This window comes from Coffea eugenioides, chromosome 1 (assembly GCF_003713205.1).
Source record: "Coffea eugenioides isolate CCC68of chromosome 1, Ceug_1.0, whole genome shotgun sequence".
Taxonomy (NCBI): Eukaryota; Viridiplantae; Streptophyta; class Magnoliopsida; order Gentianales; family Rubiaceae; genus Coffea; species Coffea eugenioides.
The window spans coordinates 7990009-8062097 of record NC_040035.1 but is presented as its reverse complement, the minus strand read 5'-3'; the positions used below and the strand labels follow the sequence as shown (position 1 = coordinate 8062097).

Genomic DNA, 72089 nt, shown 5'->3' with positions numbered 1-72089 from the left:
AACAAAATTGGGAAATACAAATTGAGGGGAAATTGCATCCCAAATCCGCCATTGAAATCCTCGGAAGCAGCAGCATTCATCAAGAATGCAGCCGTTGGAGGGAAGGAGTCCAACTCTGGTCATCTCGGAAGCTCTCGCCAGAAAGCTGCAAAACAGAGACCGGAAAGTTGAAGGCCTGAAAAGCTGCAAAATGGAAACCGGAAAATGTTGAAGCTACAGCCATCTTTCGGTGAATAAGGTAAGCTTTCTGATGCTATGGCCAGTGACGGAAGAAGATGCTGAAATGCCCGTAGTTATTGATTTTGTTTCTTTTTCTGGTGAAAAAGGAATGCTAGCAATAATCGTTATTTTTTTCTTTTGTTAAACATTAATGTTCATTAATGGCACAGATGTTCTTAAGGACATGAAGAGAATACAAATGTTGTTATTGTGGAGTTAAAATTACAAAATCCCACTTATTTATAGTGTAAGGATCGAAGGCAACTTAAGAGGGGGTGAATTAGGTTGATTAAGAAACTAATCAGATTATAGGCACTTTTTGCTCAATATGAAATTTACCCTCTTTTCTAAATGATCACATAATGAATCAATCAATGAATGAACAAAATCACTCGAGAGAAGTAGAAGATATAAGCAATTTAAAGATCACAAGATAACAATAAGTAAATAAGAAAGGAAGAATTGCAAACCATTTGACTAACAAGCTCCTCTTGAGCTTGTAGATCAATTCAAACAAACTTCTTCAAATTGATGAAATATAATCAATCTTGTGTACAAAGGAAGGCTCACTTCCTCCTTGCCCCAAACTCTACTCGGTCAAGTTAGGAAATTTTACTATCCCTCAGGACAACCCTCACAGAGCTACACTATTGAAGTATTCACTCACAAATAAAAAGCTTACAATGAACTTCACACCACCAAGACTACAAATCTTCCTTGGAGAGTGTTTTTTCACTAAAACTACTCTATATCTTTTGTATCTTCAGTGTGCAAAAGTTGTTTGAAGTTTCTAACCATGTGCTATTTATATAAATAGTGAGTTTGAGAAATCATGTTAATTCTTTCGGACGTCCGGTGATGGAGTTCTCCATGCGTTCGAAGTGCTGTATTGTTTATCGGACGTCCGATGTTGTCTTCGCGAGCGTCCGACAGCTTTTAACTTCCTTTATCTCTTTCAAATGCTCTTGTTCTTTGAATCAGATTTGTTTCATAGTTGAAAGTATTTCTTGAAGAGATATTTGTATCACCCATTGTTTTGTAAACATCAAAAGCTAGGGACTAAGCTCAACATATAGTTCTTAATCACTATCCTTAATGGCCTGCCCTCTCAAGAATCACGGCAGTTAATTTGACTGCTCAGAATTTCAATTGCTGACAAAAATTTGGTCCGATCAAAAGATAATTGTCCGATGCATAATTTGCCTTGGTGGAGGAAATTTGACAAAGCAACATTGACATTTAATACATTCCCTCTGTTTTGGTATCATTAATTGTGGCGGTATATCCTAGCCTGGAAAGTGGTTTAAGGGGTCAAGACTGCTGAGTTGGGTTATATTTGATGAAAATGTTAGCTGGAGTGACAATTAATGAAGGAGATTTTGAGAACAAACATAATAGGTTAATGACAAATTGAGATACCAGTGTATTAGTAGATGAAAATGGGTTGAGGATTAGGAATTCTATTAAATCCTGAGTTTGGGTTTGGTACATTAAAGAATGTCCTCTGCCTTAAGGCCTGGGTAAAGAAAAGATCTTTCCCTTCGATGATGAGGAGAGTGGTGAAGGCCTGCTTCGTATTCAGCGACATTGTTCGTACGTACATGGGAAACTCCACTTCTCTTTCGTACGCTCCTCTCGCTTCGCTCGAGCTTCAGCAAGGGGAGGTTCTGAAAGAGTCACCTTGGCGCCCTCCTTGCCCTCTTCAAGCTGTCGAATATAGATAGGAGATGAACTTCAAGTTCAAGGCAGGCAGGTAGTAAAGGCAAGCGCATAGGCAGGGGATAGGCATTCAAATCACTATCTTCAAATAGCGTAGATATATTTTAGTTTTAACAAGAGGAACCGCGAATAGCTCTTTGCCTTTCTGCTTCTTTAATCCTAATTTAATAGATTTGTAAGTTGTACATGAACTTGGATTTGAAGGTAAATACAGTGCATCATAGAGATTACAGACATCTTTGGATTTTAAGTTGTTTTGCACTAATCCAGCATTAGGCAACAGAAAGCAGGGCCCAATTTTTTATTAACTCAATTAACTAATACTATAAGATGTGGGAGGAGATGCAGGACGTTTAGGTAGCCAATACAATGGTGAATTGACAAAAATATGGGCCATTTATAAGTCCATTCAACTTTCTATTATGATAAACAAATACAAACTGGTAATGAATGCTTGGTACAAGTTCTTGTTTGTGGATGTTATCCAATTGAACGGGCCATAAGATAGTCACAATGACCAAAGGATCATCCTCGAGGGGGAACAAAAAAAAGGAACAAGAAGACTTTAACTCAGAAATCTCTAAAATGGACCTAATAAAAGGTCAGATTTATTGGACCAAAGTACAAATAAAAATAGAAAATTGGAAGATATTATGAAAGACATGACCAGAGGCTATAATTTTTCAAATAAGTTGGATTTTGGACCTGAATGAGTGTTTATCGAATTCATTCATTCGAGTGGGTTGAATTTTTACTTATAAATTTCATTTTTATGCTAATGAAAAAAGTTCAAGTCCAATTTAAAAGCTGGAGGGGGCAATGTTGTTAAACCCGGACATTTTAGCAGAATTTTCAGTTTTAACCCTTGCAATCAACTCTTACAGCAAAATAGGAGATCACAGTTTGCAGTGTTCTAAATTGATGTGATTTGTTCAGCTGCCGGGAGTTTTAGCCCATTTATAGGGGAGATTCTGTCTAAATCTCTTTAAAAACTATCAAAGTTGTTCAAAAATTTTTGACAAATACATGCTACGACTAATTTTTAAATTTTTTTGTTTCATCATTAACTCCATCATGTTCATACAGATGCGCACAAAGTTGGTGACACGAGCACATTATCAGTTGAAGAGGCTTTGGTTGATATAGTAGGATCAAATCTCTGTTGGAGTGCATCTCTGGAATCTGAGACTAATTATTAGGTAAATTTATAAGTCTACAACTTTAACAAAGTTGCCTCTCTTTATATTTACGATATTTGTCCAACTATATGAACAAGTTCATTTTACTTGAACAAGTAGGTTTTATTTGATCCCTCCGGTTGTCTCGAATATGACAGAATGAGATATACATCTTTTTTTGACCAAATTACCGGGGATTTGGAAATTTTGATTGACCATTTTGTTTTGGCTTTATTATTTTATTTGAATGGTCTTTTATGTAGTTTTATTTTTGAACCATAAAGATGACGAATTTGATGAATTTGGTGGATGTAGAAGTATTTGGCGAATGCATCATAATATTTTAGGCGATTAAATAAAATAGTTTTGAAAATTGATACATGCTTGGATTGGTTGGCAAGGAGTTTTAGCGTAGTTATAGGGGAGATTCTGTCGAAATTTTTTCAAAAATTCTATTAAGTTGTTCAAAAAGTTTGACATTTACATGCTTAGATATAATTTTGGGCTTTTTTGGTTAGTTATTAACTTAAAAGTTTTTTTGAGGAGTGGTGACAATAGTGACTCAAAAGCGGTGTTTTGAAACGTGAAATAAAACAAGGAAAGCTATTGAACTTAATCAACTTATCTTTTTTTTTTTTTGCAGAATAAGAATTCTTGAATAACATTCTATCGAAATTTATAGCCAATTTATAGGGGAGTTAGAGGGAATATTAACTTAAAATATGCTTTCAAATTCTATAAAAAATTAACTAAAAATATTAACTTTTACAAGCAGGCTGCTTCTAACATTGATATAGGGGATTCTCCTCCAAATTATTGTAGTTTCACATTCTATTATATGCATGATATAATTAATATAGTGTTTTCTTTAGCTAGTTAAGAAATAGTAATTATTTACAGTGCATTGATAGCTAAAAAAAATTGGTCAATGGTTAATGAAAAGTTTGAGCTAATATTTAGGAGAGATGATGCGAAAATTATTTTGAAGAGAGTCCTAATCCAATAGTCATTTGTTCCATACTTTTGTATTACAAATTCTAATTTTTTTTCTCCAAAATAGGGATTTATTTCACACATATGTCTGTAGAAAGACTTCTGCGAATGTCTCTTTATTGAGGATGTAAAATACATTACGAGAATGGGTCAATTTGTTACTTGCCTCGAACCTCCAACCGTACGTTCACATTGCGGCATAGAATTGGATATGAGGAGTTGGTTGACATAATTTATCAATATATGGGGGTCGATCGGGGGACGTTCAAGTTGAATTTATTTCTCCGTCAACCGTGTGGCCGTACCTCTTATAATGTTTCCACAGTGGTGGATGATGAAACTCTGGAGATAATGTACGATATATGGAACGAAATTGGTCCATGCATAGCCGAGCTTTATATCGAGAAGGAGGAAATTTCCCAAAATCCTCGAGTCAGTAGCGCATTCATTCCATTAACTAACAATGTTGGTCCGATGATGTCGCTTGTCCATGCATGCATGGATCCAACAAAGTTCCGGTCCTACTCTAGTACAGTAGTATCAGAGATTGCATCGGCCTCCCAATATACACATGGAGATTGGGATAGGGACTCGTCAGAGTCAAGCATCACATCAGGGTTAAGGCATGATGTTGAATATGTTCACGGCCTTGACTCGATTCCAAGTTGTAGAGATCCAGGATCGCCATATCATTTATCTTGTTATGGCTTAGATTCCACCCCTGGTCTAAGTCATCCAACAACAGCTGAAGATAATGTGTATGCCAGTGGACATAACAAGCTCCCTGCTTTAGAGGAGATGATGATTCGGAACATGACGCAGAAGATATAGAAGAATCTGAGTCAATTGATGCGTCCGACAGTAGCTCAGATGACGAGCATGAAGCTTGTGGTTTTCACCCGGATCTCGAGACCCAACATCTCATTAATGGTACGAGCATTGCGAATACTAAGCGAGGAGATAGTAGGTCAAACAATGCAATTGTGGGCCTCTCATATGTTCCAAGAGGTCTTAGATTTTTCTCTGACCTTGGAAACATAGATGATGATGACCAACTCACTAATAAAAGTGAGTTAGAGCGCATTGTTACATTCAATGAGAAGAATAATAATATATGCCTACATATAAGGTTTGATAGCAAACAACAACTCAGTAGAGCTATTAGGATATAGTCTAATAATCATAACAGGGAGTTCAGGGTGGTTGAGAGCAAGAGTAACACGTGGGTTGCCAAATGCAAATTTGCATTTGATAGGAGTACTAGCACTGCAGTCATCCCATCGTATCCGGTATACGACTGGTTTGTTAGAACAGTGAAAAAGAAGACTCATGGGTTGTGGCAAATAACCAAATAGGTCAACGACTACAATTGTCTAAGTGATTTGATGAGTAATAGCAATACAAGTCTCACATCTTCAGTTATTGCTAGACACATACTTTGTAGCATTGAAGATGATCCTAGATTTAAAATTAAGAATATAATGAGTCATGTTAAGGAAGGCATGAAGGTGGATGTTTCTTACAAAAAGGCCTGGTATGTCAGACGCAAAGCTATTGAACTTGTATTTAGATCTTGGGATGCCAATTTTACTGAACTACCAAATATATTGATGCACTTGTTCAGTCAAATCCGGGAACTGTGGTCAAGTGGTAGCACCATTCGGAAAGCACAGATCGAGTAAAAATATTTAAGTTTGTATTCTGGGCTTTTGGACGATGGCGCTCATTTGCATGGTGAATATAAAGGCAAACTACTTGTTACAGTTACGCAAGATGCCAACAACAAGATAATTCCAATTGCGTATGCCATTGGTAATAAAGAGACTATTTCTAGTTGGTCATGGTTTATGGAGCAATTTAGATACCATGTGGCTCATGACCGGTATCCTGTTTGTGTCATTTCGGATCGTCATAATGGTATCATCCATGCCATAACACAGTTTGACTATTGGAAAGAACCTTAGGCGTTTCATAGGTTTTACCTACGACACGTTAGGAGCAAACTAATGACACATTTCAAAGGCTTGCATCTTAAAAGGTTGTGTTGAACAATGGGAAAAGCTAGACAATTGCGCAAGTAGCGAGGGTTCAAACGAGAAATAAGAAACATGTTTCTGATGCATGAACTTATTTGTCTGACATTGGACCCGAAAGTGGTGTCTAACACATGACGGTGGCCATCATTGGGGTATTCTTATAATCAACATATCCGAAAGCTATAATAATGTACTTAGAGGGGCACGCCATTTGCCAATTCGGGCTTGTATCAATATAACATTTCATCGGACAGTTGAGTCGTTTAAAACGAGAAGTGAGAATGCCAGACATTACTGTAACCCTTTTCCTCCAAAGATATGGCGGCGGTTTAAAAATTCTGATCAGAAAGCCGGACTACACAGGATTGTAGAGTTCGATGTCTCAACAAGGATGTACAAAGTTGTGACAGACTGACGTATGGATGGCAAAGGGGATAATACACAAACGGTCAAATTTTTTATAAAATTTGTTCTTGTGCCAAGTGGCAGTAGTACAGGCTTCCTTGTTCACACGTGATGATGACAATGTGCAGGCATCGAGGAGACAATTCGGGACTGCTTGTGGATCCCCAATTTATAAAAAGGTGGTGGCCGGTGCAGTATTCAGGAAGGTTTAACCTTTTACCGCATCCAGATACTTGGCTCCAACCTGATTGGGAGCTGCATATAGATAGAAGTAAATATATTGCATGTCGGGCAGGAAGGGTACGAGCAAGAAGAATTCGGAATGAGATGGATGAGAGAGATCCAGAGGAACCAAGAAAATGTACAAATTATCATCAGTTAGGTCACAATAGAAGAAATTGCTCGAATTATAGACCTTGAATGAAATAATTTAGAGATAGGAACCCATGTAATCCTATTAGAAGGCATTATGAAATTAGTATATTTTGCTATGTACAATTTATTGATAAATTATGAAAATAATATTTTTGTTTTTTTTTTATTTTGAAGGGGTCTTAGTTCTTAAAGTGTCGAGTTAGTATGGGTTCTCAAACTACTATTCTAGGCATTATAGTATACAGTCTTTTATATTAGTTGAATCTTTCAATATTTTGTATTTGATGATTCGGTTTATGATTATAAGGAATGACAAATTTTGCATTATTGTACTTATTCTTGCAGATATTCACATCGATATGATCGACATTCCTGCACCAGCAGATCTGCATCTGGGGCCATTCGTGTACGATATTATCTCGGCAGGAACTACACATAGGGCATATTCCATATTTTTCTGGCATATTTTGGACAATCAGCTCTATGTCAGACGATGTGATAAGGATTTTTGGGAGCATACACCTATTCCCGAAACTGTTTGGCATTATTTTCATTTGATTGGGTTTGAAGGGGTGCTCGAGAGTGGATATATGATGATTGATCATGCTCTGATCACTAGTTTAGTGGAGCGATGGCGGCCCAAGATTCATACCTTTCATCTACCCGTTGGAGAGGTTACAGTTGCCTTACAGGATGTAGAGGTTCTATGGGGATTACCGATCAATAGTCCTCCGATTACTGGAATAGATACATCTCATAGTGTTCAGGAATGGGGACTCATATGTGAGGAGCTTATTAGTTTTTCTCCGTCCCCGTCGGATTTTGATGGACAAAGGTTAAAATTGGGGTGTTTATCCAGAGCATTAGATACAAAGTTGCCAACCGATGCTTTGGATGTCGAATGTAGACAACGAGCACACATATACCTCCTCCTATTATTAAGTGGCCATTTATTGTCCGATAAATTCGACAATAAAGTCCCGTTAATATATCTTCCCTTACTACGAGACTTGAAAACTATTGAGTAGTACAATTGGGGTAGTGCAATATTAGCAACTCTCTATCAATCCCTGTGTATAGCCACATCACCCTCTAGATCGACTATTGCGGGACCATTAGTTTTGCTACAGGTAGATTACACTTAATAAAGTAAGGTTATTTACTTATTATTTTATTACAATTATGAAATGATTCCAATTTTTATTATTGATATGGGCATGGGAACGTATACCTACAATGCGTTCTGATCGAGTGCAGCCGTCAGAGCACTATCCTGGTTCATATGGAGTTCGGGGCGTATATATCAATCGTAGTTGTGACCATAATTTGTAATTTAAATAACAATCATTTGTTTTAAAAAAACTCTTCATTTATTCTATTTAGGTGGAATGTTAGGTGTTATCTACACAGAGTTGTAAGACATGTCGTGTCAATATTTCGAGATCAGTTGACGGGTCTACATCCTCAAGAGGTATTGTAATTGTGCAATGACGTTGAACATCTAATGCTTTACCTTTTTTGAATAAGATAATAAAATATGTAACTGTTAGATGAATAGATGCAGATTGTATTTGATTATTTTAAAATTGGATTTGTTGGCAGGGAGTTTTCTTCCAGTTATAGGGGAGATGCTGTCAAAATTTTCTTAAAAAAATATGTAAAATGACAGAAATTTGCTTAAATTTGTTATGTTTTTCTCATTTGACAATATTCAATGGTGCATATAGTAAATTGTTTGTGGAGACCAATTTAACTTAGTGGTTTGTGCATATTCATTTATGTTTTTTGCAGTTCATATGGTAGCCATATTTGGAGGATGTTCTCACTTTTCTGCCTGCATATTGTACTACAGGTCATGACATTTGGAGGTGACAATATCTTATATGTTGAAAAGTTGTCGAGTCGCATCTTCCGTATCCAGTTATACGACAATTTGGATATTATCAGTCCCTGCCTGATCTTAAGTTGACTGAAAATCAAGTAATCCTACATTCTCTAGATCGTCGTGGTAAGGAGGAATCAAGACTGGATAACTACTCATAGAGCATATATTGATGTGTGGACTGATCGGCGTGTGCATGTACAAGATGGTGCTGTAGTTGAAGATCCTACATATCCATCAGATGAGTATCGTCATTGATATCGAGAGCAGACAATGCTTTATATTTCAAATTCAAATAGGTATCCCGCTTTTCCGGAGGGCTTTTAGGGTGATAGCGCTAGAGCACAATATCTTGTAAGTTTTTGCCTAACCACTACCCGTTTATAAAAATTTATTTAAATAATCACTACTAGAAAAATAGCTTTTAATGACACTTGTATTATGACATATTTTCCTAAATGTCATAATAGGGTGTTAACATGACAGTCAGTAAGGAGTGTCATTAAAAAGGTGTCAAAAGTAGACAAAACTATATCGTATCACCCTTAATTTTGAAAATTGGCGCTATGCTTTAGCGCATAATTATTTTCACCCAAAATTCTAATATTTTCTCCCTTTTCTTACTTACTATATCTCATCACTTCTCTCCTCACCCGCTGCATTTTCTCTCTCTCTCTGTACTGTGACCTTTCCCTCCCTCTTTTGTTTCTCTCAATTTAGGGCAAATTTAGCCAATTTTCTTGCCAATCAGCTAATTTTTCAAGGAGGAAGCAACTAGGATTCATCCCACTGATAGAGGTACGATGATTAAGATGTTTGTTTAGTTTATTGAATATCAATTATTCAATTTTTTTGTTAACATCAAGATTGTTTTCTTTTTTATTTCTTGTATTTAAGAGATAATTTTAACTTTAGGTCTACATATATATCTCCAATTTTGTCTAAAATAAGCAAAAAGGTAGATGGCATCAACAATTTAGGGTTGTCTTCTACTTAGCTATTTGAGTATGCCATCAAAATGTCAGTTGATTGGATGTGTCATTGTTTTGATTCATTCTCATGTTTGGAATTTTTTCTTTTTGTTTTTTAGCAGACAATAAAAGTTTCTTGATGGTTGTATCGAAGTTTCTTAATGATTGGATGCTGTCAAAAGATTCCGAGTAAATGTTATAGCCTTCTTTAGCATCAGTTTGGTAGCATCCGTGACCCACCACATGTTTGATAAATTGACTAAACGAGTTTTTCATTGCTGGCCAAATGGATTTGCTCTCTAGTTTACTCAATTCTTCCAAGCAGCATGCCCTTTAGTTTTTTGCCAAGGCTCTGCCTTCTTTTCTTGAAATTAATTTTATAAACTAATCTTGAGTTGAATAGAGAACTGAAATACTGCAACATGGTTGAATGTGTCTTTATGTTTTCTCTTCGGATCTTTAGTTTGAACATGCATTTTCTGTTTGAGGTATTTAGCTACTTTTGTCTTAGACCATTGCCTAATGAAGCAGTAGCTTGGCAACTCTTGTCATGTGATATTATTGTTTGTTCATTAAGTATTTATGCATGATATATATTGAGTGAAGACAATATGTAAAGTTGTTTCTTGCCTTTTAAAAAGTTTGGACACTCTCACAGTCTCACTTCACTTAGGAAACCACTTTGTCTGTTTTTATTCAGATACTGATCAAAGATTTGGATATTACAGTTACAAGAATGAGGAAAAAAAGATGTTGCTTATAGAAAAGCATAAGGAAGCTTCTACTATTTGGTGTCAAGCTGATGCTTTCGGGGCTCATGTTACATTTATGTTAAATTGGAGAATGACATAAGCAAGGCAAATATTACATTTATGTTAGTGTTGTTCTAATTTCATTGGTGCTATTAGACCTACTTATGGATGTGTTTGTATAACTAAAATATCTCATAAGTTTAATTTGACAAAATTAATAGGTGACAGAGACATTTTAGATGGTTGGGACAAAGTGCATTATACTATGAAATTTGTTCTATTCTTTTTCCCAATTTCTCGTTGCACAAGGTACAAAGACAGTGATGAAATGTACACCTTTTATAAATTCCAGTGGTTAGTTTAATTTCTAATGACTTTAGTTTTCACTGGGTCTTTGTCTAGCAACGTTGTTTATTAGGGTCACCAGAATACTACTGACAGGAAATGGCCAAACTCTTGGTTCTAATATTTGTCTAGCTTTTCCCCTCTTGTTTTGTCCTTGTTTCAATTACTATTAGTCTTTCTTTTTTTTCAATTGCTATTAAATGTTATGTAAGTCCAATGTAAGAAATATATGTTCACTACACACTAGTGCACATTTAACTTCATAAATTGAAATCTTACAACAAGATATAGATGAAAATCATTATTCTGATTAACATGATTGACCAAAACCATGTACTTGTATTCAACATATACTTGTAGCTCTAATTTTGGAATTGTTTATCATCGCTAAATGTCTAAATTTGTATTACTGAATTCTTTAATAAAACTTTACATAAATCCTCATGACTTGTGTTTGCTCTTCTAAGTTATTAGCTTATGCGCATAGTTATCCTTGTGACTTAAGGGTCAATCTAACATTGCTTACTACTAGAAAAGTTACCTTTAATGACATACCTAATCTAACATTTGGTTCTCTTTTAATCATGAGCCTACTTAAATATTTGTCATGAATATGCATTCACAGAAACAATAATTTATCTTGGTGACACGTCTTTGGGATTGCATTGGTGTGAAATCTATGTGAATGTGTTTGTGGAGAGTGATGAAGAGCTGATGAGGCCATACCATAATTTTCGCAAGATTGGAGATGTAATTGGAGTGGTCATTACTTGGCCAATAAACTTGGTAATCTTTACTCTAACTTAGTTTTTATTTGTTTTCTAAGATTAAAACTGTAAAAGAAGAGCTGTGTGATTGGTAACTCCAATTGCTTGGTTTATGACACATGTAGGTGAATCTTGAAGAAAACTAAATGATCCTTGGTTCAAATGGCTATTTTTTTGAAGACATTGTTAATGCTTTTTAGTCGAGTTCCTGTCAAGCTACTTCTTCCTTTATATATATTGACAATGCTACTGCAATACTCCTCACTAGTGGGAAATCTCTGAAGTAGCATGTAATTTGTTGACATAGTTTTAAGGTGAGTTGCTTAGATAATATATTTTTGCACCAGTTTGGATTATTGTATTGCACCAGTTACTACGAAGATGTAAATAACTTTGGTTTTCCTTTATATGATGGTGCTAACTACTTTATCATTCCAAAAATTAGGATTTACAATATGCAGGCAGGATGAAATGTGATTTCTGCTTATGGGTATAAAACACGGATGGTATATAGGAGTAATGCAACATACTGTACAAACACTTAAAAGTGTCATCACTTCGACTTTTATTGTACATAATATTCACAAAATTTCATGTTAAAAAGTGTCATAATAACCTAATCTAGTTATACCAAAAAGTATCATAATATTTCATTCTACTTATGTGAGTGTGTTATAATATCTTATTGTACTTACATGACAGAAGTGTCAAGATAGTTTCAAAATATGACAGTTATGTGCATCACTTAAGTTTATATAACATCAATTGTGCCCTGGCATTTCTTGTCATTTCAAAGTGTCATAATAGCGATAACTAATGACATTTATAAGTGCTAGAAGAACTACAAATTAGGAGGCATAGAAACTGTCATAAAACTTATAGTGACGTTAAAATGGATGACGCTTTTGACAGAGCGTCATTATAGTTAAAACGTCATAACATGGAGCTATAATGACGCTTTCAAATGTCATAAAAGGATATTTTTGTAGTAGTGAATTTTTTAAGGTTTAACGTTATTAATACTTATTCATTCCAATATTTGCACTCTAGATGAATGCTATGTCTCAGGTATATTATATGACTGAGGACTCTCTAGCACATAGTGACGAATAGCACATGAATTATTTTAATGCAATGAAGGACTTTGCATCAATAACATTGCATTATGTAGGGGAGTCATCCCGACTTGCATTCCACAACACGTAGATGCAAGTCGTGTTCAACGAGCTCCTAGGAATATTCACAGAGGTCAGTATAGCGGTGGACGACGTCGTAGACTCTGATCACCAGAACCCACCATCCAAACTGGATTCGATGGAGGGTCACAGGCTACTGAGCACCATGTTGACGCATCTTCTTTAGTCACACCTCAAACCGAAGTCATGCAACTGCACAGTGCATCCATTGGCCATTCTAGGTCCCCAGTGACTTTTTTACAGTTTACGTCCTATACAGACTTACATCATGGCACTTCTGCACAACATGCAGGAGGTATAAATGAAGGTCAGAGTACCCAACATCATGATGCTATACTTGAGTCACAGATTACTCAAGTCGATACAGTAATGCAAGACCAGCCACGTCAAACACAAAGAGTACGCAAACCCAGAGGATGTGGTACTCATGAAAAATTTGGACATCATTGATGATACCCTGATTATGTAGCTATTGAATAAACTAACTAATTATGGCTGATATACTTTATTGTGCCATTTCCTGTTTATATTTTTTACTTTCCCAAATATTAGTAGAAAAACTTGATCACGTATATCTTATCGATCCTTTTTTACAAAACTAGAAACTTTCATAAAATTACAAAGAAATTCTCTTTTCTCACGAACAATTTTGATGCTCTCTTATGAGAAAAAATTTCTTCTATTAAACATATGACAAAAAATTTTGATGCTCTCGTATGAGAAGTATAAAAAGAGAGAATTTTATTCATCAAAAGTTAAGACTTAGCATATTAACACTTTTATTGTATTTTATATTGACTTGTGAAAATAAAGAATTATACATGTATAGTTATTTCTTTACAAAATTATTTAATAATAAAATTAGGTGTTTCCAACCGTATAATTATCAACTCTTTTAATATAGAAGAAATATAACTTTTTGTTATTTATATACAAAGGATTAGTAGTTGATAAAATTTTCTTTAGAACTCATTTGTAATCATTTGCACAATTGATTTTAGTGCGATATTAGCGACTCTCTATTACAGTTAGGGTATAGATGGAGAAGTTCTAAAGTCACATATATTTATCTCAAAAGTAGAAGGAATATGAGTAACTACTTGTAGGGAACTTGTTGCCCTTTGGATAAAATCGAAAAAATTTGAAACCTTTTGGAGCAATTTTATAATTTTGGACAATATTTTGAAAAAATTTTGATAGAATTTCCCCTTAAAATTGGACTAAACTCCCTGCCAGCAGACTCAAGATTAACAACATTTGAATACAATTCATATTCCAACAGAAAACTTGAAAACAGAAAAGGTCAAGTTAAACACCCTACATCCAACAGATTAAAAACAAAATGACAAGCAAATCCTGAAGCAACAAAATAGCCATCCTAAAGGTGCAGCTTCAGTCGTTATCTTCATCTTCATCACCATCATGAGGTAGAGGAATTCCCAAATGATACTTGATCCGCTCCAGGCGAGTGTCCATCCGTCCCAATCGATACTCGATATCGTCCAAGCAAGTGAAGAGTCGCTGCCAATTCGATTATGGCAGTGGAGGAGGAGGTGCCGTAGTAGAAGGTCCGGCTTCCTCTCGGCCATGTCTTGCCTTTTGTCCCCTTTCTCGAATAGGTCGAGGAATGTTCTCCGTGCCAATACTGAGAAGACGAAGGGTAGAAACCTATAATTCGGTTTCAGGTGTAACAAATTCCTGCCGTATACCTTGCAAATTAACCTCAAAATTCTCGAACACCAAGGAAAGCAGACGAGGAAATGCCAATTTGAATGACGTCGTTCTCCGCCTCACCGTAGACCTTATGTGGCTAATAATGATGTTCGGCAAGGGAATTCGAGCTTAGAAGAAGTTCCGCCGATTATGAAACATGTAGTCGAGAAAGTAGATGTCACTTTTGTGGACCTCCGTATGCCCCGTCTTCTTGGGTATGACATTGTGGGCCATCATATAGATAATGAGACGATGGCGAGGTTCGAAAACACTCGCCAACATTGTCTCCTTCCTCGAGGATCGAAAAGGTTGGTAATCAAGACCAAACCTAGTCATGGCATGTGATGGATCCCACCGCCTATTCGGTGAAACGAATCCCTTCTTAAAGTCGATAGCTTGATCCTGGTTGTTACAATCCAAAATGGCAGCTAGGCGCTCCCTCGACAAAACAATACGTCTCCCATGCACCCATTAATCCACCATCTCACCACTGTGGCACGCTTTATAATCAATGTTGCTGTAGAACTCGCGCACCAAGTCAGGGTAGTAGTGAATCGGCAAGGTGAGAATTGATGCCCAACCAAGTTGATTGAAAGCCTCCGAGATGCGATAAACCATTTTAACGGACTCACGTGCATCTAAAAAAAAAACTCCAAATTAGTGTGTGCCTCATGCCACTCTTGATTCCTCAGGGTAGAAAACCTAGCACTGTCAAAGACGGACGCTTCGGCACCACGAGAAGTACCCTCACCTGGTCATCCTTTAACCAGTTGAGGAGAAGGTGACCTCTCCTCCTCACTTACTTCGACCTCCTCACTAACCTCTATATCATCACTACTAGAGGATGAATATATACAACCTGTTTTCCCCTAGCCATAGTACCTAATAAGAAGGATTCAATTATTCACATGTACTAAGACATATTTCATATTTTTGACAATAAATAACATGAATTGATTCAAATTACCACAAATACATCCCTCCATGTCATAAGAAATCAAATAAATATAGTTAAACAATCATTATTATGACATAAGAGAAATGACATAGTCAAAATGTCAAAAATTACTAAAATCATCAATCTATCAAAATAGGCCACAAATATATCCAAATAAGTGAAATTAGCACTAATCAAGATAATAGCAGCCAAATTTTAGCAACAATAATAGACATTTAGCTATAAACATGGTTAAGCAAGATGTATTCTAATAACTCGTAAAATTCATCAAATCACTCTCTATACACAATGCACATGTTAAAACATCATCAACTAACCATTTTATACCATAATCATTGATCACCAATGGCTCAACAACATTCCAAGCCAACTTTCCAATTTTAGCCAAATATAGCAACTTAAAAATTTAAAGAACTATTAATCATCAATTTGCTACATTTGAACTTGTAAACATGCTTAATTACCATCAACAAGCATAATAGAGGCCAAAAACATCTATAAACATTATCAAACTTTCAAAATTAAAACATGTCAAAAAGCTCAAAAAATTGAAAAATATCAACTTCTAAAATACGTAAATTTGATGAAGAAACTTACCTCAATTATGCAGAAGGATGTTTGGAGATGATGACTGTGCAAAAAACCCTATGAAACGCCCTCTAATTGACCTCTAATTGAAGAAATTAAAAACTAGAAACCCTAGCTTTCAATCTCCTTAAAACCGATTTTGAGGTGCCGAAGCGTTTGTAGATCTCTCATTTTGACACTCTTGCATCTCCTCATCACTAGTCAAGCAAATTGCACTCTCATTTTCTTCAAAATCAACAATGGTTTTCGAGGGCAATTCTTCAAATTGAGAAGCCAATCGATTTATTCTGGATGTCAATAGACATATTTGATCTTCCAGATTACTCATTGCATCCTTCATCATCTCATTTCTCATTTGTGTCTCCTGTTGGAATCGGTATGTATTAGTAGCTATTGATTCAACTATTTCTTCAAGAGACATACCTGACATAGATGATGATTCTTGAGACTCATACTGCTGAAAATTCATTGGCCCTGTTGTATAATTATAACTGGAGTTATCCCACCATCCTTGATCATACCCGTTTGGATTAGGGTTATACCACGTTTGAGACCAGGGTGAAAAATCTCCATAATTATTGAGTGGGACACTCAGATTATCTTGATATTCGGGGCACATACCAGTTGAATAATCCTTGGCATAACAAATTTTACAGGTTGCAGCAGCCATTCTTTCTCTAATAGAGTTTAGTGCCTCTGAATATGCAAACTTAGCAAAAAAACTAGCCTCATTGCCTTCCCTGGAAACAAAATCCAGTCTATCACCAAAATAAGGAGTGTTAGAAGCCATAAACTATATTAAAAAAATAAGAGAAAAATAAATAAAAAAAAATAAAAACAAGATGAACTCAAAAAGAAACAAATTAATCTGGCACCAGTCCCCGGCAACGGCGCCAAAAATTGACAGGGTGTCAAACCTGTGCAATAATAAATACCTGCTTAAATAAAATATAATTTCTGTAGATAGTGATAAGCAGGGTCGAATCCACAGGGACTGGGGATAATTCGTTTCTTCTAGAGTTCAAAGTATAGGGGGTTTTGAGATTAAGTGCCAATTAAACAAATTAAATGCAGGAAGTAATTAATTCAAAGAAATAATTAAGAGAAGCTGTAGCCAAGGGTACACTTCAGAAATGATTCATGCACTGATCATTGATGCAGAAATAATTCCAACATTTAGTAATAGATTAGTTATAGTTGTCATGCACGCGATAAACAACCAACCCTTCCTTAATTTCTCGATAGCTAAGGTACGACCGTTAGCTATTTCTCTAACCCAAAAATAACCCTAAGTACGACCGTATGATTTAATTCCTAGATTGCATTAATAATTAGAAAGGCCCAATCCTAACCAACAAACACGCTACGAGGGTTTGTTTAAGCTAGATCATATGCTCCCCTGACATAAACCCAATTACGCCAGTTGCTACTGAGGTAGAGATAACGAACAATTACGGATTCAATTACCCCTATTTAGCAAAAATAGCCTATATGAATAATTAATTATTGCGCACTAATCAATCATACACAAGGCCATAGCAATTAAAATCAAGGGACATATAAATACCAATAAATGAAGAAAATAATTAAAACAGATTCGATCTCACAGTAATTGTCGAACCAAATCGTCAATTGTCCCCTTGACTAGAAAATAAGAATTCAGTTCTTCATTGTTGAGGAAATTCCCAACATGATACTGTCGAAAGTAAAAAACTCAGTTCTGCGGCTATTCAGCCTCTAATTCCATATATCCCCCGTGACTAGTCTTCTAACCTAATAAGAAGAGAAAAGAATCCAAAAGATGGGACCCTCCGAATTCCTTCTTGTTTCCTATTGATAGTAGGACTTCCTAGCCTCTGTACGTTTCTTCCTAAATAATAGACTAATCCTTTCTTTTCTCCGTGGTCCCCGCACAATTGAGAGCAAAAGTCCTCCCAAAGCTTCCTGCACCAACCGAGGCTTTCCTTCTTTGTTTTGTTTCCTATTACTTGTAGGACTCCAATCTCCTAATCAGCAAAGGAAATGCAATCTCTTTGTAGCACCATGTGAGCCCGGTTGTTTGAAATCTCAATTATCTCCAAAAAGTCCCTCATTTTTGTAGTTTTCTGCTCCATTCCCTGAAATTGAGTCCAATACCAAATATAAGTAAATATTAACAATTAAAACAATATTTGGCAAGGATAAAGGGGGAAATCAACAATAAAATAACCAACAATTAACACCCTATCACTTACCTCAATTATGCAGAAGGATGTTTGGAGATGATGACTGTGCAAAAAACCCTATGAAACGCCCTCTAATTGACCTCTAATTGAAGAAATTAAAAACTAGAAACCCTAGCTTTCAATCTCCTTAAAACCGATTTTGAGGTGTTTTTATTGGATTTTAATAGGTTAGAAAGGCTATATAATGCTCAAAAGTTGTTGGCTTGATGATTTTTAACCAAGATATGGAGCAAAAATAGAATTTGGTGAATTGTGTGTGAAAAGTAGAAAGAAAACGCGACTGGAAGAAGGAGGTGAAGAAGAAAACTGAGAGGGAATTCGCGTTTTAAAGCTTCGTACAAGTGAGACAATACGTGACTTCACAAAACGCGCATTCAAGTCACATTTTGCTAAGTCGCGTTTTCTTCATGTTCCTTGGAGAATTCAAAACGCGACTTCAAGAATACGCAACTTATTCCTTGGAGAATTCAATACACGACTTCAAGTCGCGTATTCTGTTGTATTTGCAGAATTGAAAACGCGCCATCATGAATACGCGCCTTCAAGTCGTGTATTCAAGTCGCGTTTTACGCCTTAAGCTTCTAGAATTGAAAACGCACTTTCTGTAATACGTGACTAGAAGTCGCGTATTGCTGCAAACTGCGTTTTCTTATGCGAATTTTTGCAGAAATTTTAACTTTTGAAAATCACATCTGGCACCCCCAATTACTCAAAATACATCCTAGATCATTTATCGAATTCACATTTATCGAATTTGCATTTATCTGGTACCCCAATTTTTTAAAGTAATTTTCTATGAATTCGCATTTATCGAATGCGAAATCCAAAATATTTACTCCTCGCACTCAATGAATGCATAAACAATTATTTAAAAAAAATAAGATTTTACTAAAGATTGCATTTAGTAAATGAGAGATCTGCAAAACAAATATTTTTTAAATTTAATTCGCTAGGACCTTGCGTTTAGTACTGTTAAGAAAACAAATCTTTTTTAAATTTAATTTTGTAGAAGCTCGCTAGAAGAAAACAAATATTATTTAAATTTAATTTTTTTAGGAGCTCGCATTTAGTAAATGACAATATGCAAAGTGGTCAAAAAGAGCAAAATGATCATAGTTACAATAAATATTTAAAAAAATATTTATTTTCTCTGACAGAACAAATATTTTTCATATCATGATAGCTCTAACAAAAAAAAAAAAATTTTAGAGCTCACGTTTAGCAAAATGGCTTGCACCCATTGTAGTAATGGTCAATTTTTAGAATCTCCTAACTGGTTTCAAAAGGACGTTCTCTAGAGGAACTACTAATGTTGGCAAAAAATTCCCACAAAGATCATAAAACACAGCAAATGAGGAGAAAACAAACTGAGAGGTCAATGCCAATAAAATTTTAGCGGTTCTACTTCTTAACACGAGTTCGTTTCAGCAAATACCAAAGCTTTCAGTTTGTTGCGAGGTGCCAGACCTCGCATTTTTTGAATGCTAGGTCTGGTTTTCTTTCTTTTTTTTTTTGGACTTTGTGGGTCTAAAAATTCAGAGTGACTTTGCATTCAGCAAATGCAAGCTCATGGAGCTCGCATTTGCTGATTGCGAAAACCCATTTGATGGAATTGCATACTCAAAGTGCCCCTTTGTAGAAATTTTTTAAAAATCATCATAATTTTGGAAATTTCTCTCAACTATCCATGTTTTTAATTCCTATGATGTATTTGATGGTCTCCTCTTGTGAAAACTATGATTAAGATCTTTACGATATTTTTTGCGTAAAAAAAAAGAAAAAAAATCTATCCATTTTATCAGTTAAACTATAATATAGATGCTTATACATGTCACCACTTAAAAAAAAAATCTTTAGTGCACCAAATTAATCGACTCCTTATGCTTCAAAGCTCTTTTCTAGACACTTTCAATTCAACTGCCCAGATTTTGAGAGCTTTCATCAGCACATATCAATCTGGAACTAAGAATTCAGAAGCTCTTTTCTGGACGCTTTCAACTGCCTAGTTTTCGAGATCTTTCATCAAGTCATATCAATCTGGAGCCTCAGCAGTTGAAGTCTTGACTCTTTTTACCCTTTTCATCAGCACACATCAATCTGGAACTAAGAATTCAGAAGCTCTTTTCTGGACGCTTTCATCTGCCTAGTTTTTGAGATCTTTCATCAAGTCATATCAATCTGGAACCTCAGCAGTTGAAGTCTTGACTCTTTTTACGCGACCAAGGTTACGGATAATTTTTCCTTTCCTTTTCATTAGTTATACTCACAGTTCAAGAAATTGATGTTTGACGAGCTGCAATTTACTTTTTTTCCTGATTGTCCCTCAATTTGTATCTAAAAGATTTTGTAGTTATATTTGGAGTGTTAAAGTCTGAAGTGGTTTATTGGAGTATTTATTGTTGAAACATGATTTTAATGTTCTTTGTTAAAAATTTTATAAGGGTAAAAACAAGGATATTAGTATTTTTCTATTTCCCTTTTGGGCCACCAAAAAATAATTTGAGACATGCAGAAACAGAAATCATGAATTATAAAATGGTATATAGGAAACATAGTTGTTCAAAGCTGAGCTACTGACCATTAGCAACACTTAACAACGAGGATTTGTCCGTTAATGCAGATGAAATTTTGTAAAACTCAATGATTTTAACGTCATGCCCCCAAATTTCAACACAGTGAATGTGATCCTTACTAGGTGCAACTGTGAAAGTTAATCACCGGCCCCATCAAAATGTTTGCTTGATTATCAAATCTAATTTAGCAAATGAAATAAAAGAACATTTGGGATCAGCAGCCTATGTCCGGCCACATTAGCTACTGATTGAAACCACAAATTGCTGTCTGCGGTTGAACCTGCAACTGCAATGACAGACAGTACAGGCTGGAAAGTGATATATGACCTTGGATGTGGTTACAAGGCACAAGGTTTATCACGCCGTGAATCATCTTGCTTAAAAAACATAACTGAGGGTAATTCTAATTGAAATTTTTGAAATGAAAAGGGGCTTACATTCATACATCGGTGTAGTATTCAGGATCAGCTTCTTGCAGAGACATCAATGCTTGAATAATATCTTTTCTCTTGGTTGAACATGCAACATCTTTACCTTCCTTTTTTCGAATTTTATCAATCAGACCCTGGGGAACTTTGTCTCTTTTCCTGTGCAAGTAAATCATACTCTTCTCCGGCCATCCAAAACCGATCCACCTTAAAATTGGAACACACACAAATTTCCAACAACGATCTTGGTGTAAATATATCCCCTGATTGTTCGGATGGCCATCTTTTTCCTGCAACCATTTTCATTACCACATTGAAAAGCAATTCCAAGAACAAAGAGTTCAGGTCTGCAACTTTCCATGTTTTCTCATCAGAGCTACTTGAGAACAGTTTTTTGACAACAAAACGTAGTTCATCTCTCCAGATTGATGAATATTGTTGGAGAGTAAGTGAAGAAAATATATGGATGGCCGTTAGACGGCGGAGATTACGCCAGTGATCTCCATATGGAGAAAACGCAAGGCTAGTGTAGTTATAGCCAAGGTGCTGAGCGGAAATGGAATCAGGCTGGTTTGCAAAAGGCAATATCATTATTCTTGGTGAAGCATTCCTTTGCAAGTGATGGAGATGACACGACAAGGATGCGGCGGGTCCCAAAATAAAGGGAAATCAAGGGGCCGTATTTGATGGAGAGCTTATGGAATGCCAAGTGGGTTGAGGCCCCAAGAGTTAGAGGTTCTAAATTCTAGTCACCTGCTTCTTTCTCGTTTCTTAAATTCTACCCTTCCTTTGATAGGAAAATAATTAGAAAAAAAGGTCAAGGATGCCTTGGTTTAGTGTAGTGGTTAAAATTGAGGGTCCAAAAATTTGAGGTCTTGACTTTTTGTTAGAAATTTTTTTTTTTTTTTTAAAAAAAAGCAGGCAATATAGCTCAGTCAAAGGCTCAAACATGTTCAGTGAAATTCAAAAGTCAAGTCGAATTCAAGTAGTTCAAGTTGATCGATAAATCGAGTTTGATCTCCACATAATACTACTTGAAAGTTTGTTGTGAGACCTCATCAAAGAGACCTAATATACAAGTTAGGAATCTAACGTTAACCTAAAAGTTTAATCTACTAGATTTTGGGCCCTTACTTATATATTAAGGACTTTTTTTCTATCTTTCAACCAATATTAGGCACAATTCTTTACTCATGAACTTATATTTAGAACTCTTTCTCCATCTTTCAAACCAATGTCAAACAAAATTCTTTACTCGTGAACCTAATAATTTTCCCCTTCATGAGTAGCTCCTTACATTGAACCCAAATTTACAAACTCTTCTTTGACTCATTTTAGTACTCAATGTACACTCACCTTAACAATCAAGGTGACCTCTTCTCAACACATGGACCTACTCTTTTTCAACATTCAAACTGGATCTCGAACCCCCCCTAAACTTGGTCCAACACCAACCAAATTCCTTGATACTCACATTGAATCCATGTTTACAAGATCTATTTTGATTCCACTTTAATACACAATATAAGTTCACGTTAACATTCAAGGTCACCTCTTTTCAACTCGTGGACTCATTCTTCTTCAACATCCAAACTAGATCTCGAACCCCAATCAATCCTCAGCTCCTTGGTTTAACACTAGCTAAATCCCTTACGGAACACCTAGTGCACTTAGTCCAACACAACCCAAATCCCTTGGCATTCACATTAAATCCAAGTTTACAAGTTCTTCTTCAAAACTTTAATACTCAGTGCAAACTCATCTGAACATTCAAAATCACATCTTTTCGACTCTTGGACCCATTCTTTTTTAACATCCAAATTGGATCTTGAACCCCCTGCCAACCCTTACCTCCTTAGTCTAATACCAACTGAACTCCCTTCCAAACTCTTGACGCACTTGGTCCAGCATCAATCAAATCCCTTGGCACTTATATTGAATCCAAGTTTAGAAGTTCTACTGAGTTCACTTTAATACTTAATAAAAACTCACCTTAACACTCAAGGTCACCTCTTCTCAACTCATGGACCTACACTTCTTTGACATCCAAATCGAATATCGAACTCTACCAACCCTTAGCATCTTGGCCTAACAACAACTGGATCCCCTACCAAACTCTTAGTGCACCTTGCACCTTAACACTCAAGGTCACCTCTTCTCAACTCATGGACCGACTCTTCTTCAACATCCAAATCGGATCTTAGACCCTACCAACCCTTAACTCCTTGATCTAACACCAACTAGATCCCCTACCAAACTCCTAGTGCATCTGGTCTAACATCAACCAAATTCCTTGGCACTTTGATCCACCACCAAGATGAGAATTTCACTGGTCCAAATTCGAGAAGAGTCGACTTGCCTATAAGTAGTCCAGTTCCGTAACTAGAAACTCTGATACAACTTATTAGGGAGAAACACTGGTGAGAGCTCACCAAAGATACCCAATAATATAAGTCAAAATCCAACGCTAACCCAAAAACTTAAACTATTAGATTCTAAATCCTTACTAACATATTAAGGACTCTTTCTCTTTCGTTGAAATCAATGTGGGATACAATTCTTTACTCATGAACTTAACACATCAAGATCTCCATATAATACTACTCAAAATTTCATCAAGCTTGTTGAATATATATGTGTGAATCTGTGTGTCCGTGTACATGTTTTTAATATAAATGTAAAATTATCTACATAATAGTTTTTTTAGGACAAATTACAATTTTATTTTGCCAAGCTCAATTTGCTTAAACAAGCTAATTGAGCTCCTCATATTTTTCTTTAATCAAGATTGAGCACTAATATATGATATTTGTTGAACTCGAGTTCGAATTCAAGTTTAACTAATTTTTTTTTGAACTCGAACTCAAGAACCTTGTGCATATGGGTTTGACTCAACTTGATAGCATCCTACACATGAGATATGTATTTTCAGTTGCTTGTGTTGTAAAACGCCCCAAAACCAATTTATGACTACCAACAGAAAATCATTTAAGGTTATTGAACTATGGGAGTTCTATAATCACAAATTTGGAAACCAAAGGACTAATAGATGATATTTGCAGTAATTTCAGAAGGCCGAAAAAATAAAAAAGAATGAAAGAAAACCAGATATAGTTTTATTCAAAGCCTATTTATCTATAATGTTTTTATTTAATCCATAAGTGCGTGGACTGAAAACTATTCATGCTTATATTTCTTTGCTCTCATTTTTACTGTTGCACACGCTTGGCATTGGGTGCACCTTTTTCGTTTGAGCGCATCTATTTTTTTTTTTTTTTTTTGAAGCATTGAGCGCATCGATTTTCGATCTTATCGTGATCAATCTTCATAAACAACTAAATAAATGTTTCTTTAGTTACCTTGGGAAGCTAACTCAGAGCTGCGAAATTATTATCAATCATGGATGAGCGTGGCTTGTGCACAATGCTTCCAAAGACTTGGCCTTGCCCAAAGTCAAAACCAGATTTTTCTTCCAAATCCACCAACCGAGGAGCATTGTTCCTAATGACAGGTTAACCAGTCTCATGCTCAAGGCTGTCCCTGGACAAGCCCTCCTACCTTTTCCAAATGGAAGAAATTTGAACCCTTCTTCACATCCCTCTTCATTCCCTCGAATTTCTGGCTTTCTGGCTTAAACTTGTTTGGTTCTTCCCAGACATTAGGGTCTCTATGAATAGCCCAAGTATTTACTAACGAAGTTTGCCTTTTAGGAATTTTAAAGCCTCCTATACTGCAATCCCCAAATGAATAATGAGGCACAAGCGTTGGTGCTGCCGGAAAAAGTCCGACTGTTTCTTTAATTATTCAACATAAACACGCAATTTGGAGAGATCTGAATCCTCCATCAGTTGCCCTGATTGTGTGGCATTGTTGTCTATTTCATTTCTTGCCTTCTCCAATGCATCAAGGTGGTTTAGCATAAGGGACATAAACCACTCCATGGTCAGAGCTGAAGTGTGTATTCCTGCAGTAAACATAATCAGGCAAAACAACAAGGCATTTATTGTCAAAATGAAAGTAAAGCCTACCATAACAATACAATTTTAAATTTAGTATGCGCTAACAGATATTCAAAAGGACTTTTGTAAAAAATTGATCGTGGAGTAATTCTTTTCAACTGGAACAAATGAAAAGGATATTTTAAAGGTCGAATAAAGGACTTTTGTTGAAAAAAATTCTTCTTAGTTTGTTTGACATCTTGTTACATGGCTTGTTCACGTTTACAATGGATTTCTAAATTGCACTCTAGAGTAATTCTTTAAACTAATAATGTTTACAAATCTGAAGACTATTTTGATCTGCAAAGTGGTCAAAAGCAAATTTTGGGCATGTTTGGCAAGCAAGTTTTTTATCAAATTTATCTGTTACAAATTTTTAAATTATTTTAACTATATTAATCTCAAAAAATTTCTTAAAACTTTTAAACTATACATATCAAAATATTGAAAAATTTACACACTTCAAAAATATTCCCTACAACTTTTACAGTAAAATTTTAAACAAATACCCAAAAAACTTATTTACCAAGTGGGCCTTTATTTAGTAATGCACCTTAGGATGGCATTTTAGAAACAAATAATAGGAAGAAGACAAAATGCAAGCGCTTGATCAGTCAAAATATTCTTGATTGCGGCCCCTTTTTGTACGCTCAGATTTCACATTACTCCATAAACCTCACTGAAATCCAAATAGTACGGGACAACATAAATTTGATACTTTAGTGTCATCTCTTACCACTTTCGATCCGCCGTGTGGACAATCACAAGCTAATCACATGAGTTAATTTGCAGTTTAACTAAGGACCTTTTCTTTTACCATCTTGTTCTACGTTCGCTTCTCCGGTACCATCCAATACATCCAAATCTGGACTTATTATATGATTCAATCTAAATTGTCAAATCATTACAAATATAAAAAGATTTTTTTTTTTAGTTTCAAAAATCCGGCCCATGTCTAGATCACTCAACCACTCATGTATTGGGTGTAAACGATCCGAGATTTGAGCTAGACTCGAGCTCAAGTGTGATGATGTATGTGGTGTTTAAGTGCTTTGTGGAAAGAGTTTTGATATTGTCAAACAAGTATAATTCATAAGGTGGTTTGTGTTCTATGGCAAACTACTAAAAATTTTTAATAATTTTCTTGTGTTGTTCAAGCTATTAATGTAAACCAACTTTGTTTCTATTATTTTCAGACTTATTCTAGAATATCTTTGCAGGAAGTTTTAAAGTTCCTCGCCTACAGCCTTAATGGATTGATTTATTTCCTTCCCTTATTGTTTCATCTTATTTTATGAGCATCTTTAATTCTTTAAATTTTTTATCTAATAAAAAATAGGGGCCATTCTCACTCAAACAAAAAATGCTTTCAGTCACCACTAATGATAATAAGTCTATCTTTCCTTATTGTAAATTTATTTCTTAATTCTTTTAGGCATGCTCAAATTCACAGTTTTTTCCCCCTAAATAGTTTATCATCTGAAGGGGTACCTTAGATATAGAATAGACTTAACGACCTCTCAAAATTAATTTAGTAATTTTAGCATATAAAATGAGATAACACCTATTATAAAAATGGAAGAATCCTTGGACAAGTTTTTAATAATAGACTAAGAAAATGCACGTTGCATTTGTCGACATTGAAACAAAATTTCTCCCTTTAGCTTTAAGATAATACTACTTAATTATCTTACTTATAAATTTCTATGATAATATTTGGAGTTGTGATGAAATCATATTTCGTTATTCAGTGAACACATCATTCTCAACAGTGTTATCCCACGTGTTTCTTAAGCACTTTTATGAATCTACCGTAGAATTGCAAAACTCATCATATTATTTCAAGACAATAGTTCGGTCCATTGAATTTTTAATTATTCTAACTTCAAATGTGAAATAGGTTAGTTAAAATTGTATGGTTCTAAGCTTCTTTTTCTAGGAAACTTTTATACCTTTCTTAGCACTGAGCTTGTCCTTTTTTAGAGACAAATATTTCGTGTCATATTTTGCTCATTATTGCTCTTTGTTTGCCTTGGTCATTCTCTTTATTTTACGGCCTTAGCCTTTTAGAGATAGTTTTCTCATGTGTTCGTATTGATTTTGCTAAAACATTATATAAAATCTGAATATGAAGAGATAAAAAGTTTGTGAACGCAGTTTTAAAGGCCAAATAATTGACTTTTTAGATTTAATATTAATTATAGAGCTTAATAGGTGATTCTTATATTTAAAAAAAAATTTAAAAAAAATTGCAATCTTAGTCTTTGCGTTTATTCTTTTATACAATTCTTCTTAAGTAAACAAGTATTGTTATCAAAGTGATGTTTGCCATTTAATTGCACAGTCTCCTTTTTTCTTGAACCTACTCTTAAAGTCCACTTTTGCAGTCCAATATTATTCTTCTTAATGATTATATTGACACTGACATTTTTTAGAAGCAGTTAGACATAAATGAGAAGTTAAAAAAAAAAAATAGACATAATTGAGAAGTTTATGTAGCAGATATTATTATTATTATTTTAGTGTAAACAGGAGGACTCGAACCTGAGACCTCTTGCTTACACTCCCTCCCCCTGTACCACCCAACCCAACCCTCCCCCTATAGCAGATATTATTGCATTATCATTCCAGGGTAACTTATGTCAAGTTGCTTCAAGTTATATTTCTTTATTTTGATATGTGAAAAAAGGTTTGGTCCATCATATTTTATGTGAAACCATGATTTGATTCTCCATGTTACTGGGATGCACTTAGGTTAATTTATTCCTGGGTTGCGAATAGGCGCATTCAAGATCTTCCTTGTTGCTGTTTCATAAGGGCATACTTATGAGTTATTATCAAGTAACATTGAATAAAAACTTTAGCAATGAGGCATATGTGCATTTAGAATCAAGATTACATGGGTGAATAATAAAAGCAAGAATACAGGGATACTTGAGATGAAGATGATAAAAGTTTCCAGGGACTTGCAAAACTGAAAATTTTAAGCAAATTTGACCTTGAAATCAGTGGCACTAATAAATTGAAGTCATTTGATTAACTGATGTAGAGTTGAAAAATTAGAGTGTGACAACGAACCCTGAAAAAAAAATGGCTTGAATATTCTTTCGGGTTAATACCACTTTGTCCCCCCAAACTTTGGACGATTACCCACTTCAGTCCCTAAACTTCAAAATGGGACACTTAAGTCCCTAAACTTATAAATACATTCCATTTAAGGAAAATTGTTAACAAATCCTGAATGCCGTTGGTGGTCGAAGTGTCCCATTTTATAAGGGTTTAGGGATTTAAGTGTCCCATTTTATAAGTTTTGGGACTTAAGTGGGAGGTATTTATAAGTTTAGGAACTTAAGTGTCCCATTTTGAAGTTTAAGGACTAAAGTGGGTAATCGTCCAAAGTTTGGGGAGACAAAGTGGAATTAACCCTATTCTTTAAGAATTATGTGTTCTGGAGACTCCAAAATTAGTTTTGCGATCTTAACAGGTATTGGTCCTTCAACGTTCACGAGACTGTGGATAAATTGAACTTATAATTAGCTACAGACATCTTCTAAAATACCTGTCATCATTCTAAAAGAACAAATTTTTGCAAAAATTTGAAAAGTTCACAAATAAATTGAAAATTCAAAAAAATGCAAAACAAAAAAAAAATCTAATAATCTGGGATTCGAAATGGTGAATGTGCACCTGTAACTCACGAAAAGAGTTGTATCTTCATAAATTTACTTGCAACATCAAAATTATGCATGTCTAATACATCAAACAGATATATGAAAAACATGAAAGCTTTATACACCGCCAACAAAATTTTGACAAAGAAAAAAGTATGCCAAAGGAAGTTAAACATGTAAAAGTTTTGAGTGAATGTGAAATAAAAGACACTGATACCAATAAAAGAGTTCTTAAGCTAACTTAGCAACGGTTTTGGTGGATAAATTGAAGATGGTCATGCACTGAGTTATGACAAAGAAAGGAAATTCACTGTCGAACTTAAACTTGATTTTGAGCTTAGCTAATTTTCTTTGATGTCTAGCTCGAGTTACCCATAATTGGGTTCGAGTTAGCTCGATAACCTCGCTACTCATGAGTAGAGGTGCTAAAATGAGTGATTTGGGTGGGTTTGGACAGTCATAATTAAGTAATGGGTATAATTAAGTCAATTCATTTATGCCCATTAAATAAATGAGTATAGATATACCCAATTATCTATTTATGAGTCACTTACAATTCTACTTTTTTTTTCATGCTATTTGATAAGAAATAACGGTATTTATTGTTATTAAATTGATAAGAAATTCAAATTTATTTGCTTAACACTAATTAAAAGTTGAGTTTAAATGTCTAATTATTTTTAAATGGATACAAATGGATGAATCGAGTCAACTCACTATTCACTAATTAAATGGATTTAAATGGGCACTCATTTAAATTTATTCAAAATTAGTGGGTGAGTTTGAGCGGATCATTGGTGGGCGGATTTGGACGAATCAATATAATTGGGTTGTGATTGACATCTCTACTCATAAGACATTCTTTTTGCTTGTTTTGTTGAAGCCCCAAAACCACTTTATGTAACAACAATGAAACGCAGTTAAGGTTGAAGATTTTCTATAATTACAAATGTGGAAAACCAAAGACCTCGAGTAGATGCACTTACAGTGATTTTAAAAGATCAATATTAAAAAGCAGAAACAAAAAGCCAAACACGGTTTAGTTCAAAGCCTATTTACTCTTTAATAACTGCATAGACTGAAAGATTTTCATGCTTATATTCTCCTTCCTCTTATTTTCACTTTTTTTCACACTTTGCAATAGGTGCACCTTTGTAGTTTGAGCTTTAAGTATTTCAGATATTATTATGATACAATCTTCAAAAGCCACCAGTCATGTTCTTTAGTCAAAGCTGAGAAACCAATTCAATCATGGATGAGCGTGGCCTGAACAATGCTTCCAAAGGCTTGGCCTTGCCCAAAGTCAAACCAGATTTTTCTTCTAAATCCACCAATTGAGGCCCTACTCTTTCCCAATCAAAACATTGTAGCATTGTTCCCAACGTCAGGCTAATAAATCTCATGCCTAAGGCAGCCCCTGGACAAGCCCTCCTACCTTTTCCAAATGGAATAAATTTGAACCCTTCATCGCAAGCCCCTTCATTAATTCCCTCAAACCTTTCTGGCTTAAACTTGGCTGGCTCTTCCCAAACCTTCGGATCTCTGTGAATAGCCCAAGCATTTACTAACAAAGTTGTGCCTTTAGGAATTTTGAAGCCTCCTATGGTGCAATCCTCAGATGAATAATGAGGCACAAGAGTTGGTGCTGCGGGAAAAAGTCTAAGTGTTTCTTTGATTATGCAACGCAAATATGGCAATTTGGAGAGATCTGAATCCTCAATCAATTGCCCTGATTGTGTAACGTTGTAGTCTATTTCACTCCTTGCCTTCTTCAATACCTGGGGGTGGTTTAGCATAAGGGACATAGCCCACTCCATGGTCAGTGCTGAAGTGTGTACTCCAGCAGTGAACATAATCTAGAAAAACAACAAGGCATGTATTGTCAAAATGAATGTAAAGCCCAACATAAGAATACCATTTTAAAGTTAGTGGATACCAAGAGATATTCAACAAGATTTTTGTAATAAATTGATCATGGAAGAATTCTTTTTAATTGGAACGACTGACAAGGATTTTTGAAAGATTGAATAAAGTATTTTAAAAAAATTTCTTCTTAGTTTCCATAGTTTAGTTTGATATGTTATTATATGTGGCTTGTTCTCCTTTGCAATGGGTTTCTAAATTGTTCTCTATGAGTAATTCTTTAAAACAATGACGTTCACAAATCTGATGACTATTTTGATCTTCAAAATTGTCAAAAGCAAATTTTATTTGGTAATGTACCTTCGGATGACATTTTAGAAAGAAATATTTAATCTCATGAATTTGATACTTTTATGTCATCTCTTGCCACTTTGGATCCGCAGTGTGGAGAACCAAGAGCTAATTGCATGAGGTAATTTGCAGTTTAAATCAGAACTTCTTGACGTGATTCGATCTGAGTCGCCAGATCGTTACAAATTCAAAAATATATTTTCTTTGAATTTTCAAAAATTCGACCTACATCTTGGTCACACAACCATTCTAGTATAGCATGGATGCTGTCATAGTGTCATATGCACATAGGATTTGCTTCAACGAAAGCTACAAGGGAAAATTGTGGTTACCATAGGATTGCTTAAACAAAAGTTAATAAGGAAAAAGATACTCATTCAGTCAAATTTTTTGAGTGGAGGAAAAAGATTACCAGCTAGAAGAGGAGTTCACTGACTAATTGGAGAAAAGGTTGATTTGCTTTAAAAAAAATGAAATATGAAAATAGAAACCGGATATAAAGAGCAATAATTACCAAAGCAAAAAATATTATGTTAAGGAGAAAAGAGAAATGGCAAGTTGGCTTACTAGTATGATCCCTTTGACAGTTTCATCAGTTAAGAATTCAGGTTCAGCATCTTGAAGGGACAGCAATGCTTGGATAACAGTTCTTCTCTTCTCAGTCGAGCATGAGCCACCTTCACCTTCCTTTTTCCTAGTTTGATCAATGAGATCCCTGAATAATTTGTCCCTCTTTTGCTGTAAATTGATCAAATTTTTCTCGAACCCTCGAAATCCAATCCATCTCAAGACAGGGACATAATCACAAATACCCATGAAGGAGATCAGCGAAAACAAATCAGCTGTTTTATCAGATGGCCATTTTTTCCCTGCAAGCATTTTCATGATCACATTGAATACCAAATCCAAGAACACAGAGTTCATGTTTACATCTTTCCACACTTTGTCATCAGAGTTCATTGAGAACAATTTCTTGACACTGAAACGGATTTCCTCTGTCCAGATTGAGGAAAACTTGTGGAGACTAGCGGAAGAAAAAATATGGATGGTGGTAACACGGCGGAGATTTCGCCAGTGGTCTCCATAAGGAGAGAATCCGAAAGTACTGTTGTTGTAGCCAAGGATTTTGCCAGAAATGGACCCTGGTCGGTTAGCAAAGATAACATCATTAGTCTTAGTGAAGCATTCCTCTGCAAGAGATGGTGAGGAAACAACAAGTATAGGACGAATCCCAAATCGAAGGGAAATCAGGGGGCCGTATTTGATGGAGAGAAGTTGAAGAGCACGGTGAGGGGCAGCTTTCAGGAGGTGCAGATGGCCTAGAATTGGGAGAGCCGGTGGACTTGGAGGCTTTAGCGTTCTCTTGTTTTCTTGAAGATGTTTTATAGCAACTAAGACTACCAAGAAACTGAGAACTAGGATGCTATAGATGACTTCCATGATCATTAACAGGAAACAAGGGAGGTTTTTTTTGCTTTTGAAGAAGGATGCAGATTTACATCACTATAAGTGTAAATGAATCATTATCCGCTGAAATGAATCCAAAAGGATAAGGTCACTGTACAGGCCAGTTTGTTGCCTTCTTTATTGATTTTTTTTTTCTTTGGCTTGGCTCTATATGACTTTTTTGAGATTGGTGCCCAATAGCTTTGGTGAGAAAAAATGAAGTCTTGACAAAATTGGCCCCTTTTCAATATTCTGTACAGCATCTCAATTTTGTTGATTTTTTGTATCTAAATTAGTAAAACACTGAATTTTTTTGAATAAACTGATACATCAGTGATTCTTTTCTAGACTTAGTGTGGGTAACGTGTTCTTCTGAAATATGAATATTGCTAAATTAATTCTTTTTAAGACTAAAAGAAAAAGGTTCTGTTAATTTAACTTATTTTAAAGTATATTGAATTGATTGATAATTGTTTAAAGAAATTCAGTATAACTTAACCAAACAGGAATATACATGAACTCAAAGTTAGATGAAAATATTTTGAGAAATACGTTGGAACTATGTTGCAGCGAGATAATAGTGTAAACAAACGTCTGGACGGATTAAAACAAAAGGAGTTATCATTGTTTGTGAGACTTAAAACTTTTCATGATTACACAAAAAAAAAAAGGCAAAAACACCAAACTTGTTCTGAAAAAATACAAATACATGTGGATGTCCATTCAATTCCCCTGGAGGATTAATACATGTATTTTCCCCTAGATTAATGTGATACACGTATTTCTTCATGAAACAACTCAATTTTATCATATTGATGTACTATTCCATGTATAAGTATTAAAGTTAGTTAATGTATTATTCATTTTGCTTTCCCTAAAAATAGATGTTATTCCAACCTCATTTGCAATCTTGTGAACTCCAAACAAACTAGTGAATGAAAGTATAAATTTCTCTCTACTTTCACTACCAACAAATATACATATTAGTATTAGTTATACAATAAATCTACGTATGCTGGTGCACGAGATAGTTCCTACTCCTTTTGGGCCACGTTTATATTTATCCTGGCAAACAACATCGATTTAAGTGTATAACAAAAGGAAAATAGGAATGTGAAAAACCATGTAATTTTGAAAGCCACAAAAGACTCTTTAACTGTAATTTTTCTCAATCGTCATCCTATATCGTTAACCCTATAGCTTAGATATTTGACTTGTGATTTTTATACAGTTTCACGAATATTTAAAATCCCGAACAATACATGTAACGACCAAGGGACCTTTATATATGTTTATAACTTTCAATGACTGAGGGAGTTTTGTGTTTGTTTATAATTTTAGAAGTTACGGTGTCTTTCGTGCTGCTGAAAATAACATCACTCAAATTTGGCCTCGCTTGACCCATTCAAGTGAAGGAGTCTAGATCCATTCAGAAAAAACCCATTCAAGTAGTTGTGCCTGCCTCTTCGTTATCAGATATTTAAACTAAGGTTTGAAGTAGTCTAGATCCATTTAAACCTACTACCGTAGTTATTTTTTCATGTTCCCACCAGCCAATTTAAATTTTGGGATAATTGGGAGAAAGGGAATAGAAAGATTTAAAATTTAAAAGAAGGTGTAAGTTTTGGAAAATTTATGAATGACGTTTGAGTTTTATTTCTTTTTTCTTTTTTCTTTTTTTTAATATAGGCGGGAGGTCTCGATTCCAGGACATTTCACTTACATTCCCTTCCTTCTAATATCCAACCCATCCCTACCCCTTGAATGAGGTGCGAGTTAATGGTCATGAACTATTAAAAGAAATATTGTAAGTATAATAAGAAAATTACCCTTATGTGCACATATTGCGACTTGTATGTGTGTAATTTGATTATACCTATACACAGCTGTATCAATTTAGATGTGCATATTTGGATTTATGTACATTTTACCAAACTACATATTTTTATCATTTAGGTGCATATTATTGTTCGATAAGATGCACATTTCAAAAAAGAATTTTTTTGCTCTTGACAAAGTGTACATTGTTACAAGTGTGATTTAATTACTTAGCCAAAAATCTGTTCGTTTGGTGAATAGTAGTAACCCATACCCCATCCACAAACTTAATAAAAGTTTCGCCCTACTTATGAAATTGGGATAATTTCAATGACAATTTTACTGCCCTCCCCCAAGATTCTTAAAATATCACTTACCCTCCCCCGGTCAACCAATTGGAATCCAATGCTTACCACATCAATGGTCAAATGACTTTATTACCCTGCAACTTGGGAAATTTTACATAGTTGTATGGAGAGATAGTTGAGCCACTTGTACTCCCATAATTTGGAATGTAATAAAGCTTGAAAATCTTGAATACCAAATTTTATAACAATAATTGTTAACATTTTAAATTCTTTTTCTAATTTTAGTAGTTCTTGTAATTTCTTCCCCCAAAAAAGATTAAAATTTATATTGAGAGATTATTATTTCATAAGTTTTTTTATAAAAATAACAAGATGAATACAAAAATGCATAAAAAGGATAAATTGTTAAAATATGTTTACAAATAAATTTTATTAAGTTTTAGATAAAGTGTAACTGCACATAATCTATTCTCTCCCTATTTTCAATTTTTTTTTCTTTTTCTTTGTATACATAATTCCAAAAAGATTGTTTAAAATGATTTTCTCCACTTTGATTTACTTATTTTCCATTAAAGTCATTTCCATTCTATTCATGCAAACATTGCCTGAGAGTTGTTTTTTTTTGTTACAAATGATAGAAATTTCTTAGTAATCATGTGTAATAATCGACCTTGTAAGTAAAAGAAATAATTCAAAAAAATATTTGATCATATTTTATATTTTTTATTTAATGTGGCATTTTTCTTGAAAAGGTCATACTTAGTCTTATTTAATTCTTACTCAAAATCTTCCAAATTTCACCACTAAGAATTGAGGAATTCAATGTGTAAATATTGATTCTAAATTAATAAAATTTCCTTCCAATTCTTTGATTTTGCAAGCCATTGTTATTGAATTCTAGTGGGCTCATGCTAGTATTGTAATTTGCCTTACTTACACTGACACATTCTAACTATGGTTTTTATTTTCTATTCTTAACTAATAATCCCTTTTGTTTCTAAGTCAACCAACTAGTAATTAGTTGAGGGGCACTTTTGTATGAAATATTTTTCTCACTCTTGAAATCATTTTTTTATTATTAATTTTTTTGAATTGCGCTAATTTGTTACAAGAAAATTTAGTTTTAAGGGAGGTTAGTGATATATTTAAAACTTTAGGGGAAGACAGTGAAACTATCAGAAACCTTAGGGGAGGTTTCTAAAATTATCCCTATGAAATTTGAATGTTCCTATATTCTCATTTTCCAAAATTTCAACTTACATTTTAGCCAGCCTCCTACCCCACCAAAGTTGGATTTTATCAAAAGGAGGCCAGCACACATCGTCCTCTGCTGCATTATCATGCTTTTTATGTCTTGGTTAGAAAACTCTGAGCTTTGCTTACCCAATAAATGGCTCTAACTGATTCCAGCTAGCCTTACCAACTAATTGAGTTAAATTTCAGCTCAAAACCAAGATCCTATCAAGCAGGAGCCTAGCACGAGCTCATTTTGGATGAATTTTGCACTGAGAAAATACAGAGGTCCCTTACACAGCATTTCTTTCGCATTGTCCCCTGAACTCTGTAATCAAAATCAATCTAATTGCAGACACAGTTTGACAAGAGTAAACGCGGTACTTGTGCACTATTGAGAGTCGTCACAGCAAGAATATATACATACAAAATAGAATTGTCAATAGGGTTGAGCTTGCTATACTAATTATGTACATATGAATGTACTACGCAGCGGAAATCTAAATAGACTTACCTCTAACCATTATTATTAAATACAAATTGGTCTCTCCTCATCTCTTTGACTCTTTCTTGTCTATTCCAATATATATATATATATAGAAGAAAAAGTTAGAGTAAGGAGTTTCTAGTCTATACCTAATCAGAGAGTGTAGTGTTGATGGGATACCATAGACTATTTATAGGTTAGGCCAGGAACCCTTACTAGCAATTATCAAAATCTCTAGGGTTTCCTTCCATCAAAAAAATCTTGTCATAATCCATAATCTTTTCTGACTAATTGATTGATTTGGTTGGTTAATTGATTGAATCATATATCAATTAGCAAAAGATACCAATCAATCATTAACAAATGGAAGATACTAATTAATTATTGAAAATATCAATCAATTAATTGGGATATCAATCAATTTAGAATCAATCATATGGGTCACAATTGCCTCTAAAGGAGGCAAGTTTTACTTTCTTCCACTTGACCCAGATGAAATAGTCAGTTAACATATGAGTGACTAGATACTTAAAATGGCCATAAGTTTTGTTTGTCACTCACCAAATTCAACAATTATGTAATAGTCGCTTAATCAGAAAATAATAATACATGAATCATGGCGATTATGTTCTCATGACAAACACTTCCTTCTATGTATTACAATATATTATACTTTCTAATCAAGTGCTTTAAAAAAATTTTATGAATAACTTCATATAAGTTATTCAGGATTCAACTTTATGGATCACATGATCTTTACTTTATACATAAACAATAATGTGCACAAAATCATGTAAACATAAGTATTTTGAGTGTCTAGACAACAACAATAGTTTTAGAATGATAGCAAAATACTAAATGACCTAGTGAGTTCTATATGAGTTATTTGATCATTAACAACTTACCCGGCAACCTTTAATTGTTGATCAACAATAATAACTCCTTGCTGTGTACTCAATAGCTACATTTTACTTTCTAAATAACTATTGAATACCTTGTGTCGACCTGAATGTCTTGACTCCCACTCTTTTATGTATACATAATGAAAGGGTATAATCAAATCAAATATCTATATTAGCCAAAATACAATATCGACAAACTTTAGGCCAAATAATAGATACCTGCAGTACAACTTCATAGCGTTCTTGGTGAATTTATATTCATTCCAATGCATGATGTGAACATTATGCAATTGTTCACTATTATTATTTAAAAGTAATATTTGTTCTTTATTATTAAGGAACTCTTGCATGAAGGTTCTAAGACAGATTAACTATCTTTTACATTCTATTTTGTGAATATTAATGATAGAAGGGTTTCACAAATATCATGATTGAGAAAAACTCTCATAGTATTACTCCCACTAACCTTAATGTATATTAATTTACTAGAAAAATTCTTCTAAGATCAAATGAAGAACAAATTAATATACTATTGAGGAGCAATAATTTGGTTTAAATTACATTCTCTACCATGGTGACACATGTATATGCCTAATTATCAAGAATTGCGTTAAGGACATTCATTTTCATATTTATCTAATGTACTTCTAATAGTGAGTTACTAGTGCCATAATTACCCCAAATATAATCTCTCAAATTTGGTAGAGATTTTGTGGTAATTTGTGACACTATTCTTGAACATGGAGATTTCTCCATTTGCACCTCATGAAACATTACACAATTCATCCTTAAACTCTTGTAGATATACAACATAGTAATTAAAGAACTTCAATTTTTTATAGAGAACATTTTTCCTCCCGCTGTCTATAAGATAACTCAACCAGTGGGTTCAATGTAGATTTACTTCATGTGTTTATTTGACAAGGAATTTTTCATTCGATTGCTTATCTAAAAAAATTAAATAATAATTTTGAGAAAAGCTATCAATTTTCCATATTCAAAGGAGTCAAATATGAATCCTTACCTTTTCAATACTCCATTGTAGAGTCAAAACACTCCCACTTACTTCATGCTCTTAAGAAATTTAAATCTTCAGTTCTAATAATTTTTGAAGTGTAAAAGAATCTAAATTTCTTGGAGCAAGATAGTCTTGTTTCTTTTGTATAGTTTCTTTATGTGTAGGTTGATCACCCTCACAAAACTAAACATAATATCTTAAACTTGATTTTCATCCATATCATAATCAAAGTGGTGTTTAAATAATTTTGGAAGAAATTGTTTAAGAATATACTTCAATTTCAAGGCATTACGCACAAGATATAAATATTGCCAATATGCTATATCCACAAGTATCTCATTATTTCCTTAAAGTACACCATTGGATGAAACCAATCAAGCTTTGCTTTTACTCATTAGCAATGTTTCCTATTTAATGAGCACAAATAGGATAGCCCTTTTTTTTGGTGTGCCTTCATTTTATTTTCTATCCTTCAAATTTCAAATTTCCTTTCTCGTTTGAATACTTCATGGGTATCAAATATTAATTCTTTATCAAATAAGAAAGGAGCTTTGTATTTGATGAATAGTTATCTAATAATGAGATAAATATCCCTCACCAATAAAAAAGGATAGCAAATAATTCACAAAATTTTAGTGTTATAATGAAACTCTTATGGCATCCATAATGGTTGAGTAGTCTCTTTACTTATGCAGTCTACTTAAAATATCATAGTTAATAAATCTAAAATCTTTAAAAATTTATGATTTATCAACTCTTTATTTTTTATTGAGATATATCTCAATTTCCTATGCCAAAATTTAAGGAGTTTCCCCTAGTGATAAACATATTTGCTGCCAATATGATTATTGTGGTCAAGTGTAGCATTTTGCTCAATTCAAAAGATGGTACTGGAAACTTTAGAATTAATAACTTCACTATTTTCAAAATCTACTACTGGATAATGAGGTTCGTAATCATACCCGATAGTAATTAATTTGAAAATAAAAATTTTAAAGTAATAAGAAAATAATGTTTTAGAAAAATAAATTTTCTTGAAATGAGCAATAATACATCACTTTATGTGAATATTTTTAGTTTCTATAAAGAAACTTTTGTTCACTTTGCATATAATCAGAAACTTATTATACTAGCAATGCAAATTCACAACTTTAGCCAATTCACAAATATATCACAAGTTATAACACTCAACAATTGAGATTTTCTTTTGAGTTACTTTCTCTCAAGGTAAAGCATCAAGTATCACCCTCTTACAAATAATATTGGTCTTTATTGTTGTTTGACTTACTGAGAACAAAATTACCTTTTTTTACATTTCTTCTTCATGAAGGTTAAGTTTCTCTTATTTCTTAACCTCTTTATTCTTTTTTAATACACATGGTTAAACAAGTGATTAACCATATATCTTTATGTGTATTATAAAGGTTTGAATGGCTAAGAAATTATTTATGAAAGAATCAAGAATGAAATGCAACAGAAATAACTCAATCTCAACTTGATGGGACTTTAATTCACGATATAGCAAAATTCTCATCTTTTCAAAATACACTTTAATATTTAAGTGTCACAAAAGAAAGCCTTCTAATGGTGCTAGTTAAAACTTGCAATAATTTCTTTATGACTTTCATGCAAGATTTAACTATAAATAATTAGGATTTGAACCCTATTTTATGTGAATATGAGACAGAATGAGCAAACTACTAAATTGCTTCTAATTCTCATACTCAACCTCTATATTAGCAAGTATATCCATATTATGAGAATGGTTTGTTCATTCTCATAAAAGTGCTAATTTAAAACTTGCACCCAAAACAAAGGAGAACGAATTTAAAGTCAACCTAATAAGAACCATAAAATCATTGGAATGAAACACTAAATTAACAATCAAAAACTATATTATAAAAATGCTATGAAGTTTGTACCTTGATTTTAATCAACCTTATGTCAATTCAAATAGTAATTTCAAACCTTCCTATGGCCAAAGGTTGAAAAATGCATATAATTTACTTTCCTTAATCATAAGACTAGTAATCTAAAACAATAAATTCAAGAAATAATTAGTACCTGTGGGCATAGAAATATCTCTTAATTTACTTTCTAATTTACCATCTCATGTCAATTAATCTCAGCAAAATAATTACCTCCTTGTGGGGCCGAATAACTATCTTAGTGAATTAATTGCAACTTTATATAGATTCCTTTTTTTTAAATTTCTTTACTCACTCAACAATATGTGAAAAAAATAGAAAATTTCTCCAGACACTAATATACTTAAGATGCGTGCTATGGCTACTCCTATGTATATGGCGTTATAAGAAAAATTGTCAATTAGCCAATATGTTGACTAAAAATCCATAATTTCAATCACCAAACTGTATATGATGAAAAAATTTTCACATCAAATATTTGGGATACTGTGGCTACTCCCAAATATATAATGTAAAAGTGAAATTCTTGGCATGACATCTGTGAGAACCCGTAATTTTCTTAATTTTTAGATTTTATTTTATTCTAATTGCACGCTTTTCACATTTTCTTTATTCGAAAAATTTTTAAATTAATTTTTATGAGCAAATATGGTTTTTAAATTATTTTTCTAGTATAAGTTAGTTCATGAGGTTTTAAGAGTATATACCGGATATAGGACCCACTAGTGCGGTAAGTTCGGTAAAATTCGGCCAATTAGGTTTAGTTGGGTATACCGGGTTTAATTTATCAAGTGTTAAGAGATAATTAGAGGTTACCTAGATGGATTATCATTGGAGAGACAAAAGGATAGAGTTGCACTAAAAAGGTGACAAGTGTCACTTGGTGACTTAAAGTTGAACTTTGACCATTTTACCAACTTTACTAAATAACCAAGAAATTGACCCAAAAATTCACCTTCTTCATACATCTCTTGGCCGACTCTCACAAGGGAGAAAAGAAAAGAAAACCCTTCAATCTTCTTCAACTAACCTTGCTTAATCTTGCAATTTAACCGTTTAAACCTCATATCTTTCCATAAAAATCCTTAGCTAGGTGGTTTTGAGGTAGTGGGTGAAGTGGTTTGGAAGAAATTGGTGCTAAGTTACTTCCTTTCTTGAGGTTGCAAGGTGAGTAGCTAGGGAATTCTTTCTTTGGTCTTGATAATGTCAAATTAATGACTTGTGTTGGTTAAAGATGTGATTTTGTGGAAGATTTCTTGACTTTTGGTAGAGATTGGTGAAATTTTTATTTTTATCCATGATTTTTCTATTTTATATGTTTAATGTTGGTTGGCCATGTATGATGGCTTGGAATGGTCTAGAATGAAGCTTTGATGCGTAAATTGTAGCTATTTGCGGAAAATTTCCGCTTTGTACTGAAATTTCCAGATTAGGGTCTCAATTAACCCCTATTCTGCCCGGTTCTATTTGGCTAGGTTAGAGGCCAAATCAGCCTTAGGTTAAAACATAAAAGTTGTAGGAAATGATGTTTTATAGTTTTCTGTAAATTTTCAACCCAATCTAAGCTCCGTAGCCTGTGAAAAGACAGAAATACCCCCAGATTGCCCTAGGTAGAGTTCGGTGGACAGAGTTGACACTTCACCCAATCTGACCGAGACTTTTCACCCTGATCCTTACTGAATTAGAATTTGGCCAAAACACAAAAGTTTTAGTGCGGTGTCTTAGCTTTCTAACAGCACTAGAAATACCCCGATTGGACCTTGGTAGCCTGAGTTATGGTCGTTTAACCATAATGCGGTTAGCTAACCTGTTTGTGCAATTCTGGTTTGGTATCTTGAAATTTTGACCTTGCTACACTATGAACTGGACTGAGTGGTCCTCATCAAAGTTGTAGCCCTTTATCTTAGCTTCGAAACGGTGTAAATTACACCTCAATCCAATAAGTGTAGCTTCAGTTGTGTTCATTCCGCCAAACAACGTCAAACCTGTCTTATTGTGAATACTTACGTTTGGTTGTCATATTGTTATGTAGAAAAAGATGCCACGTTTGCCTATTGAAAACAGAAGATGCAAAAAATATCGAGGGCAAAGCCAGATTTTATCAGGAATGATAATGGTTGTTATTGCACTGTTTATGATGTGGTACCAGTTAATATTCATTCATCTCAAAAGTAGAAGATGCCAAATAAAATCAAAAGAAGAAAAAGTCACTGAGCGCATGCAACACTTATTCAATTTGACTAGGGAGAGTGATGCTTATTGTATTAGCAAACTTCGTATGGATAGACAAACATTTGGGATATTATGTGAAATGATTAGAGACACTGGAGGTTTGAAAGCTACAAGAAACATGTCAATAGAAGAAATTGTTGCCATGTTTGTATATGTTTTGGCTCACCACAAGAAAAGTAGAACAATTTGTGGTCTATTTTGGAGAAGTAGAGAAACGGTGAGTCGTCAATTTAATCTTTGCCTCCTAGCAGTTTTGAAATTGCATACTATATTACTTAAGAAGCCTGAGCCTATTACCGAAGATTGCACAGATGAGAGATGGAAATGTTTTAAGGTAATTCAAACATTAAAATACAATCATTTAATAAAATGTATATTTTCATCTAAACTATCCAATATAGACATTTTAACTCTGTTATATTTTTTATTTTTGTTAAAATAGAATTGTTTAGGTGCCTTAGATGGGACATTAATAGATGTGACACCACCCACCGAACAAAAATCAAGATATCGAACGAGAAAAGGAAGTATTGCAACGAATGTATTAGGGGTTTGTTCTCCTAATATGCAATTTATCTATGTCTTGCCTGGTTGGGAAGGTTCGGCACATGATGGTCGTGTGCTTCGAAATGCTATCTCTAGACCAAATGGTCTTAGAGTCCCACAAGGTAAACATATATTGCAGTATTCAAAACCATTCAATCAATTTTTTTTCGAAAATAAGGTAGTCTAGTATTAATTTGTGCATGATTGAATTTTGAAGGTTGTTATTACTTGGTGGATGCTTGATATTGTAATGCTGATGGATTTCTTGCCCCTTATCGAGGGCAAAGATATCACCTTAATGAATTCAATGGTTATCGACCACAAAGACCAGAGGAATATTTCAACATGAAACATTCTAAAGCTAGAAATATCATAGAAAGATGTTTTGGATTGCTAAAAGGAAGGTGGAAGATTCTAGCATCCCCTTCATTTTTTCCAATTCAAACACAAGTGCGAACAATTATGGCATGTTGTCTGCTGCACAACTTGATAAGGAAGTTCATGACTTTTGATCCACAAGAATTACTACAAAGTGAAGAAAATGAAAGTGAAGATGAAGACAGTGATGAAGAAGTAGAGTACATATTCACTATTTTGCCAAGTGATCAATGGCCAAATTTTAGAAATAATTTAGCACATGAAATGTTTGACAATTGGAGGGCTAGACTTAGTATTTAGCTATGAATGGATGTTTAGCTCTTAGACTCATTAAATTTGGATTGACATTTGATGTACTCTTGTAGTGGATTTGTGAATTAGATTGACACTTGATGTATGTTCTTTTAAATTTGGATTGACTTTTAATTGTATGTTCTTTTATGTGTTTTGTTATATTATAAATTTCAGTTATATGCTATTGTGTATCAAAATTAATTGATATATATGGGTTGACTTCTAAATGATAGGATGGAGAATGATGAAATTGTACGTGGAAGATGGAAAAATAAATGTTTTTGGATTGGTGAAGAGGTAAAAGTGCTCATAGAAGCATTGCAAGAATTGGCTTGTGATCCAATGTGGAAATCAGATAGAGGATTTAAAAATAATTATATGAGCGAATTGCTTAAAATTATCTTGAGTAAGCAACCTATTTGTACCAAACAAGTCAGCCCACATATTGAATCAAAAGTTAAGTGGCTGAAAAATAGGTTCCATGCAATTCTTGAAATGTGCAAAGAAAGTGGTTGTAGTTGGAATGATGCCAAGAAAAAGATTTCTTGTGAAAACAGTGGTATGATGATTGGTGCAAGGTAAGAAATTGATTACTTTTTACATTCTGATATGTTCTTTTTCAACCTTTTATTAGGATTATCATTTATCTTTCTATTCTACCTCTAGACTCATAAGGATGCGAAGGGCTTTTGGGATATCAAATTTCCATATTTAGGAGATCTTGAAATTGTATATGGAAGAGACAGAGCCACTGGAAATGTTGCTGAAGATTTTGCACAAGCTGTCCAAGATATGGAAGATGTCCAAAATTTGGAGGAAGGAGATGAAGGGTTTGATGCTATGTCAAACTCGGATAATGATAAGGTAGAAGAAGATGAAGTAAATTCCATGGAGCAATCAACTCAACCAAGCTCAACAAGCACAAGAAATTCCAAGAAACAAAAGAAACAATCACCTCCCATTGCAAATGTGTCAAAAAAAAATGAAATCTGCATCAACAACAAGGGGTGATCTTGATGCATCATTGCAACTTCTCACCAGAAAATTTGGAGATTTCGTGGAGAGAATTCAAGCTAATTTCACAACTATGGCAGCAGCCATGTCAAATGAGGATAAACGTGAGCAATTGGTCTCCGATAGAAGAGATCAAGTTGTTGCTGAGTTAATGAAACTTGCTTTACCGAGTGAAGATGTAATGAATGCAGCCGACATACTTTCGGAGCAGATTTTCAAGCTTCATGTGTTCTACAATCTTCCTGCATAAATGAAACGACAATATGTAATTAACCTCATTTGTCCTCCATCTACTCGCTGAAGTAAAATTATTGTTAGCTGGAAAGTGATGATTTGATGGCAATTTCTTTTTGTTATGGTGATATGATTAGTCTTTTGGAGATTGTGGACATTGAGTGGCACTCTCGACTGGATTAGACAATTGATTTGTATTTGGTATGGTTAGCTTTTGTGATTTGAGTCTCCTTCTTTTATTCATATATGTAAGGAGAGATCTATTTCATATCATTATCTAATGTAGGAACCACAAACGACTTGTTAATGGAGTAAATTTCCAAAAAGAAAGAGTTTTTAAACTAACTTCCTAAAGGGTGGCAATTTTTTAGTCTCTTCCCAAAGGGTGAAAAACACATTCAAGAAATGCGTTCTTCCAAATAAAAATGCAACTTTCAAATACATTATTTTAATTTTTGTAAATTTGTTTAAATATAAAAAATTGGTTAAATAGCTTATTAAATACAAAACCTGCTAATTTCCCATAAAGAGCTGGTATCTTATGGGTAATTTCTTTTTTTTTTTTAACTTTCACATATTTAATTTATGTTAAATACAAAACATACTAGTATTCCTTTGGACGCTATTTAACCAATTTTTCCCATAAAGAGCTGGTATGTTTCCCATAAAGAGTTGCTACAAAACATACTACAAAACCTGCCAGTTTCCCTTAAAGAGCTGGTATCTTATGGGCAATTTCTTTTTTTTTTTTTAACTTTCACATATTTAGTTTATATTAAATACAAAACATACTAGTTTTCCTTTGGGCACTATTTAATCAATTTTTCCCATAAATGTATGTTTCTCATAAAACTGGTACAAAACATATTACAAAACCTGCCAGTTTCCCATGAAGAGCTGGTATCTTATGGGCTATTTAACCAATTTTTCATATTTAAACAAATTTCCAAAACATAAAATAACGTATTTGAAAGTTGCGTTTTTATTTGGAAGAACACATTCCTTGGATGCATTTTTCACCCTTTGGGAAGAGACTCAAAAATTGTCACCTTTTGGATGATTGTTTAAAAACTCCTTTTTTTGGGAATTTACTCCTTGTTAATGCAGCCACTATATTTATTTTCTGGTATTAATTTTTTTATTATTTATGATTTTCTTATGTTTTATCAAAAAGTTAATAACTATTGTAGTTACAATTATGAAGATGTTAATTTGTCGTATGTGTAATTCTTTTGTTTTAGAAGAATTGTTATATCAGGGGTAAATTTGGAATTTAATTGCATTTAATTCCGAAACACTCATCAAACTAGCATCAGGAATTGGAACAATGCTAATTCCAATGTGTGAACCAAGCTAGATATTGGAATGAAAAGTTTTAATTCCAAAACCAGAGTCTATGATTTCATTTCCATTTCCGATTCCAATCTGTGAAACAAGCAGCCCTAAATAAATGTTTCTTTAGTTACCTTGGAAGCTAACTCAGAGCTGCGGAATGATTATCAATCATGGATGAGCATGACTTGTGCACAATGCTTCCAAAGACTTGGCCTTGCCCAAAGTCAAAACCAGTTTTTCTTCCAAATCCACCAACCGAGGACCCAATCTTTCCCAATCAAAACTTTGTAGCATTGTTCCCAATGACAGGTTAATCAATCTCATGCTCAAGGCTGTCCCTGGACAAGCCCTCCTATCTTTTCCAAATGGAAGAAATTTGAACCCTTCTTCACATACCTCTTCATTCTCTCGAATTTCTGGCTTTCTGGCTTAAACTTGTTTGGTTCTTCCCAGACATTAGGGTCTCTATGAATAACCCAAGTATTTACTAATGAAGTTTGCCTTTTAGGAATTTTAAAGCCTCCTATACTGCAATCCCTAAATGAATAATGAGGCACAAGCGTTGGTGCTGCAGGAAAAAGTCCGACTGTTTCTTTAATTATTCAACATAAATACGGCAATTTGGAGAGATCTGAATCCTCAATCAGTTGCCCTGATTGTGTGGCATTGTTGTCTATTTCATTTCTTACCTTCTCCAATACCTCAAGGTGGTTTAGCATAAGGGACATAAACCACTCCATGGTCAGAGTTGAAGTGTGTATTCCTGCAGTAAACATAATCACTCAAAACAACAAGGCATTTATTGTCAAAATGAAAGTAAAGCCTAACATAACAATACAATTTTAAATTTTGTATGCGCCAACAGATATTCAAAAGGACTTTTGTAAAAAATTGATCATGGAGTAATTCTTTTCAACTGGAACAAATGAAAAGGATATTTTAAAGGTTGAATAAAGGACTGTTGTTGAAAAAAATTCTTCTTAGTTTGTGTTAGGAAATTGGCTTAATTTCTTTTAGTCAAGATTCCTATTTGGTATGGAAAGTAACTAGTTTCCTAATTGGATTTAGTTACTTGAAGTAGTAGTCAAGTAAAACCCTATTTAGCTAGAATTAGATACTATTTTCTACTCTATATGAGTTTAGAAAATAGTATTGGTTTCCAATTGTTATTTGGTTTTTTGGCAGTAATGTTCTCTATAAATAGGTAGATTGACATACTACAAAGATACACAAGGAGACACAAGGGGCATCATGTAGCCTTATACATGGGTTGTGAAAGAGGGTTCTTGGGAGATGAGAGATGGTATACAAGGGTTGGATTTGGATTCAAGTTGTATTCTTGTATAGGATTTTCCTCTCATAATAAAGACAGGTTTCTCTTCGTGGACGTAGGCTCAATGGTGGAGTCGAACCACGTTAAATGTTGTGTGTCATTTATCTTTCATACTTGTGGCTTGTTTCTCATTAAATTGTTATGCACTTGATATCTCAATAGTTGTTTATTCCGCGCCTGAATCCTAACAAGTGGTATCAGAGCTTGGTTGCGAGACTGGGCTGCTCAAGATTCGTAGTTGGATCCTAGTTAACTATTGAGATCAAGTGGATTGGTAGCTGTCACCAATTGAACAATTTAATAGGTACTATCCTTGTTTCAATAGCTTGACAAAAAGCATTGATGGTAAAGGATGAAAAGTCGAAAAATATGGAGATGCTTGACGGTGAATCTAGGCAGGTGATTCAAGGGTCAAGGAAAAGATGGAGTCCAATGTTGATTTTGGACGTGAATCGGTGGAGACTTTTTCACACCTCCAACGGTTGATACTTCATCCCGGTGGATTTTAGATTTTGGTTATGTTTTTTGGATGGTGTGGCACGTGTCCCAAAGAAACAAGGAGATCTAATTTCTATGCGCCAGAAGACTCTGACAGATACGAGTTTTTTGTTTTAGGTGGAGTCTTGGAAACTATATGTGGCGAGACAGTCCTGAGGATGGGAAGAAGTATGGCGACTTTACCACTTAATTGCCTCAATGGTTAGGGTTAGAGCTCACAGAAGGGGATCCCAGATTGCAAGTGGTGGTGAGAAGAAATCCTGCAAAGGGAGATGGTGAATTAAGACACCTTCTCACGAGTCAACTGCAGGTTGGACTCATGGTAACTACACATGTTCATTTGCCGATTGAATCAATTTGGTGGTAGGACTGTATTGATTCGGGTGTGTAGTTTGGTACCATATTATTTGGTAGTTAAAGGCAAATGGAGTTTTTGGATGGTTTGTTGTGTTTGCTAAAAGAAATATTCGCCAAGGTAGAGATTTGTTAGGAAATTGGCTTAATTTCTTTTAGTCAAGATTCCTATTTGGTGTGGGAAGTAACTAGTTTCCTAATTGGATTTAGCTACTTGAAGTAGTAGTCAAGTAAAGCCCTATTTAGCTAGAATTAGATACTATTTTCTACTTTATATGAGTTTAGAAAATAGTATTGGTTTCCAATTGTTATTTGATTTTTTGACAGTAATGTTCTCTATAAATAGATAGATTGGCATACTACAAAGATACACAAGCAAACACAAGGGGTATTATGTAACCTTATACATGGGGTGTGAGAGAGGGTTTTTGGGACATGAGAGATGGTATACAAGGGTTGGGTTTGGGTTCAAGTTGTATTATTGTATAAGATTTTTCTCTCATAATAAAGAACAAGTTTCTCTCCGTGGATGTAGGCTCAATGGTAGAGTCAAACCACGTTAAATGTTGTGTGTCGTTTATCTTTCATACTTGTGGTTTGTTTTTCATTAAATTGTTATACATTTGATATCTCAATAGTTGTTTATTCCGCGTTTGAATCCTTACAGTTTGTTTGACATCTTGTTACATGGCTTGTTTCGTTTACAATGGATTTCTAAATTGCACTCTAGAGTAATTCTTTAAACTAATAATGTTTACAAATCCGAAGACTATTTTGATCTGCAAAGTGGTCAAAAGCAAATTTTGGGCATGTTTGGCAAGCAAGTTTTTTGTCAAATTTGTCTGTTACAAGTTTTTAAATTATTTTAACTATATTAATCTCAAAAAATTTCTTAAAACTTTGAAACTATGCACATCAAAATATCCAAAAATTTACACACTTCAAAAATATTTCCTACAACTCTTACAGTAAATTACAGTAAAATTTTAAACAAACACCCAAAAAACTTATTTACCAAATGAGCCTTTATTTAGTAATGCACCTTAGGATGGCATTTTAGAAACAAATAATAGGAAGAAGACAAAATGCAGGCGCTTGATCAGTCAAAATATTCTTGATTGCGGCCCCTTTTTGCACGCTGAGATTTCACATTACTCCATAAACCTCACTGAAATCCAAATAGTACGGGACAACATATATTTGATACTTTAGTGTCATCTCTTACCACTTTCGATCCGCCGTGTGGACAATCACGAGCTAATCACATGAGTTAATTTGCAGTTTAACTAAGGACCTTTTCTTTTAAAATCTTGTTCTACGTTCGCTTCTCCGGTACCATCCAATACATCCAAATCTGGACTTATTATATGATTCAATCTAAATAGTCAAATCATTACAAATATAAAAAGATTTTTTTTTTTCAGTTTAAAAAATCCGGCCCACTTCTAGATCACTCAACCACTCATGTATTAGGTGTAAACGATCCGAGATTTGAGCTAGATTCGAGCTCAAGTGTGATGATGTATGTGGTGTTTAAGTGCTTTGTGGAAAGAGTTTTGATATTGTCAAACAAGTATAATTCATAAGGTGGTTTGTGTTCTATGGCAAACTACTAAAATTTTTTTAATAATTTTCTTGTGTTGTTCAAGCTATTAATGTAAACCAACTTTGTTACTATTATTTTCAGACTTATTCTAGAATATCTTTGTAGGAAGTTTTAAAGTTCCTCGCCTACAGCCTTAATGGATTGATTTATTTCCTTCTCTTATTGTTTCATCTTATTTTATGAGCATCTTTAATTCTTTAAATTTTTTATCTAATAAAAAATAGGGGCCATTCTCACTCAAACAAAAAATGCTTTCAGTCACCACTAATGATAATAAGTCTATCTTTCCTTATTGTAAATTTATTTCTTAATTCTTTTAGGCATGTTCAAATTCATAGTTTTTTCCCCCTAAATAGTTTATCATCTGAAGGGGTACTTTGGATATAGAATAGACTTAACGACCTCTCAAAATTAATTTAGTAATTTTAGCATATAAAATGAGATAACACCTATTATAAAAATGGAAGAATCCTCGGACAAGTTTTTAATAATAGACTAAGAAAATGCACGTTGCATTTGTCGACATTGAAACAAAATTTCTCCCTTTAGCTTTAAGATAATACTACTTAATTATCTTACTTATAAATTTCTATGACAATATTTGGAGTTGTGATGAAATCATATTTCGTTATTCAGTGAACACATCATTCTCAACAGTGTTATCCCACGTGTTTCTTAAGCACTTTATGAATCTACCGTAGAATTGCAAAACTCATCATATTATTTCAAGACAATAGTTCGGTCCATTGAATTTTTAATTATTCTAACTCCAAATGTGAAATAGGTTAGTTAAAATTGTATGGTTCTAAGCTTCTTTTTCTAGGAAACTTTTATACCTTTCTTAGCACTGAGCTTGTCCTTTTTTAGAGACAAATATTTCGTGTCACATTTTGCTCATTTTTGCTCTTTGTTTGCCTTGGTCATTCTCTTTATTTTACGGCCTTAGCCTTTTAGAGATAGTTTTCTCATGTGTTCTTATTGATTTTGCTAAAACATTATATAAAATCTGAATATGAAGAGATAAAAAGTTTGTGAACGCAGTTTTAAAGGCCAAATAATTGACTTTTTAGATTTAATATTAATTATAGAGCTTAATAGGTGATTCTTATATTTAAAAAAAATTTACAATCTTAGTCTTTGCATTTATTCTTTTATACAATTCTTCTTAAGTAAATAAGTATTGTTATCAAAGTGATGTTTGCCATTTGATTGCAGTCTCCTTTTTTCTTGAACCTACTCTTAAAGTCCACTTTTGCAGTCCAATATTATTCTTCTTAATGATTATATTGACACTGACATTTTTTAGAAGCAGTTAGACATAAATGAGAAGTTAAAAAAAAAAAATAGACATAATTGAGAAGTTTATGTAGCAGATATTATTATTATTATTTTAGTGTAAACAGGAGGACTCGAACCTGAGACCTCTTGCTTACACTCCCTCCCCCTGTACCACCCAACCCAACCCTCCCCCTATAGCAGATATTATTGCATTATCATTCCAGGGTAACTTATGTCAAGTTGCTTCAAGTTATATTTCTTTATTTTGATATGTGAAAAAAGGTTTGGTCCATCATATTTTATGTGAAACCATGATTTGATTCTCCATGTTACTGGGATGCACTTAGGTTAATTTATTCCTGGGTTGCGAATAGGCGCATTCAAGATCTTCCTTGTTGCTGTTTCATAAGGGCATACTTATGAGTTATTATCAAGTAACATTGAATAAAAACTTTAGCAATGAGGCATACGTGCATTTAGAATCAAGATTACATGGGTGAATAATAAAAGCAAGAATACAGGGATACACGAGATGAAGATGATAAAAGTTTCCAAGGACTTGTAAAACTGAAAATTTTAAGCAAATTTGACCTTGAAATCAGTGGCACTAATAAATTGAAGTCATTTGATTAACTGATGTAGAGTTAAAAAATTAGAGTGTGACAACGAACCCTGAAAAAAAAATGGCTTGAATATTCTTTAGGGTTAATACCACTTTGTCCCCCCAAACTTTGGACGATTATCCACTTCAGTCCCTAAACTTCAAAATGGGACACTTAAGTCCCTAAACTTATGAGTCAATATAATTGGGTTATGATTGACATCTCTACTCATAAGACATTCTTTTTGCTTGTTTTGTTGAAGCCCCAAAACCACTTTATGTAACAACAAAGAAACGCAGTTAAGGTTGAAGATTTTCTATAATTACAAATGTGGAAAACCAAAGACCTCGAGTAGATGCACTTACAGTGATTTTAAAAGATCAATATTAAAAAGCAAAAACAAAAAGCCAAACACGGTTTAGTTCAAAGCCTATTTACTCTTTAATAACTGCATAGACTGAAAGATTTTCATGCTTATATTCTCCTTCCTCTTATTTTCACTTTGTAGTTTGAACTTAAGTATTTCATATATTATTAACTTTGGAAGTATTGTATATAAAGAACTTTATATAAAGTGGGAATGGGGTGAAATCTGATGGTCTTTCGTCCTCCATGTGCAAATCACGTGCAACTGCTTTCTTTCATTTTGCTCTTTTTCTGTTTTCTGTCCGTCCCTTTTCGTCTCGTTTGGTGTGTTTTTTTGGTTCATTCCAAGCAACCCACTTTTCCAACTTTTTAATGGGACTCGATGGCTCAGATAATTATTTGCAGATCACCGTCACAAGTCATCTTCCACTCTCCAACTCTCCATTTCTTCATCATCACCGCTTCCATTGCTCCCTTTCTTCCTCTATTTCCACTTTCTTTCTTTTTCATCAACTTGATCATCATCATTCATAAATAAAAAATTACACCCAACGAACTCCACTTCTCCATTTTTTTCTTCTTTGAAAGCCTACCTTTTCATTTCTTTTTTTTTTCCCTTTCTTCGTTCATCCTTTACCCACCGGACCAAAGCAGAAAAATGCAGATGATTCCTTTGTCTCACATCTTTCTCCTCACTTCCCAATTAATGGCCGATCCCTGCCAAGCTCTCTCTTCGTCGTCAAAAAACAAGAAAGGGGGAACAAGGATGAAGGGGGAGGATGTTTGATTCATCTCAACCATCTGCATCATTTTTGACCAAATATAATCGTGGTAAACTTTTATCCCTTTTGCCTATGTTTAATGTCCCTTTTTTCGATTTTTTTTTTTTGTAATTTTTTCCTCTCTTCTTTTGGTTTGATCTTTCTAACCACAGAGCAAGAACCTTTGATTTTTTTATGGGTTCTGTTGGATTTTTTTTCCAGAAATATGTGTTCAGTTATTGTATTTATTGAAATTTAAGCTTTGTATGCCCTCATTTCTTATTTTATTGCGTGTTATAAAACTAATAAAATGAAGATACTACAATAGGAATTGAAGAAGTATTAGAGAAAGGGAGAATGATATCCTTATATTTCAACAAGATACAAAGGTCCTCCCAAAGGGTCTCAATGTACCTCTATATATAGGCACTACAAGATTAAAGGTATATAAATCTTATTAAACATCCACTACTACAATAATATGAAGAAACCTATGAAACGGTTTCTCCACTACATGAATGGATTTATGAATTGTAACTTATATACATAAGTAGCCATAAAATCATGAATTAATCCCTTTGGGAATACGAAGGGACATCCACATTTTTGTTATTTCATAACACTCCCCCTTGGATGTCCATTACACAAAGAATATGCCTCGTTAAAACCTTACTAGGGAAAAACCCAGTAGGACCAAAAACCCTAGTGAAGGAAAAAGAGTACACTATTCTTGTGTAATAATTTGTCCCCCTGATGCAAACGTCATTTGAGATCTTTTAATCGTTGCATTCCAATACTCTTCACCAATTTCTCAAATGTCGCAGTTGGTAATGCCTTGGTAAATAAATCGGCCAGATTATTATCTGATCGGATTTGTTGCACATCAATTTCACCATTCTTTTGCAAATCATGAGTAAAAAAAAATTTTGGTGAAATATGTTTCGTCCTATCTCCTTTAATATATCCTCCTTTCAATTGAGCTATACAAGCTGCATTATCTTCATATAATATAGTTGGAGGATTTTCTTTTTCGGAGGATAACCCACAATTCTTCCGGATATAGTGGGTCATTGATCTTAACCAAACACATTCTCGACTGGCTTCATGAATTGCTATTATTTCAGCATGATTCGATGAAGTGGCGTCTAGTGATTGCTTTGTAGATCGCCAAGAAATGGCTGTGCCTCCATATGTAAATAAATAACCAGTCTGAGACCTTGCTTTATGCGGGTCGGATAAATACCCAGCATCAGCATAACCAACCAATTCAAGTTTGAATTTATTTGAATAAAATAAACCAAGATCTATTGTTCCTTGGAGATAGCGAAAAATATGTTTAATACCATTCCAATGTCGTCTTGTGGGCAAGGAACTAAATCTTGCAAATAAATTTACTGCAAATGATATATCAGGTCTTGTACAATTAGCAAGATACATTAGTGCACCAATTGCACTGAGATATGGTACTTCAGGACCAAGTATCTCTTCATTTTCCTCTCGTGGACTAAAAGGATCCTTATTAGGATCTAATGATCTGACAACCATTGGGGTACTCAATGTATGTGCTTTGTCCATATAAAATCGCTTTAATACCTTCCGGGTATAAGCAGTTTGGTGGATAAAAATTTCACCTTTCAAATGCTCAATTTGTAAACCAAGGCAGAATTTTGTCTTTCCAAAATCTTTGATCTCAAATTCTTTCTTCAAATATTCAACACTATTTTGAATCTCTTCAGGAGTTCCAATTAAATTTAGATCATCAACATATACCGCAATTATCACAAAATTTGATCCATTTTTCTTGATAAAAACACATGGACATATTGGATCATTGGTATAACATTCTTTTGTCAGACATTCATTGAGACGGTTATACCACATACGTCCAGATTATTTGAGCCCATACAGAGACCTTTGTAATTTAATAGAATAAATATTTTTAGGATTTGATTTGCATGCTTCAGGCATGTTGAATGTACCTCAATGTACCTCTATATATAGGCACTACAAGATTAAAGGTACATAAATCTTATTAAACATCCACTACTACAATAATATGAAAAAACCTATGAAACGGTTTCTCCACTACATGAATGGATTTATGAATTGTAACTTATATACATAAGTAGCCATAAAATCATGAATTAATCCCCTTGGGAATACAAAGGGACATCCACATTTTTGTTATTTCATAACATTGCGTATGTTTTATCTTTTTTTTCCCCCTTCTACTTTCCCCTTGGCTTAGAGCATGTCCAACCATTAATGAAAAAATTTTAGCAAGTCTGAAAGAAAAAAAGAAAAAAAAAAGTAGAGAGTTTCTTCTCCTGTGAGTTTTCTACTACTTTTAATATTAATATTTAGTGGTGAAAGTCAAGGTGAACAGATAATTTTATTGTTTGGTAGGTAAAGGAGAAAGGCAAAAGTTCTGTTAATTTTTGTTTTCCTTTCCATATATCAAAAGGTAAGCTTTTTATGCCCTAATTACTTAATCCGTATCAATGTGTTTTATACGTCTTTTTTCCTAATATCGTCTTGGTTTGTAGCACCATTACTAAGAAATTTCAGATAATATCTTCTTACATGAATTTCTATAAACTTTAATGGTGGATTTCAAGTTTAAAAGGTACTACTTTACCTTTTAACGAATATTTTTTCTTTCAGCTAGGATAACAAAGATGCAAATGTCTCACTGTTGCAGCCCCTATTTTCTTGGTACTCTTTTTTCCTTTTAGATTTATTATTAGTTTGTTTTTCCAGTGTTGTAGGAGCATATTTGATAATTTTCTTATGGATTGCTAACATTCCTCAGGGATGAATGGTAAGTTTTTATGGAATTGTAAAGTAATTCTTATACATTACTGTTGAAGAAAATAGTTAGCTAATCTTTTTGAATTAGAGGGATTTTTGGTCAAGAATTTCATGTTGTGCTTTTAAGGCTGAGTATTTTGGCTTTTGTGCAATGTGGCAGAAAGATATAGAACTTGATCTTGTTGGGAATTTTCCATATTAAGTTATTCTTGAAGTATTCTACTCTTTTTTGCAGGGGATGAAAATAAGAAGCAAATGAAGTTGAAAAGGAGGCATCTAAGGTGAAATTTTCCTTTTTTTTTCGATGTTGTGCCCAATTTCCATTTTTTCCCTTTCTCGGCTATTCATGAAATTCATTTTTTTTTTCTACTAACAGCTACACTGGGATGAAAGGGGGCAATAATTGCCAAGAAAATCTGTATGTGGATTTTGCCTTTCTTCATATGTCAATTTCTTGGTAGCCCAGTTTTTGTTCTTTCGACTTTATCTGGTAGTTATTATTGAATATTTTCTTTCCTTTTTCCGAGGTTTTTTGGTTGTACAAGCGCTAGCCTCATGGTAATGGTAAGTATACGAAAGAATTAATGTCTTCTAATTTTTTTCTTCTTTTAATTTTTTTCCTTGACTACTCAAAAAACCTTTTTCTAGACCTTTTCTTTTGTCCTTTTTTGGAATGGGGTGTTGCCATATCTTGCCTGATTGAATATCTCTCTCTTTTTGCTTTTTGTTAAAATTTAGTTTTACTCTGTTCAAATTCCTGGTTAATTTGCTCGGTTAATGTTTTACTTCTTTGATGTCTAATGTTTTGTGTGGTTGGAAATTTAGGAATCTGATATTTACATAATTTTCCATCCCGTGTGTTTTAATGATTACTAAGGTCCCAAGACTTTGATATTTTTTCCTCTCTCTCTCTCTCTCTCTGGTTCTTTTTGGGTAGTTTTAGTATGAGTTTTGCTTTGAATTGTAGAATGTCACTTATTGTTTAGTGCTGAAGCTAATTGCATGCATGATCTTAGTTTCTTTGCTTAGTGATGTGCCTGCTGAATTTGCAGTTTTCAATCTGTGTTTGGGGTTTGTAAGTTACAAGCTTGCTTAAATAGGTTTAATAGCTCTATTCTGGTCACAGGTAATTGGAATTGTAAGTGTTAAGAGTACTTTGGCATGAGGCAATTGGTGCATGCATGACTACTTTTCTATTTCAGTTTTGTTGAATGTCCAAATGGCTTTTTCGAATTAGTTGTGACTTGTAAGTTAAGAAGCTAGATTCAAGTACAGAGTCCAGTTATTGCTTCACAGAAAAGCTATGTTCAGAGTATTACCTCACTAATTTTTACTTGCCATCTAAAGATTGTTTGCTTATTGTTAAGAATTCGTCGTCTATTTTTCTACCATCAATGCTGTTAAAAGAATTTTGAGAGTGGGCGCTAGATTGTTGACTTCTTCAAGACTAATAGTTAAGCTGGTATCTGTTTGTCTATGTTAGGATTTTTTACTGCACTGTTTACTGATTTTGGGATTGGATAGGCTATTGAAATCTGTTGAGTAGTAGTTAGACTCATTATTTTTTGTCCATGATAGAATTTGTGCTGCATTCTCATCCTATGCTTACTTGTCCAATTAAGAGGAAAACGATGAAGAGGAATAGTCTAAATTGGCTCTTGAAATTGATTCATTATGTGTTCCTTTGGAATTCATTGTCTTTCTTTGTTAGGTTTATCTAGCAACCTCAGATTTTATGTGCAAGTTTTGCTTTCTCTTCATTTATTATATTCTGATATTACTGGTGAAGTTTTATTGTGTTGATGTTATCTTTTTTCTTATGGACTAACATTTTTCTTTTTATATTTTAGGAAGGTGAAACTATCTGGATTAATGTGAAGAACAAACCGTCTAGTGGAACAGGCATGCTTTCAGCTGCAGGATTGTTAAGTGTACATCCTGGAACTGTAAAGGCCAAAACTCTAAGCATAGCACCACCCCCAGTGGAGGAGTGAGGATTAAGTCTCCTTTCCCACCTCCTCCCAATGATTCTGCAGCTGCTAGGATGACTTTGGGAAGGCATAATACTGCTCTTAAGGGGCCCATGGAAGTTGCTAGACATTCTGCTGATCCACTGGCAGATCTGTCACAACTTGAGGTTCCCATTCTCCTTTCTGTTACGTTTTTGGAACTTTCTTTATCCTTCTACGCAATTTAAACAGCAGAAGTTTGTATACCAAGAGGCTTTGTTATTAGAGGTAGATAGAGCACTTAATTGTAGCAGACTACAATCAAGAAAATTGAGACCTGCCAACTTTCAAAAACTCCCATCAAGAAGGATCATTGATCATCATGTGATTGGAATAAAGGCCTCATCTGAGTCGATTTAAAGGAGGGGTTGGTTGTTTAAACTTGAGGCTTTAAAAAATTTCTGCTTTGTCCAACTTTTGTATGAGGTGTTCAACCTTTTTATTTAACCTTCATTTAGGTCCATGAATTGGCTGGTCATATAAAACATCATTTCTAAATAATCTTAACTGGATAATTTCAGTTATCAAAAAGCATTTTGCCCACTGTCTGTTTTCTTGTAATATTCTCTGATCCGCAGTGTAGATATAGTACTTAGGTGTAGCTCTCCAAATTAAGAATTTTAGTGATACAACTGGTATTACCTGATCTTGTGGTTTTGGGGAAGTGGAGGTAAGGTAGGGTCATCCTTTTCAGGTGGTCATGTAAGTGACTTCTTTGCAAAATGTTCTGATAGGGAATATAATTCATATTTAGAAACATTTGGAAGCAAAATCTGCAGCAAAAATTTCTAGCAGCCTTTCGTAAATTACCTTTACTCCAGTGGCATTTAGAAAGACAAACTTTTCTGGCTTGATAAAGATTCATAAATATAGGAATCATCAATATCTTGCTTGATAAATATGAATCTTTCTCACTGGTGCTACCTTTTTATGTCATGTATGTAGACATAAAATATTAGCTGCTGTTTGACCAAATGTCTTTTATCTGGAATTGTTTTGACTTTACATGGATGGTATTCTCTCTCCAACCTGTGTAAATAGGCTTGGTCGTTTTACATGGTTTATGTAGAGATACAATACTTGTATCTCGGAGTCAGCTTGTGGTTTACTTGTGATGAAATTTAATAGTGGTTTTGTTGTTGGCATTCTGCAGAAGAATCTTCATACAACCACTGGAACACGTTCTAATAAGTCCACTGCAGCTGGATGGGCTGCTTTTTTATCATGTTAGCATTTGACTGTTGGTGGTTCGGATCTTTGTCTCCTGTTGTATTTAAAAGGATGAGAAATATTGAAAAGAAAATTCATAACTGAAAGAATTTCAATATGTGCTCCATCTTTGGAGGAATAATTATTCTCGAAATGTGTTGATATCATTCTTTTGACATACATGGACTGCCAATCTCAAATTTATATACGTATAACACAAAATAATTCTTTTTCCTGGGTTTCTGCCCCCATGTTTGTTTTTCTCCAAGTCGTGATCAAGGGGTTGAATTGCTTTTATAGGGTTGCAGTTCTTTCCCAAAGAACATGCCATGCCTTTGGGGGTAGTGGGTAAGGCTTAGTATAGTTTTGTGTGGAAGCGCCTCATGGGACGGGTTGCAATTGTCATGCTAAACTGTAGTCGGGAGTATAATTTGACTTTGTATTATCATTTTCATGTAGGAAAGAAAGCTTGTATTGGCAGATGTAATGTCAAGAAAATACATCTGATCTTGCCTGTGCCAATTGATACTTTATTTTTTTGGCCACTTGATTTGTTTTGGTATATATACAGAGACTTGCCACCACTTTCCCTGCTTCAAAAATCCCATCGGTTGAGACACTATCTCCTATAGTCATGTGTGTAAGCATAATTCTGAAGTTTTAGAGCGAAATCAAAACTATATGCTTTTTGTGTAAAAATCATACACTAACGTCAAACTTGGGAAAGGAAAAGTGTAGCACGGAAAAGAAAAGCGTAATCTCCATCAATGCACAAACAAAATGTTACTGTATATGGCAATCAATTAAACAAATATGCATCCGCCAAAATATGTTTCCAGCAAAATTTTTTTCATCTATTACATTTTATACCACTTTACAAAAAAAACTATCTAAAATGAATATTCTTAACAACTTTCTACTTCTTTTTACTCACCATGTTTTCCTGCATTATTATAAAAGAAAAATAAAACTACATGTTTTTTCCTCATTGAATTTATTAACTTCCTTCTCATTCATAGCACAAACCATACACGTACATTTCAATATCTTTTCTTATGCAGCTACCTCACCTATTCATTTTTTTATTAATAATGTCTTAATTTCATTCATTAAACAAAATAACAAGTACAACCATACATTACATGCAAATCACCTCATATTGGGCATCACCTTAATGTCTCACCGTGCGCAAGCACGGTATCATCTTGCTAGTTATGATACAATCTTCAAAAACAACCAGTCATGTTCTTTAGTCAAAGCTGAGAAACCAATTCAATCATGGATGAGCGTGGCCTGAACAATGCTTCCAAAGGCTTGGCCTTGCCCAAAGCCATACCAGATTTTTCTTCTAAATCCACCAATTGAGGCCCTACTCTTTCCCAATCAAAACATTGTAGCATTGTTCCCAACGTCAGGCTAATAAATCTCATGCCTAAGGCAGCACCTGGACAAGCCCTCCTACCTTTTCCAAATGGAATAAATTTGAACCCTTCATCGCAAGCCCCTTCATTAATTCCCTCAAACCTTTCTGGCTTAAACTTGGCTGGCTCTTCCCAAACCTTCGGATCTCTGTGAATAGCCCAAGCATTTACTAACAAAGTTGTGCCTTTAGGAATTTTGAAGCCTCCTATGGTGCAATCCTCAGATGAATAATGAGGCACAAGAGTTGGTGCTGCAGGAAAAAGTCTAAGTGTTTCTTTGATTATGCAACGCAAATATGGCAATTTGGAGAGATCTGAATCCTCAATCAATTGCCCTGATTGTGTAACGTTGTAGTCTATTTCACTCCTTGCCTTCTTCAATACCTGGGGGTGGTTTAGCATAAGGGACATAGCCCACTCCATGGTCAGTGCTGAAGTGTGTACTCCAGCAGTGAACATAATCTAGAAAAACAACAAGGCATGTATTGTCAAAATGAATGTAAAGCCCAACATAAGAATACCATTTTAAAGTTAGTGGATACCAAGAGATATTCAACAAGATTTTTGTAATAAATTGATCATGGAAGAATTCTTTTTAATTGGAACGACTGACAAGGATTTTTGAAAGATTGAATAAAGTATTTTAAAAAAATTTCTTCTTAGTTTCCATAGTTTAGTTTGATATGTTATTATATGTGGCTTGTTCTCCTTTGCAATGGATTTCTAAATTGTTCTCTATGAGTAATTCTTTAAAACAATGACGTTCACAAATCTGATGACTATTTTGATCTTCAAAATTGTCAAAAGCAAATTTTATTTGGTAATGTACCTTCGGATGACATTTTAGAAAGAAATATTTAATCTACAAACAATTAATAGGAAAAAGACAAAATAAACGCTTGATCTGTCAAAATATATATTTTTGATTGGACCCCTTTTGTAGGCTGAGCTTTCAACATGACATGACCTTACACCTCATACCTCACTAAAATGCAAATAATGCAGAGCAACATGAATTTGATACTTTTATGTCATCTCTTGCCACTTTGGATCCGCAGTGTGGAGAACCAAGAGCTAATTGCATGAGGTAATTTGCAGTTTCGATCTGAGTCGCCAGATCGTTACAAATTCAAAAAGATAATTTTCTTTTGAATTTTCAAAAATTCGACCTACATCTAGGTCACACAACCATTCTAGTATAGCATGGATGCTGTCATAGTGTCATATGCACATAGGATTTGTTTCAACGAAAGCTACAAGGGAAAATTGTGGTTACCATAGGATTGCTTAAACAAAAGTTAATAAGGAAAAAGATACTCATTCAGTCAAATTTTTTGAGTGGAGGAAAGAGATTACCAGCTAGAAGAGGAGTTCACTGACTAATTGGAGAAACGGTTGATTTGCATTAAAAAAAATGAAATATGAAAATAGAAACCGGATATAAAGAGCAATAATTACCAAAGCAAAAAATATGTTAAGGAGAAAAGAGAAATGGCAAGTTGGCTTACTAGCATGATCCCTTTGACAGTTTCATCAGTTAAGAATTCAGGTTCAGCATCTTGAAGCGACAGCAATGCTTGGATAACAGTTCTTCTCTGCTCAGTCGAGCATGAGCCACCTTCACCTTCCTTTTTCCTAGTTTGATCAATGAGATCCCTGAATAATTTGTCCCTCTTTTGCTGTAAATTGATCAAATTTTTCTCCAACCCTCGAAATCCAATCCATCTCAAGACAGGGACATAATCACAAATACCCATGACGGAGATCAGCGGAAACAAATCAGCTGTTTTATCAGATGGCCATTTTTTCCCTGCAAGCATTTTCATGATCACATTGAATACCAAATCCAAGAACACAGAGTTCATGTTTACATCTTTCCACACTTTGTCATCAGAGTTCATTGAGAACAATTTCTTGACACTGAAACGGATTTCCTCTGTCCAGATTGAGGAAAAGTTGTGGAGACTAGCGGAAGAAAAAATATGGATGGAGGTAACACGGCGGAGATTTCGAAAGTGGTCTCCATAAGGAGAGAACCCGAGAGTACTGTTGTTGTAGGCAAGGATTTTGCCAGAAATGGACCCTGGTCGGTTAGCAAAGATAACATCATTAGTCTTACTGAAGCATTCCTCTGCAAGAGATGGTGAGGAAACAACAAGTATAGGACGAATCCCAAATCGAAGGGAAATCAGGGGGCCGTATTTGATGGAGAGAAGTTGAAGAGCACGGTGAGGGGCAGCTTTCAGGAGGTGCAGATGGCCTAGAATTGGGAGAGCCGGTGGACTTGGAGGCTTTAGCGTTCTCTTGTTTTCTTGAAGATGTTTTATAGCAACTAAGACTACCAAGAAACTGAGAACTAGGATGCTATAGATGACTTCCATGATCATTAACAGGAAACAAGGGAGGTTTTTTTTGCTTTTGAAGAAGGATGCAGATTTACATCACTATAAGTGTAAATGAATCTTATCCACTGAAATGAATCCAAAAGGATAAGGTCACTGCACAGGCCAGTTTGTTGCCTTCTTTATTATTATTATTATTATTTTTTGCTTTGGCTTGGCTCTATATGACTTTTTTGAGTGGTGCCCAATAGCTTTGGTGAGAAAACATGAAGTCTTGACACAATTGGCCCCTTTTCAATATTCTGTACAGCATCTCAATTTTGTTGATTTTTTGTATCTAAATTAGTAAAACACTGATTTTTTTTTTTTGAATAAACAGATACATCTTTTTTTTCGAAAACGATAATTCTGATACATCAGTAATTCTTTTCTAGACTTAGTGTGGGTAACGTGTTGTTCTCAAATATGAATATTACTAACTTAATTCTTTTTAAGAAGAGAAAACGGTTCTTTTAATGTAACTTATTTTAAAGTATATTGAATTGAATGATAATTGTTAAAGAAATTCAGTGTAACTTAACCAATCAGGAATATACATGAATTCAAAGTTAGATGAAAATATTTTGAGAAATATGTTGGAACTATGTTGCAGCGAGATAATAGTGTAAACCAACGTCTCGACGGATTAAAACAAAAAGAGTTATCATTTTTTGTGAGACTTGAAACTTTTCATGATTACCCAAAAAAAAAAAAGGCAAAAACACCAAACTTGTTATGAAACAAATACAAATAGATGTGGATGTCCATTCAATTCCCCTAGAGGATTAATACATGTATTTTCCCCCTAGATTAATGTGATACACTTATCTTCTCATGAAACAACTCAATTTTATCATATTGATGTACTATTCCATGTATAAGTATTAAAGTTAGTTAATGTATTATTCATTTTGCTTTGCCTAAAAATAGATGTTATTCCAACCTCATTTGCAATCTTGTGAACTCCAAACAAACTAGTGAATGAAAGTATAAATTTCTCTCTACTTTCACTACCAACAAATATACATATTAGTATTAGTTATACAATAAATCTACGTATGCTGGTGCACGAGATAGTTCCTACTCCTTTTGGGCCACGTTTATATTTATCCTGGCAAACAACATCGATTTAAGTGTATAACAAAAGGAAAATAGGAATGTGAAAAACCATGTAATTTTGAAAGCCACAAAAGACTCTTTAACTGTAATTTTTCTCAATCGTCATCCTATATCGTTAACCCTATAGCTTAGATATTTGACTTGTGATTTTTATACACTTTCACGAATATTTAAAATTCTGAACAATACATGTAATGACTAAGGGACCTTTATATATGTTTATAACTTTCAATGATTGGGGGAGTTTTGTATATGTTTATAATTTTCGAAGTTACACTACTATCTTTCATGCTACTGAAAATCACATCACTCAAATTAGGCCTCCCTTGACCCATTCAAGTGAAGGCGTCTAGATCTATTCAGAAAATGCCCATTCAAGTAGTTGTCCCTGCCTGCCACATCGTTTGAGTTGGTTAGTCCCCTTGTTCCCTTCCCCGTATCCCACATCGTTTGAGTTGGGTGTGTGAGTGTAGTTTATAGTCTCCTCAGTGGTACCAGAAGTTACCGGCTTTTGGTATTACTGTGGGTTTAAGGTTAGAAATTACTCTTTAGCTTCTGGCAAAAAAGAAACAAGATCAGTGGTAGGGTTAAAAACAGAGTGAGTGGGTTAGTCCCCTTGTTCCCTTCCCCGTATCCCACATCGTTTGAGTTGGGTGTGTGAGTGTAGTTTATAGTCTCCTCAGTGGTACCAGAAGTTACCGGCTTTTGGTATTACTGCCTGCCACTCTGGGCCTTTGGTCCAGGTCCAGTGGTCACTGCCAAGCCTTCTATGGCTTGGTGGTGCGGGAGGTCAAGGGTTCGACCTTTGCCTCCTACAAAAATTTGTCACAATATGTGATGATTTTTAGTGGCCATTCGATGGAGTTTGTACTCACATCGAGTCTCCTCTTCCTAGATTAGATTAGATTAGGTTATAACAATCCTATCGTTGTGACAAAAAAAAAAAAATAGTTGTCCCTGCCTTCTTCATGATCAGATATTTAAACTAATGTTTGTAGTTATTTTTTCGTGTTCCCACCAACTAATTTAAATTTTGGGATAATTTGGAGAAAGGGAATAGAAAGATTTAAAATTCAAAAGAAGGTGTAAGTTTTGGAAAATTTATGAATGAGGTTTGATTTTTTTTTCTCTCTTTTTTTTTTAGTATAGCTGGGAGCTCTTGGTTCCAGGACATTTCACTTTCATTCCCTTCTTTCTAACATCCAACCCATCCCTACCCCTTGAATGAGGTGCAAGTTACTGTTTATGAACTATTAAAAGAAATATTGTGAGTATAATAAGAAAATTACCCTTATGTGCACATATTGCGACTTGTATCTGTGTAATTTGATTATACCTATACACAGCTCTATCAATTTAGATGTGCATATTTGGATTTATGTACATTTTACCAAACTACATATTTTTATCATTTAGGTGCATATTATTGTTCGATAAGATGCACATTTCAAAAAAGAATTTTTTTTGCTCTTGACAAAGTACATTGTTACAAGTCTGATTTAATTACTTAGCCAAAAATCTGTTCGTTTGGTGAATAGTAGTAACCCATAGCCCATCCACAAATTTAATAAAAAGTTTCGCCCTACTTATGAAATTGGGATAATTTCAATGGCAATCTTACTGCCCTCTTCCAAGATTTTTAAAATATCACTTACCCTCCCCCGAGTCAACCAATTGGGATCCAATGCTTACCACATCAATGGTCAAATGACTTTATTACCCTACAACTTGGGAAATTATACATAGTTGTATGGAGAGATAGTTGAGCCACTTGTACTGCCATAATTTGGAATGTAAAAAAGCTTGAAAATCTTGAATACCAAATTTTATAACAATAATTGTTAACATTTTAAATTCTTTTTTTTAATTTTAGTAGTTCTTGTTATTTCTTCGCCCAAAAAAGATTAAATTCCTATTGAGATATTATTATTTCATAAGTTTTTTTTTTAATAAAAATAACAAGATGAATACAAAAATGCACAAAAATGATAAATTGTAAAATATGTTTACAAATTAAATTTTATTAAGTTTTAGATAAAGTGTAACTACACATAATCTATTCTCTCCCTATATTTCAAAAATATTTTTTTCTTTTTCTTTGTATACATAATTCCAAAAAGATTGTTAAAAATGATTTTCTCCACTTTGATTTACGTATTTTCCATTAAAGTCATTTCCATTCTATTCATGCAAACATTGCCTGAGAGTTGTTTTTTTTTTTTTTTGTTACAAATGATAGAAGTTTCTTAGTAATCATATGAAATAATGGACCTCGTAAGTAAAAGAAATAATTCAAAAAATATTTGATCATATTTTTTATTTTTTATTTAATGTGGCATTTTTCTTGAAAAGGTCATACTTTGTCTTATTTAATTCTTACTCAAAATCTTCCAAATTTCACCACTAAGAATTTAGGAATTCAATGTGTAAATATTGATTCTAAATTAATAAAATTTCCTTCCAATTCTTTGATTTTGCGAGCCATTGTTATTGAATTCTAGTGGGCTCATGCTAGTATTGTAATTTGCCTTACTTACACTGACACATTGTAACTATGGTTTTTATTTTCTATTCTTAACTAATATTCCCTTTTGATTCTAAGTCAACCAACTAGTAATTAGTTGAGGGGCACTTTTGTATGAAATATTTTTCTCACTCTTGAAATCATTTTTTTATTATTAATTTTTTTGAATTGCGCTAATTTGTTACAAGAAAATTTAGTTTCAAGGGAGGTTAGTGATATATTTAAAACTTTAGGGGAAGGCAGTGAAGCTATCAGAAACCTTAGAGGAGGTTTCTAAAATTATCCCTATGAAATTTGAATCTTCCTATATTCTCATTTTCCAAAATTTCAACTTACATTTTAGCCAACCCCCTACCCCACCAAAGTTGGATTTTATCAAAAGGAGGCCAGCACACATCGTCCTCTGCTGCATTATCATGCTTTTTATGTCTTGGTTAGAAAACTCCGAGCTTTGCTTACCCAATAAATGGCTCTAACTGATTCCAGCTAGCCTTACCAACTAATTGAGTTAAATTTCAGCTCAAAACCAAGATCCAATCAAGCAGGAGTCTAGCACGAGCTCATTTGGATGAATTTTGCACTGAGAAAATACAGAGGTCCCTTACACAGCATTTCTTTCGCATTGTCCCCTGAACTCTGTAATCAAAATCAATCTAATTGCAGACACAGTTTGACAAGAGTAAACGCGGTACTTGTGCACTATTGAGAGTCGTCACAGCAAGAATATATACATACAAAATAGAATTGTCAATAGGGTCGAGCTTGTTATACTAATTATGTATATGTGAATGTACTACGCAGCAGAAATCTAAATAGACTTACCTCTAAGGCTCTAACCATTGTTATTAAGTACAAATTGGTCTCTCCTTATCTCTTTGACTCTTTCTTGTCTATTCCAATATATATATGTAAAAGAAAAAGTTAGAGTAAGGAGTTTCTAGTCTATACCTAATCAGAGAGTGTAGTGTTGATGGGATACCATAGGCTATTTATAGGCTAGACCAGGGACCCTTAATAGCAATTATCAAAATCTCTAAGGTTTCCTTCCATCAAAAAAATCTTGTCATAATCCATAACCTTTTCTGACTAATTGATTGATTTGATTAATTAATTGATTGAATCAGATATCAATTAGCAAAAGACACCAATCAATCATTAACAAATGGGAGATATTAATTAATTATTGAAAATATCAATCAATTTAGGATCAATCATATGGGTCACAATTGCCTCTAAAAGAGGCAAGTTTTACTTTCTTCCACTTGACCCACATGAAATAGTCAGTTAACATATGAGTGACTAGATACTTAAAATGGCCATAAGTTTTGTTTGTCACTCACCAAATTCAACAATTATGTAATAGTTGTTTAATTAGAAAATAATAATACACAAATCATGGCGATTATGTTCTCATGGCAAACACTTCCTTCTATCTATTACAATATATTATACTTTCTAATCAAGTGCTTTAAAAAAATTTTATGAATAACTTCATATAAGTTAATCAGGATTCAACTTTATGGATCACATGATCTTTACTTTATACATGAACAATAATGTGCACAAAATCATGTAAACATAAGTATTTCGAGTGTCTAGACAACAACAATAGTTTTAGAATAATAGCAAAATACTAAATGACCTAGTGAGTTCTATATGAGTTATTTGATCATTAACAACTTGATCATTAACAACTTACTCGGTAACCATTAATTGTTGATCAACAATAATAACTCCTTGCTGTGTACTCAATAGCTACATTTTATTTTCTAAATAATTATTGAATACCTTATGTCGACCTGCATGTCTTGACTCCCACTCTTTCATGTATACATAATGAAAGGGTATAATCAAATCAAATATCTATATTAGCCAAAATACAATATCGACAAACTTTAGGCCAAACAGTAGATGCCTGTGGTATAACTTCATAGCATTCTTGGTGAATTTATATTCATTCCAATGCATGATGTGAACATTATGCAATTGTTCACTATGATTATTTAAAAGTAATATTTGTTCTTTATTATCAAAGAACTCTTGCATGAAGGTTCTAAGACAGATTAACTATCTTTTACATTCTATTTTGTGAATACTAATGATAGAAGGGTTTCACAAATATCATGATTGAGAAAAACTCTCATAGTATTACTCCCACTAACCTTAATGTATATTAATTTACTAGAAAAATTCTTCTAAGATCAAATGAAGAACAAATTAATATACTATTGAGGAGCAATAATTTGGTTTAAATTACATTCTCTACCATGGTGACACATGTATATGCCTAATTATCAAGAATTGCGTTAAGGACATTCATTTTCATATTTATCTAATGTACCTCTAATAGTGAGTTACTAGTGCCATAATTACCCCAAATATAATCTCTCAAATTTGGTAGAGATTTTGTGGTAATTTGTGACACTATTCTTGAACATGGAGATTTCTCCATTTGCACCTCATGAAAACATTACACAATTCATCCTTAAACTCTTGTAGGTATACAACATAGTAATTAAAGAACTTCAATTTTTTATAGAGAACATTTTTCCTCCCGCTGTCTATAAGATAACTCAACCAGTGGGTTCAATGTAGATTTACTTCATGTGTTTATTTGACAAGGAGTTTTTCATTCGATTGCTTATATAAAATAATTAAATAATAATTTTGAGAAAAGTTATCAATTTTCCATATTCAAAGGAATCAAATATGAATCTTACCTTTTCAATACTCCATTCTAGAGTCAAAACACTCCTACTTACTTCATGCTCTTAAGAAATTTAAATCTCCAGTTCTAATAATTTTTGAAGTGTAAAAGAATCTAAATTTCTTGGAGCAAGATAGTCTTGTTTCTTTTGTACAGTTTCTTTATGTGTAGGTTGATCACCCTCACAAAACTAAACATAATATCTTAAACTTGATTTTTATCCATATCATAATCAAAGTGGTGTTTAAATAATTTTGGAAGAAATTGTTTAAGTATATACTTCAATTTCAAGGCATTACGCACAAGATATAAATATTGCCAATATGCTATATCCACAAGTATCTCATTATTTCCTTAAAGTACACCATTGGATGAAACCAATCAAGCATTGCTTTTACTCATTAGCAATGTTTCCTATTTAATGAGCACAAATAGGATAGCCTTTTTTTTGGTGTGCCTTCATTTTATTTTCTATGCTTCAAATTTCAAATTTCCTTTCTCGTTTGAATACTTGCATAGGTATCAAATATTGATTCTTTATCAAATAAGAAAAGAGCTTTATATTTGATGAATAATTATCTAATAATGAGATAAATATCCCTCACCAAAAAAAAAGGATAGAAAATAATTCACAAAATTTTAGTGGTATAATGAAACTCTTATGGCATCCATAATAGTTGAGTAGTCTGCTTTACTTATGCAGTCTACTTAAAATATCATAGTTAATAAATCTAAAATCTTTAAAAATTTATGATTTATCAACTCTTTATTTTTTTAATGAGATATATCTCAATCTCCTATGCCAAAATTTAAGGAATTTCCCCTAGTGATAAACATATTTGCTATCAATATAATTATTGTGGTCAAGTGCAGCATATTGCTCAATTCAAAAGATGGTACTGGAAACTTTAGAATTAATAACTTCACTATTTTCAAAATCTACCACTGGATAATGAGGTTCATAATCATACCCGATAGTAATTAATTTGAAAATAAAAATTTTAAAGTAATAAGAAAATAATGTTTTAGAAAAATAAATTTTCTTGAAATGAGCAATAATACATCACTTTATGTGAATATTTTTAGTTGCTATAAAGAAACTTTTGTTCACTTTGCATATAATCAGAAACTTATTATACTAGCAATGCAAATTCACAGACTTTAGCCAATTCACCAATATATCACAAGTTATAACACTCAACAATTGAGATTTTCTTTTGAGTTACTTTCTCTCAAGGTAAAGCATCAAGTATCACTTTGTTACAAACAATATTGGTCTTTATTGTTGTTTGACTTATTGAGAACAAAATTACCTTTCTTTGCATTTCTTCTTTCATAAAGGTTAAGTTTCTCTTATTTCTTAACCTCTTTATTCTTTTTTAATACACATGGTTAAAACAAGTGATTAACCATATATCTTTATGTGTATTATAAAGGTTTGAATGGCTAAGAAATTATTTATGAAAGAATCAAGAATGACATGCTACAGAAATAACTCAATCTCAACTTGATGGGACTTTAATTCATGATATAGCAAAATTCTCATCTTTTCAAAATACACTTTAATATTTAAGTGTCACGCCTTCTAATGGTGCTAGTGAAAACTTGCAATAATTTCTTTATGACTTTCATGCAAGATTTAACTATAAATAATTAGGGTTTGAACCCTATTTTATGTGAATATGAGACAGAATGAGCAAACTACTAAATTGCTTCTAATTCTCATACTCAACCTCTATATTAGCAAATATATCCATATTATGAGAATGGTTTGTTCATTCTCATAAAAGTGCTAATTTAAAACTTGCACCCAAAACAAAGGAGAATGAATTTAAAAGTCAACCTAATAAGAACCATAAAATCATTGGAATGAAACACTAAATTAACAATCAAAAACTATATTATAAAAATGCTATGAAGTTTGTACCTTGATTTTAATCAACCTTGTGTCAATTCAAATAGTAATTTCAAACCTTCCTGTGGCCAAAGGCTGAAAAATGCATATAATTTACTTTCCTTAATCATAAGACTAGTAATCTAAAACAATAAATTGAAGAAATAATTTGTAACTGTGGGCATAGAAATATCTCTTAATTTACTTTCTAATTTACCATCTCATGTCAATTAATCTCACCAAAATAATTACCTCCTTGTGTGGTCGAATAACTATCTTAGTGAATTAATTGCAACTTTATATAGATTCCTTTTTTTAATTTCTTTACTCACTCAACAATATGTGAAAAAATACAAAATTTCTCCAGACACTAATATACTTAAGATACTATGGCTACTCCTACGTATATGGCATTATAAGAAAAATTGTCAACTAGCCAATATGTTGATTAAAAATCCATAATTTCAATCACCAAACTGTATATGATGAAAAACTTTTCACATCAAATATTTGGGATACTGTGGCTGCTCCCAAATATATAATGTAAAAGTGAAATTCTTGGCATGGCATCTAATTATTTGTCAATAGTCAAAAAACTTTATGTTGATTGAATTTTATTGAAATTTCCTTTCCTTTTATAATCACTTAATCTTATGTTGTTAAAGTTCTTTACACTGTATATTTGAGATGCTGTGGCTACTCCCAAATATATGATACAAGAAAATTTTTAATTCATAGAAAATAAGTAGCCAACTTGTTGACCAGAAATCCTTGATTTTAATCACTAAACTGTATGTGACCAAAATTATAATACACCAATGTCTGAGATGCTATGGC

At 33.7% G+C, this 72089-nt stretch overlaps 3 protein-coding genes across 5 annotated transcripts; 1 reads left to right on the top strand and 2 right to left on the bottom strand.

The window, feature by feature from the left end:
* Positions 1-30126: 30126 nt before the first annotated feature.
* LOC113763917 (cytochrome P450 81D1-like) lies at positions 30127-32696 on the bottom strand. Its single transcript, XM_027307916.1, has 2 exons — positions 31774-32696; positions 30127-30848 (listed from the first exon to the last, which is right to left on the bottom strand). The coding sequence occupies exons 1-2, from the start codon at positions 32650-32652 to the stop codon at positions 30219-30221; spliced, it is 1509 nt and encodes a 502-aa protein (XP_027163717.1). The 5' UTR covers positions 32653-32696; the 3' UTR covers positions 30127-30218.
* A 20277-nt stretch (positions 32697-52973) lies between these two features.
* LOC113779499 lies at positions 52974-59422 on the top strand. Of its 3 annotated transcripts, XM_027325099.1 has the most exons (8): positions 52974-53247; positions 55584-55641; positions 55842-55892; positions 56224-56269; positions 56365-56406; positions 56516-56552; positions 57839-58125; positions 59151-59422. In XM_027325099.1, exons 3-7 carry the CDS (start codon positions 55856-55858, stop codon positions 57980-57982), a joined length of 306 nt encoding a protein of 101 aa, XP_027180900.1. In that variant the 5' UTR covers positions 52974-53247; positions 55584-55641; positions 55842-55855; the 3' UTR covers positions 57983-58125; positions 59151-59422. The 3 variants fall into 3 exon arrangements, with proteins under 3 accessions (XP_027180900.1, XP_027180887.1, XP_027180894.1); XM_027325086.1 differs by lacking the exon at positions 55584-55641; XM_027325093.1 differs by lacking the exons at positions 55584-55641; positions 55842-55892.
* A 743-nt stretch (positions 59423-60165) lies between these two features.
* On the bottom strand, positions 60166-63055 carry LOC113761786 (cytochrome P450 81F3-like). The gene is made up of 2 exons (XM_027304921.1): positions 62136-63055; positions 60166-61089 (listed from the first exon to the last, which is right to left on the bottom strand). Exons 1-2 carry the CDS (start codon positions 63012-63014, stop codon positions 60460-60462), a joined length of 1509 nt encoding a protein of 502 aa, XP_027160722.1. The 5' UTR covers positions 63015-63055; the 3' UTR covers positions 60166-60459.
* Between the last annotated feature and the right edge of the window lie 9034 nt (positions 63056-72089).

What these genes read in the sequence shown, in the direction of transcription:
- LOC113761786 (XM_027304921.1), bottom strand. Translation starts at nt 63,014, where the DNA reads ATGATCATGGAAGTCATCTATAGCATCCTAGTTCTCAGTTTCTTGGTA. An exon ending in CTGTCAAAGGGATCATGCTA is followed by an intron (nt 61,090 to 62,135) that starts GTAAGCCAACTT and finishes TTGTTTTTCTAG; the next exon opens with ATTATGTTCACTGCTGGAGT.
- LOC113779499 (XM_027325086.1), top strand. Translation starts at nt 53,196, where the DNA reads ATGTTTGATTCATCTCAACCATCTGCATCATTTTTGACCAAATATAAT. An exon ending in TTTGACCAAATATAATCGTG is followed by an intron (nt 53,248 to 55,841) that starts GTAAACTTTTAT and finishes TTTTTCTTTCAG; the next exon opens with CTAGGATAACAAAGATGCAA. An exon ending in TTGCAGCCCCTATTTTCTTG is followed by an intron (nt 55,893 to 56,223) that starts GTACTCTTTTTT and finishes TCTTTTTTGCAG; the next exon opens with GGGATGAAAATAAGAAGCAA.
- LOC113763917 (XM_027307916.1), bottom strand. Translation starts at nt 32,652, where the DNA reads ATGATCATGGAAGTCATCTATAGCATCCTAGTTCTCAGTTTCTTGGTA. An exon ending in CTGTCAAAGGGATCATACTA is followed by an intron (nt 30,849 to 31,773) that starts GTAAGCCAACTT and finishes TTGTTTTTCTAG; the next exon opens with ATTATGTTCACTGCTGGAGT.